General features: G+C 39.4%; 2 protein-coding genes and 1 long non-coding RNA gene across 6 annotated transcripts; all 3 read right to left on the bottom strand.

Annotated features, from left to right (window-relative positions):
• Window positions 1-13906: 13906 nt before the first annotated feature.
• On the bottom strand, window positions 13907-33761 carry atf2 (activating transcription factor 2). 3 transcript variants are annotated; one of them, XM_037790536.1, is made up of 12 exons: window positions 33684-33761; window positions 31891-31963; window positions 31487-31583; window positions 31281-31399; window positions 31037-31162; window positions 29618-29796; window positions 28693-28807; window positions 27130-27222; window positions 23407-23643; window positions 22966-23172; window positions 19487-19592; window positions 13907-15869 (listed from the first exon to the last, which is right to left on the bottom strand). In XM_037790536.1, the coding sequence occupies exons 2-12, from the start codon at window positions 31936-31938 to the stop codon at window positions 15661-15663; spliced, it is 1536 nt and encodes a 511-aa protein (XP_037646464.1). In that variant the 5' UTR covers window positions 31939-31963; window positions 33684-33761; the 3' UTR covers window positions 13907-15660. The 3 variants fall into 3 exon arrangements, with proteins under 3 accessions (XP_037646464.1, XP_037646466.1, XP_037646465.1); XM_037790538.1 differs by lacking the exon at window positions 27130-27222; XM_037790537.1 differs by lacking the exon at window positions 33684-33761 and having other exon boundaries at window positions 31891-32202.
• Window positions 33762-35013: 1252 nt separating this feature from the next.
• On the bottom strand, window positions 35014-37764 carry atp5mc3a (ATP synthase membrane subunit c locus 3a). 2 transcript variants are annotated; one of them, XM_037790328.1, is made up of 5 exons: window positions 37662-37764; window positions 37364-37452; window positions 36318-36392; window positions 35678-35868; window positions 35014-35569 (listed from the first exon to the last, which is right to left on the bottom strand). In XM_037790328.1, the coding sequence occupies exons 2-5, from the start codon at window positions 37400-37402 to the stop codon at window positions 35455-35457; spliced, it is 420 nt and encodes a 139-aa protein (XP_037646256.1). In that variant the 5' UTR covers window positions 37403-37452; window positions 37662-37764; the 3' UTR covers window positions 35014-35454. The 2 variants fall into 2 exon arrangements, with proteins under 2 accessions (XP_037646256.1, XP_037646258.1); XM_037790330.1 differs by having other exon boundaries at window positions 37570-37709.
• Window positions 37765-41635: 3871 nt separating this feature from the next.
• Window positions 41636-43646, bottom strand: LOC119500553. Its single transcript, XR_005209639.1, has 2 exons — window positions 43367-43646; window positions 41636-42986 (listed from the first exon to the last, which is right to left on the bottom strand). It is a non-coding gene; the product is annotated as an uncharacterized LOC119500553 (long non-coding RNA).
• Window positions 43647-72089: the final 28443 nt, after the last annotated feature.

Here is a 72089-nt window from a genome sequence, read left to right on the forward strand (position 1 = left end):
CCTTTAATAAGAACGGATGTGTCCGGAATCGCTTTCTATTTACTACAGTATATAGATCACTAAATTTACTCTCCGCAATTTTATTTTAGTGTCGGATTTCTGGTTGTGAAATGTTTGCACTATATTTTGCCCTCAAAGATTCCCACAATGAAACAAAAAATAGCTTCCATAGCATGCGCGTACACCACTTACTGCTAACAATCCCACAATGCAATGTGTCACCTATTAGAGATGTGGTAATTACCGTTGTTCAGCTGTACACCTGTCAGTGATGATGATCTGAAATCTCAATTTACTGCTCACTATACAGTAAACTTCTGAATGTCTATTATGTAGGGAGGAGTAGTGAAGTAGTGAACAAGGGAGGGGTTTTGGACATCATGTGATAACAAGTACTGTATGCGGACAGAATTTATGTATGTAGTAATTGTCTTAAAGCAGGGGTTGGCATGAAGTGCTATTTTTAAATGTTCTTAATGTTAATCGATATCAACATTAAGGTTAAGGCTGTCCTCAACCAACTACGTCAACTACAACTGAAACGACCGATTAGTCGACTATTCGGCTAAGAAGGTGCAGCCCTAATTAAGGTTAACATTAAATTTAATTATGAGACAACATCAAAATTTAAATCTCCAATAGATCTGTAATTTAATTCCATCCATATAGGCAACGTGCATAGCAATATAAAAAGAAATTCTCCCGTATTCAGGACCTTGTGATTATATATGAGAGCACTATACAAGAAGACTGCCTTCCTTATGAAAACATCCACATCTGAGTTGTCTTAGCAGATGGGGGAAAAAAATCAATTAAACTACCGTAAATAACAGACCGTGCAACTGCCAATGGCTGTGAATGAGGTAATGTGGCATGCGGATGAGAGGGCAATTCAACATTTCCAGGAAACTCTCTTGCACACTTATTGCTAGTGTTGCTTGGTTTAACTGCCTAAGGTTGCCTATACTCGTCTTAAAGGAGTACTACGCACATTTTGAAAATTCATACATGTTATTCCTATGGTCTAAGACAGTACAAAATATTAGTAAACATGAACAACTCTCTCAAATCCAAAAACCAGAGTGCTAAAACTCAAACTTGTGATGTCATAGGGTATAAAGCGTGGAGCTGCTCCATAGACAATGAATGGGGAGAGATGAGATGAAACTGAGAGCACTCAGGGGGTGCTCTGAGTATATGGGAACATTTTCTGTTTCACAACTGACAACATTACAATAGAATAAAGCTCATTTGGGTAAAAAAAAGAAAACAAACAAAATCAGTGTCCCATTCATTGTCTATGGAGCAGCTCCAGACTTTATACCCGATGACATCACAAGTTTGAGACTAACTTCTCTGGTTTCTGGCTTTGAGAGAGAGTAGCTCATGTTCACAAATATTGATTGAACTTTCATCGGCCATCGAAATAACATATTGGAATTCTTAATTTAGGTGGTGTTGCCCTTTCATTATTGTCAACAAATATCATGAAAAGACCAACACAAACAATGTGTTAGTCCGTCTCTCAATCATTTCTGAATTCCCGATCCGTCTGTGGCCCTTAAGATCTACACAAATACAAAGTATATATATGTGTATATATGTGTATATATATATATATATACATATATATATATGTATATATATATATATATACACATATATATATATATATTTTTTTTTAAAGAGGCTTAGTAATTTCCTAAAACAGCTGTGCACTGTAGTTTTTAGCAAATGCTACTAAAACATGAGTAAATAGTGTATTTGTTGGGGACTATTTTTAACAGCGGATTAATACACAGGCATAATTAACTTGAAAACGTTACCCTCGCTTGATATGTTTAAAAATATTTTAAAATCTGTTTTTACATAACATTGTAGTTGCTTTTAACAAATGAAATTATATTGCCTTGATTATTTTAGCCTTCGATTCCTGTATTTTATGTGTTTGTTGTTGTGTTTGGTATGTTTTTCATTGTAATGTTATCTGTCCCTGTTTGTACTCAAATATGAAACTTCTTACTTGCTGCCCATTTTGACCAGGACTCCTCGGCAGAAGAGATACTGTATCTCTATCGGACCTTTCTGGTTAAATAAATCATAAATACAAAAATTAAAAAATAATCTTTTGTAGCAATGGGGAGTATTAACAGCAACAACACGGTGTATGTGAGATTGTGGCACAGAGAAATATTAGATTTTGGCTATACAGAATACTTAGCAGGACATCACTAGACTTAGCCTTTAAAATGACTGATTATGTAAACAGCGGATGCTCATTGTATGACAACCGAGGACAATATATCTGCTGTCAGTCCCTCTCACAGCTCAGTGTTTGGATTCACAGGTTTGTCAACATCTGGCAGAGCAGAGCTGAGGAGTTTATGTCGTCTCTGTTGGCCTGTCAGCCAGACGCGATCCCCGTTTCACCTCGCCATAACACACTTTATGAGCGTGAGGAGCACGAGACAGACTTTAATACCGCCAATAAAAGCGGTGACCTCACAGTCCCTGGTGTCATCTGATAAACCACAGTAATCCCGCTCCCCTTCATGTGTGATGAGGAGTGCCCTCATTAGCTCAGCGCTGCTCTTAAACATTTGATAGTTAAATCGCGGGTTAGCAGCCTCTTCTGTAATCCCATTAACTTCATCAAGCTCAGACACGATTTAACAGTCGGAGAAAATGGAACAAATTGTGTGCATCTTGAACACATTTTCAAAGTCCACATAAGGATTTTTGAAATCCACATCAGGGCGAGGCTGTTTTTAAACCCATTTAGTAGATTTATGGAAATCCCATTAATGGGTGACTGACTTGAGTTAGTGCTGAAGAAATTGGAAGATACAGCTGTTGTGACAAAAATGGACTTTGCTCTTTTTTTTTTTTTTCTTTTTATAGCTCATGATGAATATAAAAATGCAGTAGCACAATCGGGAGACTGTGTAGATAGATGCCTGACTCATTATGGTTATTGATGAAAAGAAAAAGATTTATTAACTTCATAAAATACAAATTCAGAGGAAAATAAAACAGCAGAGAGTGTTGATTGATTATAATTCAGAGCGACAGCAGGAAATGGGCACTTTGTATACCGTATATCTTTAACTCACGTGTGAAATTCTCACCTACTGTATATCCTACAAGGTCATTTCAGTGGAACTGCACTATTAACCGCATGACGGTGAGTCAAACCTAAGCAATCGCTTCATACATTTAGAGACGACGGAGCCGAGCATCATTTAGAAGCCAATTTTAGATATCTGCAATTATGCATGGGACGATATGAAAATTTCATGTCATGATTATCTTGGCCAAAATAATTATGATTCACGAATTTTCCAGATAATCATTATTGAAACTCTGAAAATGGCACTAAAACATACTGGAATCACTTTAAATTACATTTTGTCAAGAAACTAATATTTTTATTGCATCACAGATAGGAATTATCTGTTTTTAGGGAACATCGTAAAAGGACAAATAAAGGATAAATACAATAAAATAAAATAAAAGCAACATTGTGTGAGTCTGTTTTTTCAAAATCAGGCTCTATTTTTCACTTTTCTAGCATGATAGCGAGCTAAACAGCTTTTTCAATTCACTCGTGACGATATTCACGATTATTCCGATAATGGAAATTCAGCGTGATCGACTTATTGTGAGTGTTTTTGCCCCATCCCTATCTGCAATAAATCAATATTTTTTATTGAGACGTGTACAGCAGAGTTAGTACAGGCAGCAATGTGGGATATTATATTAAACCTTGAATTTGGTGTACAGTGTGTGTTGTTGCTTTGATAATGAATGAACAAATGAACAAAGCAGCAGAAGCAGCAGCAGCAGCAGCAGGAGGCGCAGGCTTATTTACAGATGTGTTTAAAGCTGCTTACTTTGAGCATCACATCAAATTAGAAACTAAAACCTTCCCCCACTCCATGTGATGCCCAAACAATTACTTGAGCAGGATTTATTAAACACTTCCTGATGTAGTATGATGGGTTTGTTAGTAGAGCTATGAAAAGAAAAAAAACAAAACTTTAGTGAAATAATTCTGAATTTAAGATAAAAATAAACTTTACATGTAGAAATACATTAACAGATGCACAGACTAGATTAGTAGTAACAAGACTAGGTTGAAACCTATAGTATATGGCTGGACCGTCAATGTGCTTAATTGTGGCCACATTGTTAGTCAGCGGTGTGTAAAATGTGAATTCCTGGATATTAAATGTTCAGCAATTCAGTAATTTTCTGTAGTGCTCCTAGTAATACTTGTTCTTAAAGAAGTGTACTGAAGCTAGAAGCATATCATGTGACATGAGCTATGTTTGAGTGAAATAATTAAGGACTACTTTAATTTAATAAATTTAACAATATAATGATGCTATTTTCAACAACTTACTGTTCTGGGTTACTCATATAAAGTATTTTTGTCCTATTTCAGTCACATGTCAATGCACAGTGGACATGCATTGGTTTGTTAAACAAACCAGACCTATGGTTGCATCCCATGACAGTTATGAACATGCCGGCAGTTGCGAAGCAAAACACAGGAACTTTACGAGGGTCTTGAGGAGCTGCAGCGTTTTATTCATGGACAAACTGAAACTTACACTGTACGCATCCACCGTCACTCTCGTTACACCAACACTAAGTACGATCTACTCCTCTTATAACATATAGGCTATGCATCAAACTGTGTCAACACCCATATAGGATTGAAACACCACATTTGAAACACATATAGGCTACAGGAAAATAAAAATGTATACACAAAAACCATTGTGATTATTTTAGAGCTTTGCGGGTAGAGTAACAAACTCATTGCACGGCAACAACAACTGTGTTTGTACTGAGGAAGTGGATCAGATGATTGATCGCAGACGAGCCCCCAGGAAGTGCCCTGGGTTTTGAAGAAAATGTTCCTAGTGGTAAACCGTAAACAGTGGTACTACAACTTTTGTGTCCGTCACGTGATGCCATTGGGCCAAAAAAATACCTTTTCCCATAGATTTACACTGGGAAAGAGATGTCTGTAACTCAGCGGATAATTTTTTTTGGGTAAATCAGTTACCCAGTACGAACACTTGAATAGCCCTTATTTAAATCATTAGGTCCTAAAAGTTGTAAAATGCACTAATAGCCGAATCCAGAGTTATTTCCCTTCCTCCGTTCATGTGAATGAGGCCATGGCCAAGGGCTGGGAGACGGAATTAAAGGAAACGCTACTGCGCCTGCTCTATGGGCCCAATGGATGCAGAAGATCGCCGGAAGATCCAGGTATTTTATCACTCTGCAGTCGAGCCATTTTGGCTTCATGCGCCACTGAGCAACTCTCATTTGAATGAACCAAGCCCCCAGGAAGAGCGCCGGACTTTGATCGCAGACGCTACCAGCGGAAATACTTCCACGTCAAGACTATTTTGAATGAGCAACGACCAATGGGGAAGCTCCAACTCAACCAACAAGTGGTGTAACTCCATCAGTCACTTCAACCAATGATGTAACCATACTATGGGTGTAACCAACTTCATGGTCAAGGGATAGACTTTATGGTCGCCGCTTTGTCCAGCCAAAAAACTGAAATATAGGCTATATGGTCTCTTCATTATGAACAACTACTATACAAAATGAAGCATATAAACTAATCGAAGACTAAATACTATATACACTCAACAACATAGATAGTAACTAAAGTATTCATACAAGTACAGTGAGGAGACAAGGAAGTTGTAATAAAAAAATAAATACATATGGTTCATATATGACATCTTACGAAAAGTTATTCCAAGCTCTACTTTGTTAGGTTTAGGAAAAGATCATGGTCTAGATTCAAATAACTCCGCAAGTTGCATAACTTAAGTATGGAAGTTACGTGACAAATAAATCGTTGACTTCTGGTTTCACACGAGGTACGAACGCCGGTCTCCTGGCTGGAAGTCGCCTCTACCCATGCAGTTTATCCCTCTTTATACTTCCTGGCTCACGATTATGTGGATTACATACTAATTGATTGCGTGGGATATACTGTATATGAATTACAGTGCATTTACTTTTCGTAGGTATAGCTGTGTGAACAGTGTGTGAGAACAGTCTGAATAACTTTTAATCCAGTAGTTATTTTGGCCCAATTTACCCATCAACCTAACTTAGAGAAATAAATATGTGTCCTGAGGAGAATCGTCTGGTGTTTGAACTGTTTTGACTTATTTCTGACAACAAAGTGACTAAAAACTGAAGCTCAAATGTGAAAAAATAAGGAATCTATCATGATAACCACCGAGCACAAGAATGTTCTCAGAGCCGGCTCAATAAAACTCAGTGTACAATATGGCCCTCCGTGAAATGATCGACGGCGTAATGAAGGAGCTAATGAGGGGGATCAAGATCGCTGCAGAGCCAATAAATCAACACAACTGTGCCTACAATGATACAGGAGCAATAAGTAACGCTGGTCAGGGAGCAGAGGGGGGGAGGGGTGGTGTGGCGAAGGACTGAAGGGGGGATGGGGACAGACTTGGGGGTCGACGCTGTAAACCAATGTCAAGAGCACACTGGTGATGTTTTATGGCTTGTGAAAGAGCAGAGCGTCGTTTTACATGCAGAATATGACTTATTCTTAAACACGATCATAAAATAATTCAGTAAAAACTTTCAAATTAATCCATATAAATATGGTAATTATTGCAATTAATAAGAATTCCTGTTGGCACCCCTCTAGAAGAAATCAATCCTCAGATCCCCGCTGAAGTGTCTGACAATCAATAGGACTTTGCACTGATCAGCAGTTAGTGGGAGAAGATTCCCTCGTGTAAGCATGTTGAAGCGAAAGGTCAGTCCGCGCTTCAGCTAAGAGACATCTTAGGAGGCACCTCGACAGCACATTTCTAAATCATTTAAAAATAAATTGTCCTCACGTTGAGATCACAAGACAATTCCACCGCTGTTGTCATCGGTGAATCAATGTCTATGAATTATGAAACAGAGACAAACATCAAGACAGCTTTGCCTTCAAATGCTGTCATGAACAAAGAGAGTGAAATGCAGACGGAGAAGACAGCAGCTTCATCCCGAGTGAAGGAGTAGAAGCTAGAGAACATGTGAGAAGTCCATCTATCATTATACTTTCTGACTTCCCTACTTTGTCTATGGCTCTCAGCCCAAGCACATTTATTCCTCCTGAAGACGTAAATGTTTAAAAAACAGGTAACAAACATAAAGTATAATTTCTAAGAAGGGTTCAACAGTTTCCTAAAGCAGCTGGGTACTGTAGTTTTTGGCAAATGTTACTCAAACGGGAGTAAACAGTGTATTTGTTGTGAACTATTAATACACATTTACTAGTTAAATGGCTCTCAACCTGGGGATGAAGACATCCACAAGGAGTCACAAGATGATTTCCGGGGTACGAAATACAAAAGATTAAATTCTGCTGAACAAATTTATGTTTTAAACAAGGCAAAAGTGAGCATGGCTCACATACCCCTGCTGTTTTGGACTTCTAAGCCCCAAAAAGGCACGAATAGACCACACTGTCAACCATCATACCAATTTTGAAGTTCCTAAGTGAAATAGTTTTCGAGTACTATTAAGTGTGACACCCGAACGGACGGAAGGACAGACACGCGGAGCGCTATATAGCCCCGACTATGTTGTCGCGGGGGTATAATTATATATTTTTTCTATATTTTTTCTCCAATTTTTTGCCTTTTTCTTGCAAAATAATGTATAGTTTTACCACATCAAGCACATAAAGATTATTCAAATGAAACATATTGAGATTGGGAAATCAATCCTCATTTACTCACCACAATAACATCCCTCAACATTCTATTCTCAATGAGAAATAAAAAGTTCCCACCAAACACCTCATTAGGAGATATAACAGAGCGGCTGGCAGACATGGATCAGATATGAGACGTACAGCACATACAGGAAGAAGATAACACCTCTGAAACGTCAGGACATATACGGCTCTGGAAGTTATCAATCATTTTTAGAGTCACTTACCGAGAGGCTGCTGTAAGGATGGCGGTTGTAGTGAAAAACCAGACAGCGTTCCTCTCAACATGGTGCAGACAACATACAGTAGTACGCTCCAGGTGGCCAGCTGAGGCAAAAAGAATGAGATTGAAGGAATGAATAACTTTCTTTGGGTAAAAGATGAAAACATCTTCCACCATCACAGCACAGAAAACAGTAAATACTGGCCAGACCAGACTTGTGTATCATCAGCATACATGGATGGATTACTGAACAGGCTTTCTAGGGTACAGGCTCAGGGGCCCAGGGTGGTAGCTTCACCTGCAAAATATCACTGAAAGAAGCACGAAAACAAAGAGCGACACAAACAAGAAATTGCCACGAAGATGCAAACAACCACAGAGAGATGAAAAATAACCACAAAACAAGCACAAGGAGACACAAAACAACCACAACAAGATGGAAAATGACCACAAAGAGATGTGCAAAACAACCACAAAAAGGCTCAAAACAACCTCATAGAGATGCAAGACATCCACAATGAGATACAAAGGGACACAAGACGACCACAAAGAGACAAAAGCAACCATGAAGAGACACATAACAACCTCAACAAGATGTAAAATGACCACAAAGAGAAACAAAACAACCAGAAAGAGACACGCAAAAAATAACAACGAGATGCAAAATGACCACAAAGAGACAGAAAATGATCACAAATAAATGCAAAACTACACAAATGATGTAAAATGACTAAAAACGATGGAAACAATACAAAACGACAACATCTATTTCAGACTGGGTGTCTTGCTTCTATGTAAGAGGGGTAGGGGCCTGTTGTTTCATAATACCTCCATGTCAGCATAGAGAGTGGAGCGGACCGCTATAAAATATTGATAACAAAATAAGCAAATTGAGTAACAGAGTAAGACGTGCACATACAATCGGAGGCCCACTGCCATGAATAGACCTCATGCATGCTAATGTCAGCGGAGGCTAATGGAGGAGACGTCCTGGTGCCTCCAGACGCACCGGGGAGTGAGCGCCCAGAGGAAGGATTGGCAGAGTTGAGCTCACTCCATGCACGTGCACGTGCCCACTGGGGATTTGCCTCTACCCATGCAGTGCACTCAGTGATAGCTGAGCTGATACACCCCTATAATACTATTAAATAGATGCACATCCCTGGTGGCAGAGCCAGATGCCATGCCCAGTCGCCCTCCATTCAAGAGCAAAAGCAAACAGACTCAGTATGAAACTACGTGGAGGTTGCCATGTGAAAATAATGAGTGGTTATCAGTATTTGTAGAGAGAACATATTATATCCCATAAAGAGTTCAATTAAATGTCCGGACCATGTATGGAAGAACTACTCTATTCCTCACATTTGAATAACAATAGAGAGGCCATATTTGCTGGGTGCTGCAGGCAGCTTGCATTGTGTCCCCATGTTTGGTTTGGGACACGACCAGTGTATTTACATAATCTGAATTAAATGTAAATCAAGCTGTTTCATCTCTGTCTCCCTGGATTCGAGGGGTTAAAGCGTGTGCTCACAAAACAGCACCCCTCAGCAGGGGGAAAGAGTCTTCATTGTTGAGAAATCTGGAGTTTTAGGCCTGGAGCATCTTCTTTTCAGCAAACCTCTGCGTTTTTAAAAAATGTACCCCTGATGCCCCCTGAAGGAGAAAGGCTGGCCCGTTTGTATTTATGATACACAACACGTAAATGAGGCTGTTTGGCCTTAATCCTTGCCTAATTAAGTGCCAGTCTGCTGAGGCAGACTGCTAAGGGCCAAAGCGTAATACCTGTCGAATTATGAGAACAGCTGGAGCCGCCTGCCTGTCAGCAGATCAGCTCCACATTATTATCCTGCTCGTTTATCGAGAGGGTGAAACAGAGAGACTCCCAACTAGTGCGTTGGCCATCTTTATTCCTGTTGCCATTCTTTCCCAATTAGGCTCTGCCGTATGTGATGGCTCCACATCCATGTGCGGCTCATAATTGTGCGAAATATGGAGACTGTTGCTGCTTATTGATGATGCTCTTTATTTCACAGTGTGGGTCATGTTCACTACACAGGACACTGCTGTCCGTCTGAAGGCTGTAGTAGGCAGAAAATGGTGATAGGCCACCTCTAAACATGCATTCATTAATGAAAACCTCATCAAATTAACATTAAAATCATTACAGAATGAATAATGAATAAGGCAGAGCTGTTTGCCAAGGGGGGATTTAATTAATCAAACAATCAAAATTAATAGTCTGCATGTGGAGGTGAAAAAGAATAGAAAAATATCACTGTGATGCTCCGCTTTTCCTCTCCCCTTTGATTTAACTTCAAAGGGGCAGAGCCGTACTGTAGCATCACTCGCTTACAGATTTGTAAATATGCAGCATCGAGCCAAAAGTGTTGTTATTCGTGAACGCTGTGACCTACATAGTAACATTTACTATTCTCTCCTCTGTGATCAGCAGCTAATCAAGGCTGCCCCACTTAAAGCACTGTTAGGGAGCGTCAGTGTGTTGGCAGGCAAAATTCAGTTTCTGTAAAACATAAATAACAAAAAACTGAATGACAGAAAAGACATTATTATCATTGACATTTTATAGAAAAAATCTCAAATTAAAATTAGTATTTAGAACTGAATTAGTAAAAAGCTGAATCCACTTTGTGTTTGAATAAATCTTCAATTTGAAAAGCTTGTTTGTTTCTGTTTTTGTGAGTTCTCCCAACAGTGATCTGAATAATGTTTCCATGAAAAACAGATGCATACATTAAGTCAGTCACTGCCATTTGAGGCACTTCTTTGGAGGTAGCGCCACCTGCTGGACACTCAGAGCTGGTGCTGATGGATTCATCAGAGAAATGGTTGTGTGTTATGGGATCATCCTTTGCTCAGGTATTGTGTTTGCTCAATTATGTGAGCAAATATCACACACAAGGTCATAGAGTTTTCATATTATGTTAATGATGGGTGTGCAAACATTTGTTCAAATCAGATTTGCGCTGCAGGTATTTTGTCATAGACAAACATCTGGAGCAGTTTATCCTTCTGACTAAATGTTTCTGATTCTTGTAGCTTATTTTATCCATGTAAATACAATCCCTACACTTTACGCCATGATATACAGTAGAACCACGTTTTATTTGATTTAAAAAAAAAAAAAAAGTACTGTAACACTAAAATGGGAGAACTGAAGGATTATACATCTTTCACTCTGTTACTGCACTTTCATTGGTGTCAAAGGGAGATTATGAAGCAGCTCCGTATGGAAATCAGTTTGACCGAATACACATGGGTCTGTAACCTGAGAATGATGGATGCAGGATGCAGGTGCAGGTTAAGTCAACAAGTCGATGCAATAACATTTCAGCCACTGTAACATGTAACTACTGGCAACAGTGACAATAGTATTTTTACATTTAAGGCAAGGCAAGGCAAGTTTGTTTGTGTAGCACCTTTCAACAACATGTACGTGCTTTACATAAAAAGGCCTGAAGACAAAAAAACACAGGGAAATATAAAAAAGACCAAATGTATATTAAAAAGAACATAAAAAATGGAAGATAAAATATGCTAAAATTGAATAAAACATTGCCCATATTGTGGTTTACGTGATAATTCTGCTCTTTGTTTAACTTTTTATTTATTATGTTTATGTTATGTTCATTTTATTCTTTATTTGTTTTGAACAGTTTGTCTTTGTTTTTCTGGACGACATGCACACTTCTGTATTTTTGGTATTTCACACTGAATGGATTGCAAAGTTATGTTGTTGATGAAAAAGGAACATAATTAAAAAAAATGAATAAAACAGATGAAACAGTGTGGAGAAGAAATTAAATGCAAATATTCAAGTGATGTAATTGCACTATAGTGCAGTGCTTGAGTAAATGTACTTAGTTACTTTTGAATAATTGCATCCATGGCAATTAGCTGATCTGCTTATTTCGGTGGTGCAAAGTAACAAAGCACATTTACTCAAGCATTGTACCTATAGGGTAAATTCTGTATTTTGCAACTGGACCCTATTTTCCCATGTTTTTGTGTCTAAGTGACTTATTATTTTTCTTATTCTCTATTCGGATCCCCATTAGCTGCTACCAGGGTACCAGCTACTCTTCCTGGGGTCCACACACAACAAAAACATAACATAAAGCAATACATATAACACAGTTTAAAGAAACACAATAAAAACATGCTCAAGACAAATAAAATAAAAAATCAAAAGAAGAGAAAAGAAAATAAAAGAAGAAAAACACACAAACAAAACTGCCGAAAATAATAATTAAAAAAGAATTAAAAAAAAAATACAATCAAACAAAATCAAACTGCCATCCCTCATGTTTGTTCAGGTCGGCCACCAGGGTAATTTTGATGTAATGTGATGTTTTAGCAGTAGTAGTACTAATGGGGACAACAGTCATTGTCACATGTCATAGCAGGGTAAACACCATGCACAATGCCACCTAAATAGAACAGGGCCATAATTAATGTTATTAATTACACCTGTGTTTACCCTGCAATGACATGTCACAATGGCTGCTGTTAAATGTTAATTATAGAAAGGACCATACCGAGAAATTAAACATTTTCCTTACTTTTCGCTTGATCCGGTCTGTTTGTTATCATATATTCAGCCAGTCTTTAAGGTAACACTAAGCTACGCTTTCTGTTCTCCAACACAACAAAACTCTCTCTGGCTGGCACTCGCGTTTCCGCCGTTTCCAGTAACATATCTCGCGAGATTTCAGAACGAGACTTCGCCTTGAGCTCTTTCCATGTTATGATACTTTATACTTCTACTCTACTCCACCTACATTTCAGAGGGAAACATTGTAGACTACTTTTACTCCACATTTATCTGCCAGCTATGTTTTCACACAACACATGTGATCAACAAATAAAATATGATGCATTATTTTTTCATTAAACTATCCAGCAGAATTGTTAAAATTAGATCCACCATGAACAGATTTTTAATTTTAAATTTAAATACATTGTTTACAACTGTTTTTTGTTTACATTTTACATTTCTATTTATCATTGTTGTAGGTCTATGGTACGACGGTATGACGGAGTATTAGGGCCACATTGAGAAAAAACAAAAAAGATATCGAGAATATAGTCATATTATTATAAAGTAGTAATTTTACATGTTATTTTCTTTTTTATGTTTATAAAGTTATGACTTTATTCTCGTAATATTATGACTTTTTCTCATAAGGTTAGGACTTTATTCTCATAACATTACAACTTTTTTCTCGTAATATTATGACTTTTTTCTCGTAAAGTTGTGAATTTTCTGACTTTATTCTCATAATATTATGACTTTATTCTCATTATATTATGACTTTTTTCTCGTAATATTATGACTTTTTTCTCGTAAAGTTGTGAATTTTCTGACTTTATTTTGGAAATCTCAGATGTTTTTTGCCTCAATGTGGCCCTAATACTCCGTAGTACATTTGCACTTGGGCCCTCACTGCATTAGACTTATATATTATATACTTAGACTATAAACTGTGTTACCTTCATCACAATGCTCAAATGTTTTGCTGCTCTAGACAGATTTTTTTTTTTTGTCTAAAATGGCTCTTTTGATAGTAAAGGTTGCTGACCCCTGGTTTAGACTGATATTTGATCAACATATATGGTCAACTCTTGATCTTCCACAAGGTGGCAGAATACACCGCAAGAATTGTTTTTGTGCACCAGCAACAGCCTTTACAGCATGACTTCAACACCTCAGTTCAAAAAAATATACAGTGGTTTTCTTATTGTAACAGCTGGCAAAGCATGTGGGGAGGACTGGGCTTGTCTACTAGTGACATTATTATTATTTATTTGTTATTAGACATTCACATATTCACAGTTTCTTTCCATCTGGAGAATTAAACAGAAGCAAAGCTGGATTTTAAAGAGATATTAAAAGGTTTATTACAACAACTTATCAATTCAAATGTTTTTTATACAGAACTTTCACAAGTTACAAGTACACTTTCAACACAGTATCACACTCCTTTTTTTTTTTTTTAGCAGTTAAGCTAAGGTAAAACAAATAACCAAAGCTTTCATAAACTTAAGAACCACAACTCAAGTTGAAACAATTTGTTTAATGATATTTATCTGACCGAGACATTATCGAATAAACAGTTAAATTCTCGCAGAGAATTATTACCTCATGCAGATAGCACATAACAGTAAAATAAATAAATAAATAATCATACTTTAAGAAAACAATGTGTTAGCTTCTCGTAAAACTACACAGTAGTAAGCCAGTACAGACTAAGAGAAAAGGCAAATTGACTTCATGGTGTGATTTGCTTCCTACTATTATTTCAATGATGAAATGCTCACGATTCTTACAGGCGGTTGTAGTGTTACTCTAATACACATGATGTGATTCCAGTTCACATCTGAATGCTTTAATTTGACATGACAAAGTCAGGAAGAGGCCTATCCTAATGACTGAACTACTGTTAAGATCAACTGCTAACAGAGTTCATGTGATCAACAGGGCTCAGCTACTGAAACCAGACTATCTTATATAAAAAACAAAGTACATAACACCTAGAAAGATCACATATAATGTATCATTGATGTTGTTTACAATGTTTTCTAAAAATGTCATTGAGAATCATGAAAACAACATAATGTCTTTCTGCATTAAAGCCATAAACAGTCACTTATAAAGCAAAGACGGTATACAAAACAAGATATTTCCTTACTGAGAAACTATGTTCCTTAATCTGAGAGAACAGCTATCAACTCAAGCTAATCTGCGTTAAAAATGTACGGGAAAAATTCTATACAAAAACATTAATTAATGGCACTGAATGAAGTCAACATCACCAAGATTGAGTAATGGAAAACGTACTGCAATCCTACAATCACTGCTTCAGGAACAATCAGACTACAGGTGGAATGTTAATGAGATAACACACATTTCTAAGCAGCTCACCTCCTTTAAGACTAGTTTTACAAGCGGAGGTGAGCTCAAACATTCAAACTGCACGATGCGACTTACGTCACAGAAAAAGTTGTAAAATTTTAAAATCTGATTCAGCCATTTACATTTTGTGTAATGTGACAGTATTTGAATCTACTTCTAAAAAGCTGCCAGTACTTAACATGTGGACTGTCAAACTCTAAAAAAGGTAAACACGTCATCTCTCAAAATGTGCAAAATGGAAAAAATGCAAAAAAAAAGAAAAAAAGTGAGTGCTCTTATTGTAACTTCATCATAAAGATAGTGCTTATTAAAGTCATGAACAAGCAAACTAATTATAAGTTAACCACAACACACTTTGGTAAAGTCTCAAACAATTCACTGATCGAACCTTCAGGCTGATCGCTTTTAAATAAAAAAATATAAAAGATTAATAAATAAATCAAACATTTTTAGAACCACGTGTTTTTACATCTTACACCTAAAGTGCCTGTTCTTTTGTCTTCATCAATTCCAGAGAAAACATTTTGCATTTTTCAAAAAAGCATTGCCAACGGAGGACGAAATGGAACCAAACATAAACAAAGCAATAAATTAAAAAACAAGCACAGTCCAAACTGAAGCTGAGAGAGAATCCCTTTTTCCTCTGTAAATCAGAGAGATTGAAGAGGTTAACGGCGCTCCAGTGTTGACGCTCGGGGGCACAGTTTGGGACGATCAACTCCCTGAAGGCTGAGACTGGGTCTCCTCTGTGCTCTGGTTTGATGTGGTGGTGGCGGCGGCGGCGCTGGACGGGGCGGAGACGGCCGGGGTCACGGAGGAGGAGCTGACCCCGTTGGAGGTGCTGACGGAGCTGTGCTGGATGGCCTCGTTCTGGGGGCTGCCGGGGACAGACATCTCCTCGCAGCTCTCGTCTTTGTCGGAAACTGTGATGGAAAAGATTGGAAAATATCACTGAAGAAGCTCGTACCATTAGATTACCTTACATTGCCGTTTACCTGCAGCATTTACCTGATATAATCCAGAAAGCATTGACATGTAATCAGATGTAAAACAGCTATTTGCATGTGGTGAAAGCAAACCGTTTCATTAATCCCCATAATGCTACTTCTGCACTCCTTCCTTTAATTAAAGCTCCAATGTCAATTTAAACCCACATCATAAGGGTACATTACATTCTGGGGCATGTGGCAGTGTTTCCCATCCCTAACTGCATTCTCATTTGTTTTTTGTTACCTTGCCAACTACTGCAGCGACAGATGATTACAGCACCTGATTTTAATGATGCTCACACTGGAGAGTAGGGAAGACTTGGAGTCGAAATGCCACCAGCTGTTAGGCAGTTGCATTGAATTAATTGGATCCTGATGGAAAAAAAAAAGAGACTCCACTCTCATGCTCTGTTTCGTAAAGGAATAAGGAGCACCGTGATAATTAATATTGTTAATGATATGAAGTCGCTTGTTATGGCACTTTGTAATTAATGACTGGGTTTCGCATTTGAGAACGTAAAATACAGCTATTCCATGGCAAGAAGAAGCAATTAAAGTGCAATACAAATGTCTGCACATTAGAGGCTTCTTGACTGGACTTTGACCGCGTGATTTAGTGCAAGTGAATGTCAAAGCGCCATAAACTCCCTGGCTGTTTTAATATGCAGAAGGTCAACCTCAGAATAAATCTGCTTGGTGGTTTTGTTCCATGTTCAAGTGAGCATTATTACTCCTAACGACATTAAGGGGTGGCTGTCTGATATATCATAATACTCAGAGATTCTGGTTCCCTGGGCGGCCAGAGCTTCTTTCTGCTCTCTTGGTTTCTGAAGTGGTGGAAGGTTTGCTGGAAGCAGATGGACAGCTTTGTGTGCCAAGTGAAAGCATGTCCTGGCTTGTTTGTGGGGCAGTCTGGGTAATTTCCTCCCACCTGCCATGGCTACGCCTGGGCAGGACGATGAAGGGTATTACCAGGTCTGGGGGGGCAGTGTAGCCTTACGGGATATGTAACACTGAGAAAAAGGGGGGCTTGATGAGGCCTTTACATGAGCGAGGGCCACGGATCACTCAGAATCAAATAACGTGCTTCACTAATTAGCAAGATCGATTATTTCAGCGATTCCCAACCAGGGGTACTCGTGCCTCAGGGTGTACTTATGCAATTGCCAGGGGGTACGTGGAGAGATTGTGGAGCAGCTCAACTAATTTGAAAAAACATAAATTATGATTTCATTTAAAAAAATATTGAATCAGCTCTAACACATGAACATGTTGGGATTCAAAGTGCATGAAAACTAGTTAGCAAGCAAGCAGAGACATCTAAACACTGAGCTAAAAGTAATGGATAAATGGCTGAAATAGATAGCTACGGTACAAATGATGGATTAAAGGTACAGTGTGTAGGATTAGGCGGCATCTAATGGTGTGGTTGCATATTGCAACCAACTGAGTACCCTTCAGCTCAGACAGTTTGGAGTCGTTGTGAGCGTCTGTCGGCCTAATTTTTTCGGTGTGTCCCGCACCATCGACTTTAGTCTGCCCGTGTTGGAGTTTTTTCGGCCAATTCAGCATGTTGAATCAGCGGCGGAGCCCGTCGGTGATAGAAATCACTCTGATTGGCTGTTCAGCTTCGAATCAGTACACAAGAAGAGAAACGGAAGTGAGGAAAGCAATCAAACTTGTAAAGTCAAGAGGAAAAACACAGAAGGCTCTTCTCATTTCTCATCTTCATCTCATCTTATCATTCCAATACGTGGATATTTTCACAGCGACATGGCCAACTGGAATGAAGCAAAGTGGTGAGTGAGAGTTGGTGTGAAAATGGTCGGCATCGTTAGTTCTTTGGTGTCGGGTTGGTGTGTCTGGTTTTGCACTCTACGGCTCACGTTACCAAAGTTTCACAAACATGTCGGAGAACTACGGTGACCTTCAAGTAACGTGAAAATGCAAAAGGCTCCCTCTAGAGCCAGTGTTTGGTTTGTCCGTTCTGGGCTACTGTAGAAACATGATGGGGCAACATGGCGGACTCCGTGAAGAGGACCCGATCCCTATGTAGATATGAAGGGCTCATTCTAAGCTAACGAAAACACAACGCTTCCTAGTTTCAGGAGATTATACAATAATGATAATGAAAACATACTTATTAATATTATATTCCATTTCTGCTAATAGATCCCCCTAAATGTTACACACTGTTCCTTTAACAGTTCAAATAGGTAGATATAATGGATAAATGATTTTCAATAGCTAAAACTAGTTTTAGCAAACCATTTCACTACATGAAGTAGCAGTAGTGAACACAACTTCAATATTTAGCTAGAAGTAATGGATAAAAACTTGATATAATTAGCTGAAACTATTGTATAAATAGGTCTGTGGAGGATCAGACAAAGAAGGTTGGGATCAACTGGATTATTTCACTGTTATTTATTTTCATTCTCACATTAGCTGGCTTTCCTTCTTGGCTTGTCTAAAATCTACCCCACCTGTCATCATGAGCCAAACTGATGAACTGGGGTATTTGGATGAGGTTATATCTTCCCAAACAGGGTAAAAAGTGCTCCAAATGTCATCCTTCACAAAGGTCTCCAAACACAGCCAGACAGCAAACACATGAGAAAGATGACCCAATTCATCGGCGGATCTTTTTTAAAAAAAAACAATCCAGACGACACCAAATGAGACCTGGCTCTGACAGCCCACTCTAGCCTGGAAACCATCAGTCCCATAATGCACATGACGTGTGTCAGTGGGACGGTTAGCAATAAGGGATGCATAATGAACAGCCTAGCTTGGTGGACACCCCGCCATGAGAATGCTCTGCAGTCTTGTCAAGCTTGCTGCTTTAATGGACTCATTTCAGAGGCAATCATTGTCAATACAAGTCAGCGGAGGCGTTTAGAGCACAGTGGAGAAGTGGCTTGGAGCACCACTTGTTCTCGTTGCATACTGGCTCATCTGTGAGGGAAGGTGAGTTATGACCGGAAAATCAGAATGACAGAGCCTTGGTCCTCGGGAAAACGAAGAAATATTGGCGATGTAATTCTAAATGAGACCATGTGATGAACAAGAGCTGGTATGGAGACGACGCTGTGCAGGCTGACAACAAGACATTTAAATGGAAAGGCTGCAGACCTTCTCGTATATTCAAATATTCATGATCGTTGAATGTGTGGGTGATACAGAAAGAGAGATCATGCTTACTTTGATCCATTTCTTGACAATCCAAGCATTTGGTTTCTGAACATCCGTCCTGCAGACATTTACTTTCATCTGACAAATGTTTATTGAGGAGGAAACAATTGGTTTCTCGTGGATGCCACCTGTGGCCTCTTGAAAAGACTCGGACAATGCCGCCAGCGAGAATTTGTCTGAAACCACACTGCCCATAAATATCTTAACTTTTGCAAAGTTTTTTTTTTTTTCTAATATGTCAATAGCTCTTTCTGTTTGGTCATAAGTAAGACATGTCCTTCCAGTGGTTAGCTGAAGCTCATTTTAGAAGCCTTTCTCTGGAAGCCTCGGGCTGAGAATAATGGAGCATTACTCACTGTGATAGCCAGATTTCTTCTGCATGGCGGTTACGGGGCAATCTTTATGAGCCAGAAGAAGCTGCTTCAGCTGAGCCACTTCGTTTCTCAGCAGGGTGACTTCACTCTTCGAGAGAGAGAGGAGACACACAACAGCACTCAATAAAATGGTCACTCTAGTCTGGAGCACACAGTACATGGAGACAAACAGACGACGTGTGCGTATAGTTCAAATCTGTAAAATGATTTTCCAAAACCAGATAAAGGCCAGATTTCTTGATTTAGAATTTTCCAATACTGATATATGTAACACAACCAGGATCATTTATATATGTATTTTTTTTTTTTTATTATGACCAAATATGTACTGAGCAGTGCATTTTACAGTTAAACAATAAACATGTTGGTGCTCTCTGGTGGACAAACTATGTAATGATGACACTATTTCTACATTATCTCAAACATACAGTATCTTTTAAGGGATTGTTTGGGTGTTTTGAAGTGGGGTTGTATGAGGTATTTATCCATAGTCAGTGTATTACCTACAGTAGATGACAGTCAGCATGCCACCAGTTTGGAGAAGCAGACATGAGTTACCACACGGAAGCAACGCCATGTACTGCTGTGGACGGGGCCAGCAGAAAAACGTATTTAAGTCTCCTAAAAGAAAGGCTTACCTAAAAAAATCTAAATTAGTTTAAGTGTGTGTTATATTTAGAATATTTTCACCGCTTTATCTTGCCGTCAGACAGCCCTTTCCAATGGGGAACTGACCTGAAAGTGAAACTTATCTTTGCTCTCTTCAAAGCCACCAGACTCCGTTGACGAAAACAGTACAGATAGTTTCACTTTCAGTTAAGTTCCCCAACGGAAAATATTCTAGATATAGCGTACACTTAAACTGATACTGATTTTTGTTTAGGTAGGCCTTTCTTTTAGGAGGCTAAAATATGTTTTGCTGCCGGCCCCGTCCACAGCAGTACATTGCTTTGCTTCCGTGTGGTAACTCAAGTCTGTTTCTCCAAACTGGTGGGTGTGCTGACCGTCACCTACTGTAGGTAATACACTGACTATGGATAAGTACCTCATACAACCCCACTTTAAAACACCCAAACCATCCCTTTAACATTTCAGTACTTTTCTTGTTGGCCCACATTTAAGCAGTTACATACTGTATATATACCAATCTGCAGCTTGGATGTAGCTTTGTGCCCTCTCTACATGAATAGCATCTTGTCCACCATTTAATCCCGGTTATTAATGGGACCACAGGGTTAAATTCTCAAGACCTTCTTTGTACAGTAAGCCTACATGACCACTAGCCTACATCACAGCAGATAGACTCCACAAGAAACAGTAAACACAGGGAAAAAGTAACAGTGTAATGAATGAATTCAGAATAAAGTATGATGTACTTCTTCATTTATGTTTTTCCTGCACAATAATTATGGGCCTTCACCGAACAGCACATTTGTCAGAGGTGAGCTGTTTGGATTGTCAGAGCAACTTTGTAGATGCTGCTGAGATTTACACTCTCGTGTCGTTACAGCTCCCACGGGAGCTGAGGATTTCTGCATGTCGTAAAAGAGGGCCACATTACGCTGAAGGTGACTTTAACTGGATTTAGAGCGGCCGGGAGCCCGCAGAACACCCAATGGCAGATTTAAGCTCCTTCTCTTCTCCTCCCTTTAAAGGACTATGGGCGGCTTAATCTATTAGTCTAAAAGCAGCCAATTTATTTGATTCCATCTGTTTAGTCTTGCCGATGTTGGCAGGGCTGAGCTATTGTAAGACAGATTTAAACACAGCTGGAAGGAGCGTATGCATCACATGTAGCCAAAGCCATATTCACTGTGCTTCCACCATGACTGCTGCCATTTACAGCCAATATAAACACTTCACTCCGCTATGGGGAAGCACACGAGGTAGACTAAAAGTCAGAAATGTTAACATCCATTTCATTAGTTGGATGTAAAAGAAACTAAACAACTTTTACAGCTTGGCGATAATTCAATATGTTAATTTATCCTCTTCATGTAGAGATATCATGATACACAATACTAGCTCAAATTTCTCAGAAAAACTATTGTTTTAATCTGATTACCGTGTGTTCGGATGCATGCATGTAAACATAGTCAGTGTATTGCTGGAAATATTAATTCATTTTTGCACAAAAGTTCTTAATTAAATGAGAAAATAATCACTTCTTTTAATTTGTCAGGTATTTAATTAACACAGGTGTATACAAACATAGGCTTTACCATGTGGTTATTTCATATAGACTATTTATTTATTGGATTACCATAAAACATGCTATATTGTCCTACTCAGCAGTGAAAATACAAAGTGTTTGGTTGATTTACAAACGCATTTACAAAAACATTTACCCAGAAGATGAAGTAAAAACCAAGACAGTAATGCTGCCATTCATGCTCTGGCTACAGTCGCGTCAGACTCCATCATACCTGGGATTTTAAATCGGACCAAACTGGACTTTTGAGAGTTAAACTTGTTTCTAACTTTGTGATTTAATCGAAAATTGAGCAAATGGGCCTTGGGTGATGCTGGGAGCCCTGTGAGCTGCCTGGTCTGACACCTCATTAAAAAGCCAGTTAAGGATGATGTTAAAATAATTGTGCATCATTAGAGGCAGTTTCACTGATCAGCTGGGCCATGTCAGCATGGGGGTTTTTACAAAAACTGCACCGCTGATTAATGCCTTCATATAAAGCGCCCTTTTATTCTCTGCCACATGTTGTTCTCTTCTTTGTAGTTAACAGCGATGCCCTATTTTATAACCCCATCCACTCACCTCTCCTTCCCTTTTCATCTACCTATATTCAAATACAAAAAGCACTCTCATGACAAGTGGTGATAACTCGTTTTTGAACCAGATATTAACGACGTGAACCTATTTCTTTATATTGCCGTCAATCCCCGTCCTCCACCTTCCACATCTTACTCTGCTTTCATAGCAAAATAAGACAGTGAGCAAATAAACACCACATCTCATTTAATTGTCTGGAACACCGATGTGCCGCACCCCCGGCTCACACTTATCAACAGAGACAGCGGATACATGAACTGTTTCGAACTTGTCAGCATCAGATCCTAATTGCTCGCAGTGAAATGAAGGTTCAAAAAGACACCTTTCCCTAGGAGATTTTTGAGGCCATTCAGTAAACTGCTGAGACAGAAGCGAAGACACGCTTGTGCGCGGCTGACATCTGGAGGATACATCTTTATTGACAGGGACATATCGATGTAAAGGGCTCGCACACCGCTGCTGTCACACGGCAGCTCTTCTTAATCGGCTTTAATGACTTCATCACCACAGAAGGGAAAAGTCTGCGTACGCACGCTTACACCGACAGCACATGGTGATAAACAGACATGCATACAAACATACACAAACTGACACATTGATGCACAAGAGCACAAAGACAGATGAAGTAGCTGCTGTTACATGCAGTATCTAAGGGGGAAAAGGTAAAGCTCACCTGTAATGAACCGTTCATGGAGTTGAGGTCTTCGGCCTTCTTCTCCAGAGACTGGACCCACACTTTCCTCTTCTGCCTGCAGCGAGAGGCTGCAGCCCTGTTACGCTCCAGGAACTTGCGCCGCTTCTCATCGGGGTTTTCGCTTGTGGTTCTGCGCCGCCGACCCCCTGTGCTTGGGGGGTTTTGCGCAGGGGGCGCTGGGGAAGCCTGAACAATAATAATAATAATAATAATAATAATAATAATAATAATAATAACAATACAAAACAATAACTGGCAGAACAAAACCAGTTCAACATGTAGCCCTACTGTACATAGGACGCCAGTCTAAGGAACAAATTATAAAGATTATTATTCTGCATGTACACATACCCACAGATTACAGACACAAACTAATTAATCTCTTCTATGGAACTCTGTTAAGCAGTTGTGGATACTTACAGGTGTCTCTGTGGTGGAGGTGGCTGGCTGCTGAAGGGAGTGGGGAGAAGGTTCCTCAGTCGTGGGCAGGTGAGGAGCCGGAGAAGGAGTTAAGACCGCGATCGGGGCTGGACTTGGGGCTGGGGTCGGAGCAGGAGAAGCGGGAGCAGCGGTGTGGGTTACGGCGCTGCTCTGGACTTCACCACCGTTTCCATTGGATACCTGAGGAAGCTGCTGGCTTAACGTGGCTTTCAGTTTCTGGAAAGAGAATGACATAAAATGTTCATGCAAAAAAAATGGTTGGTTTGAGAGGAAAACTATATTTAGTTATGTACAAACAGTAAAAAGGAGGTCATGCTGACAGTAGACAATTTTATCCTTTATCATTCAATAAATTTAAAAGGATATAGAATATCAAAGTCAGTTAAGGCGTGTTTTACACTATATAACTATGACTTTCACCCTGAATACCTTCTTTTGAGCAAAGCTTTAGCAATTAGGCTTTGTTGTTACAAACAAACACGGTTATTATAATTAATAAAGACTTATCTAATCTGAAATTCAAATCTAACTGAAACACTCTAACACACACTAATTAGACTAGAACAAACTAACCATGAGGCCTAAATGTATTTCTAACAAAATGCCATGTCCAGCAGCACAGAGTAGAGCTGCGATTATTCCATTGATTGTTAGCTACATTAATCGCCAACTATTTTGATAATTGATTAATCAGTTTGAGTCATTTTTTAAGAAAATAAAAGTCTGAATTCTCTGATTCCAGCTTCTTAAATATGAACATTGTCTAGTTTCTTTACTCCTCTATGACAGTAAACTGAATATATTTGGGTTGAGGACACAACAAGACATTTGAGGACGTTATCTTGGGCTTTGGGAAACATTTATAGACCATACTACTAATCGATTAATCGAGAACATAATCAACAGATTAATCAACAATAAAAATAATGGTTAGTTGTAGCCCTAGCACAGAGGTAAATCTACAGGGTGAAATCATAGCCCAGGTCTACTCAGTCTAACTCTTACCCATTCAACAGTCTATGGGACCGACTATAACTTGTTGAAATGCACATTTGAGACTGTGTGGACCCGAGCCACTGAATAACAAGTTGCAAAAGAGCGAGTACTGTGTGGGATCAACACAAATCATAAACTAACAGAATTATTGCCTATGTTAGAGAACGTGAAATGAAATGGTAAGAAATAAAAAATACCTCAACGGCTTATGAAAATGTGTGAAGTTGAGGAAAGTGGTACCTAAAGATGGCTAACAACGCCAGACCTATTATAGTATTAGCAGTTAGTGAACAGACTGTAACATCTTGCTTCAATGAAGCTACTGAGTTTACAGCAGAGAACAAGAAGAGGTATCACTAATGACATTTTTATCAAGGATGGTTACTAGATTGTGTGAAATATCCTCCTTCTATACAAGTAATTTTGTATTTAATTTTCCCCCCAAAATTAAGGTTAATATGATAAAAAAATAATAAATCCAAAAACTGAAACTAAGAAGAAATGAAACTTAAACTAATTTTAAAAAGTAGAATTTTAATTAATTAGTTGTCAACTATTAAATTAATCGCCAACTATTTTGATAATCAATTAATCGTTTGAGTCATTTTTCTTTACTCCTCTATGACAGTAAAGTGAATATCTTTGAGTTGTGGACAAAACAAGACATGTGAGGACGTCGTCTTTGGCTTTGGGGAACACACCCCCTCACATTTATTTTGCATTTTTAGGATGTAATCTTATCTGGATGCCAAAGGTGATGGACATCCACTGCACATAATGTGAGCCAAACTACCAAAAAAATGTACGTTTTTGAACACTGACTAGGACTACATATGCCACACACAAACATGGCCCATTCACAGAAACTATCTCTCTACAGATTCACAGGCCAATTCCTCTAGTATCAAACACTGAGCAAACAAGGTGAAAGTGAATGAGCCTTTCGAAGCAATAACAAAGTGAGTGGGAATACATTTACATGAGAAAACAGAGGACCACATTATTCTAACAACTACCTTTGCCAGACCAATCTATCTACCAAATTAGTTTATCGTGTAATACCCTTCCAGAAGCTCTTCTGGCAGAAACAAGATATTATTCTCTTGGAATGGCCCATAGAAAGAGGGGAAAGCCAGTCAGATTCATATTTCATCTCTGCCATGGAAACCTCATCAGTGTAATAACCCTCCATCTCATGGGTGTTATTCAACCATCTGCTACTATATTACTTATCTTTATTTTGCAACTAATTAACAGCATAATCTTCTAAATTCAGCAAGTTAATTATCATTATTGTGGTCTTTGCAGCATCATCAGTCCTTGTAAAGTGCCGTCTCTGCGCCCCCTGAGAGCCGGGTGGGGGCGGGGAGCAGGCAGGTTGAAGCGGGGGTCTGTTTTCTTGACGCGGGCTCATTAGGTGTTTGCTGATGAGCTGAGTGCGGTGGGAGGCGGCGGGAGTGAGAGAAGGGGGGGGGTGCAGGTCAGGCAGGATTCTGCTGAACAAAAGGTTCCATGCAGGGTGAGGCCGACTTAATGTGCCTCGCTGAGCGTGTGCCAGGATGCCCCCAGCTGGCTCTCGCTGGTAGCCCCCCTCCGGTTGGCCCCGGTGACGGCGTGCTGAGCACAACGCTGTCTCCGCGTTTGTCATCCCCGTACCCCCATGATCCCCGACAACCTCCTCCCCTTCCCCCCTCCCTCCCCTTCACTTCCTACTCGCCAGTCAGGATCAATCCTTCCCTCCCAACACTCACACACCTCCTCTCTGCAGTTTATCTGTTAATTTCCACAGGCGGAGCATGCTGCGAACACTTACAGGTTCTGTGATCCGTGCTTCATCACGGTGCCACTGATCTCCCTCTCAACACTTCATATCCCGGCCCCTTCAACTGGCACTTCTTATACAGGAGGACCAAGGCTGCTATGACCATCCTCTACCCACAGAGAAATATTTGGAATATTTCTGGAGGATTTTATGCTTTTTTCATTATCAATAATTATAATTTTCACAATTAACTGATTAATCATTTTGTCTATAAAATGTCACAAAATAGTGAAAAAAGCCTGTTATAATTTCCCCTTGATTTGTCCGACCAACATTTCAAAACCCAAAGATATTCAGTTTACTATCATGTATGAAAAGTAGAGCAGCGAATCATTACATACATACGTTATATTTATTGTAATAAGTCATTTTCATTTTTGGCCTAACATTGTTTTAAATTATGTTTTGTAAAGTACTTTGGGCCGCATCTTTGCATGAAAGGTGCTATACAAATACAGTTATTATTATTATTATTATTATTAAGAAGAATATTATTATTAGAGAAGAAAGAACCAGCAAATGTTTAGCATATTGCTTGAAAAATTACTAAAATGATTACTAAAATTATTCGATACATTTTCAATCAACAAACTGGTTAATCAACTAATTTTTGCAGCTCTATAAATCAGTAAGAGTAATCAATTTTCAAAGAAATATTCAATGGTAAAATCCAGATAGAAAGGGGGATAATAAAATAACCTAACAACACAGTTTTTTTGGACTACTTCAGACCCTACCTGTCACTGGCGCCCTCATCTGGTCAGAGAAAGGTCGCTTATCATCTAGCTCCCTCATTACTTTGGTTGTTATTATCCCTCTCAGATGGGACATGACAGACTCAACGTGGAAATAACATTTGATGTAAAAGAAGAGATAATTAATACCAGCTTTGCTTCTGATTGGACGGGCTGCGGCTGTGGCGAGGGAGGTCCTGGGATCCCGGGGACGTTAGGCACTATGGTGACAGGTCTGACAAGCTGACGGCAGAGACACAGAGACAGATCAGCACAGAGAAAATTTGTCTTCGGCTGTAAAAAGGCAGGCGGCGCTCCCACACAACACAAACACACACACACACACACGCACAGCACGGCAGGCTCTCACAGAGTTTCCTCATATCTCAGCCTCATTAGGTTGGATGGCCTGTTATTTTGTGGAGGCAGCGCCTCATGGAGATGCAGTGTGCACGCTAATGAACCTCTGCCTGCCTGAGTGAGAGCATATGGGCAGGGAAGCTGAGGAGAGGATGGAGAGACACGAGTCGGAAGGCCAGAGCCAGGCCTCCTCTCGCAGCCGCTGACAATGAGACAGAGGGAGGTGGGGAGAGCTGGAGAGGGAGAGAGGGGGAGGAGATGATCGAGTGAAAGGGAGGCCCACTGGTGGCTCATGTTCTCCGTCTACTTTTGCCCTCCTTTCCTTGTCAATGGCTTTCCCAATCCCCACAGACTGGGGACATGGAGGTTTTTTTTCCCTGCTGTGCTGCTATCAGGAGATAATCATCTGCTGCTCAGTGTTCCACACAGACAATCAGGACTACAGTGAACAACAAGACACGCTTCCACATGGGGGGAAAACAATACCAAAAAGACCTTAATTTACAACATATTTCCTGAATGAGACACTGTCATGGGTTGCAGTTATAATTGGTTTGCAAAACACATTAGTAGTATCATCTATCTGCTCTGCCAGAAATCAAGAGCGTTGATTCTAATTGTACAAGGACAAATAGCAGTGAAGTATCCTGGACTGGAGCCGGCTGTGCCTCAGCCAAATCCTGTGTCTTTGCCACAGTGGCACAAAGTTGTACTCTAAACTCCATTATATCCCTCTGAATGAATTCACTGCCAAATCTGAGGTGCCAAAGTTGTAAATAGTCCCTCTGTCCAAGTAGAGCAAAGAAAATATGTGATATTAATGTATAAGTGTAGTCTGAATGTCGTTTTTGGAAGGACGTCAACTTTACTGATGTGAACAATTATCCGTAGATTTCAAATTTTAAATGTGAGTAATAAACGGTGAACTTATGCCCAGCAGAGCATCAAGTAATTTAACACAGTCCAGTGATTTTGTTAGTTATTCTACACATTGGACTAAAATATAGTAATCTAAAATTACCCTGCTTGACAAAATAAAATACTTTGGTTCATTAGTTCATTCTTGTCCGTGGAAACAGCACCTCAAGGTTCATTAAGTGGTTGTTCTGGAGCTTTGTTATAAGATAGCAAGTTACAGAAAAGCTACTAAATGGACCTTGAGGGAAGTTTGTTTTGTCGACTGCTGTTTTCAAGGTCAAGAATGAAATCGGAATTCAGTGAGTACAGGTCACTGCATGCATTTTTAATTCTTATGGAATAGTCATCGAATTATCAGAAAAGTTTCACTTAAAAATTCGGCTTTAACTAAAAAACAGAAACACATTAACATAATATAACCAGCAGCACACTCACGGGGATTGTAGTTGGAATATGAACACTTGAGCTTGTAATAGATGCCGGTATAGCAACTGGCATGGTCTTGCCGTTAGGCAGCTGTAAGAGCACAGGGAAGGTGCCAGACACCGGGCTGAAAGGGGAGAGAGAAGAAATCATAGTGAGGAAAATAACAAAACATCTTTGTGATTAACACACAAAACAGAATCTGTCACAAATTAAAGACAAGGGCGGCTACTAATACACCAACATTATGTAACAATCAGGCAACAACTTATGGAAATAAAGTGTAACCAAAACAAAATCCAACTCAAAAATACACCTGTTGCACAACAGATTCAAGCTGTATTATTAAAACACCCCATATGTAACATCAGTGTTGCCCAGATATGGACTTCTAAAACACATGGAGTTTCAACCACAGATTGCATATAGAGATGGACAACATGACAACTCCCCAAAGGTGAAGCCAAAACATCTCGATCGATCCCTGGTAGCTTGCTGCAGTATAGGTCATAAACCCTGCCCCCTCCATGTTATGTGATGCAATATGGTCCAAACTATGTATGTAATAGGGCAGCTCTCATATCCGGGATATTTTGGCTTCACTTTTGTACAGTGGGAGGAAGTGGAGACACATCGTCCATCTATATATACAGTCTATAGTGGAAACACATTCTTTTTTTCCACCACTAAGAAATTGAACTGGAGCTATAAGTTCATATTTGAGCAATGCTGATGTTGTTCTTGAAGACGAGACGTATGAGGTCTACAGCCAAAAATAAAAATTCCTGCACAGTGCAAATGAATAGAAAACAAAACAAGCACATGCCTCATGAAATATGAGCTCACCAAGACAGAACTACACATATATAAATAAATGAAAAAGATGACTTAATAAAACTATGATTTTTTTAAAAAGTGGACGTTTAGAGTTACTTACACTATAGGCCTATTAGTGGATGGGACTTGGGTAATAACAGAGCTAGATGTTGGTGACGGGAGAGCTTGCTGTATTACAACATTAGCCTCTGAGGTTGCTAGAAGTACATTGGGAACTTGGAGGGACGCAGGATGGACTATAGTGGATGTTGGCAGTGAGGCTGGCTGCAAAGATAAATCCTGAAAACATCATACAAGACCTTAGCTGCAGGAAGTATTTAATGAACACCATATTGTTAAGAAAGTAAATGACTTCTTATGATAAAATGGAGGCCAAATGTCATCGTATTCTTCTCAATATTAGGAATAAAAGAGCTAAACAAATGGAAGCGTCTTAGTTTAAGTCATCTCATACAGTGGTTCCCAACCTATTTTCCTTGAACCCCCCCTCCTTTCTTTAATCAATATAACTTGTCAGTTTCATCGACATAAAGTGATGACGTCTTGACGGATCTGCAGACACAATAATATCATCTTTTTTTTGTAACAACTTAATTAATTTACTATAATAGTGTTACAGCCGAAATAGATTTTTTTGTTATTGTGGTATTTGGTTAAATAAATGTAATTTTCTGGTGCTGTTAGATTGCTGCTAGATCGCCCCGTCAATACAGGTGCAGGCCTCTCTTTGTGTGCGGCAAGCGGGAGAGCAAACAGTTTTTTGATGGCAGTGAAAATGTTTGTTTTGAATGGCTAAACGCCAACAAATATGGATTAAGGCAGAATATTTCGTTAAATAAAAACATGTTGTGAATTCTGGAAATGATTACATCTTTTTTCAATAAATGTTGACTTTTGGACTTTACAACGCTCTGGAGTTATTGGGAATGTTTGGATCACACGAGTCAGAAACAATCCTACGCAGCCACCACTGGAATCTAATTCTACAAATAGACTAATACTAATAATATTAGTGTAGCGTGATCTTTATCTGCAACTGTGCACAAATACTGTGTTTACACAGAATGTGGTTTACTAAGTAGCAAAGAAATATATCTTTTTAAATAGCTGTATATATAGACTTTTGTATAAATTATCTAGTAAGTGTGTTATTATGATTTTAGTTATACATGTGCAAGTCTAATTTTGACAACTTCAGAGCAGACAAATCCTGAAGCACCCCCTGAATCTTTGGCGCCCCCTAAGGGGGACCAGGACCCCAGGTTGGGAACCACTGATCTAATATCTCCAATGAATTTCGCTAGATATTAATTTTGTGCAGTACCTTTAGCATTTTTTCATGGAAGTATAATCTTTGAAAGTTGAGACAAAGTCAAATTGAATCAAGCAAATAATTAAATCACTTATTAAATTAATATTCATACCAATTGATCTGTAATTCCATAGTAAAATCACAGAAGCAGCAGGAGAACACTGGTTATTCACTCTCTTCATGACAGACATAATTCAAAGGCTTTACCTTGTCATCATTCGTTGTAGATTCGGGGTGAGGCAGAGGGCTATCTCGGTGTGACTCCATAGCTGTGGGCTCCTCAGTTTTGTTGCGTATGATAGGCGTTGCAAGAGGTGACAAATCCAATGGTAACTACAGAAAAATTAAGAATAAATCGTCTCAATAAAACAGATCAGTGATATAAATGCTAACCACGGGACAAACAGAAGTTAGATGATCTGCTGAAAAGGAGTTTGGCTACGAGAATAACCTTTTTAATGTCATCTTCCGTCGCTTTTTTGAAGTCATGATCGAACGGACTTGCAAGTTCATTGAAGAGTCCAACCTCCTCGCAGTTCTTCAAAAAGCGGGTAGGTGTAGGTGTTTGGTCTGCAATGGAGGAAAACCTTCAGTAACAAGACTGTAAGGTTAAGTATGAATTACATCAAAATATCTCAACTTCAAGAGAGCACTTACCAGCAATGATGGCGCTGTCATTCCTTGCCGGCCCGAACTTTAGGGTCATCTCATGTTTGTGTTTGTGGACAGCCAAGTGATCCTCATTTGTAAATCTCTATGTATGGTCAAAAAAAAGAAAAAGACAGGACAATCAAACAGTATGGATAAGGTCTGGAACATTCGTTTACAGTTTAAGCTCAGCAACCAACAAACGCGACCAATTTTAACATCTTTACTGACATTACTTAGATTAAGAGAACACATTATCTTAAATATATTTGTGTGCTCCAGGTGTTTCTAATATTTTGTTCATATTGTGCTGACATGGTGCATTTCTCCAAACAGGGCCTGTCTACACATACAGGATCATTTTGAAACAGTGGCACAAAGTATAACATGTGTGATAACAAGAGATGACTTACCTGTCCACACCCAGGAGCAGTGCATTGGAAAGGTTTATCATCACTCATATTAAGGGATTCCTGTTATGTCACCCTGAAAACAAAACAGGAAAAAAAAGCACAAGCAGGAGATAAATATCAGACCTTAAAGATGTAGCCAAGGGTTAATTGTTTACAAATAATACTATGGGTCCCTTCTCCGGCTACGAAGAGGAAGAGACTGGACAGAGTAATCAGGAAGGCCAGCTCTGTCCTGGGATGTCCCCTCGACACAGTGGAGGTGGTGGGAGAGAGGAGGATGATGGCTAAGCTGTCATCCATGATGGCGAATGACTCCCACCCCATGCAGGACACCATCTCAGCACTGGAGAGCTCCTTCAGCGACAGGCTGCTCCACCCAAAGTGTGTGAAGGAGCACTATCACAGGTCCTTCTTTCCTGCAGCTGTCAGACTCCACAACCAGCACTGCTCCCAGTAGACCACAACCAGCACTGCTCCCAGTAGACCACATACAAACCAAAAAACTGACAATACCCTGATATTTTCAGGTGGAATTTCATTCATTCATTCATTCTCACTGTGCAATATCATTTTCCACTTGTGCTATTTTGTTAATAGTCTGTTTATTGTCAATACTGTATATACTACTCCTATTTTTGTACTTCCTTCTATTTAAATGGTTCATATTTTGTTACACTTTGTTCAGCTCTTTTGTTTTTACTATGTTAGCTGATGCATCTTGTTTTTTTGCACTATCCCCTTTGCTGCTGTACACTGCAAATTTCCCCACTGCGGGACTAATAAAGGAATATCTTATCTTATCTTACTCCACTAAAATTAAGAGGCACATATTGTACTTTTTATTTGAAAGCTTTAGTTACTTAGCAGATTCTGAATAATAATATAAAAAATAAAAATCAACTCATGAATTGTTATGTATATTATAGATTAAGCTACCCAGTAGTATATAAAGCAATTAAAACTAGCCCCACATTCACCAGCTGCAACAGTACAGTAATGTACCCATTAATGTATCAATAATTATAATCCAGTAATATAATATACATTATTCTGAAATGGGCCATTATGCATGAGTACTTTCACTTTTGATACTTAAAGTATAATTTGATGCTTGTACTTTTGTACTTTTACTTAATAATAATAATAATAATAATAATAATAATAATAATAATAATAATAAATTCATTTATATAGAACTTCTCAAAACAGATGTTACAAAGTGCTTCACAAGAGAAGTGGGGAACACTGCTGGACTAATAAAGGAATATCTTATCTTATCTTATCTTAAGATGTGCAGAGTATACACTGCAGACTAACGGTCGGTTGGCATGGTTACTGCACAGGTTAAAGTCCGTTAGAGGACCGTTAGATTTTGGACAAAGCATGTCGATGATGGGCGGGTTGCTTTGGTTGTTTACACCTCAAGTGTCATCATTAAAAGACCGCTTTATTCCGTTTATTTTGATCCACGGCTAAGGAGAACACCCTGAGCTATCCTCACCCACACCTTTACCGCTGTTTTATGTTGTAAAATAGCCTGAAAATGAACACAAAACACCGTTATTTACAGATAACCTGCCTCTAGTCGCTTCAATGGAGTACCCTGATCCCCTCTGCGTTAACAAACAACCCGTCGCCATGTTTGGACCTAAATATCTCTGTGAACTGAGAGGATGTCAACGCTTATTTCGAGGTTGTTTTAAAGTACCGGAGCACAACAACTAACAACAAAAAGTATACCTTTTTACAACCTTTCTGTCACCATTTGTTATTAGTTTAAAGTGGTCACTTACCCTCTCAGCCACAACCCTGGATTTACAAAATCCCACGTCTGTTACCAAAGTATCGCGAGAGTAGCTTTGGGCTCTTCCGTGTACGTCACACAAGGACAGAGCCAGCAGAGCCAGGGACAGTAGTTTAGTAGTAAGTAGTAATTGAACCAAATTTAAAAAAGCATGTCTACTCCTTCTCCCTCTCTGAATATGAATATATAAATAAATAAATATGAATAATATATATTTTTCTGATATTTTCCTTTCAAAAGTTTAAGAAGTTAAATTCCTATGCAGAGGTTGTTTAGTTTATTTATTGACTACACTGAGGGCGTTTTATATTTTAATAATTTATTTATTTATTGTGTTGAGTTGAATGTGTTACTTATTTTGTACTGTAATTACCTTGTGCCTTTTCTACCTTTTTTCTTTTCTTAAAGCTGACTCAGTGTAAACTAATCAGAATTCCAATGTACTTATAGGTGCAAATGGCAAATACAACTCTTGAATCTTGAATCACTGAACACCAGGTCTCCTACTTTACTAAAAAAGTCTATTCTCCATTCACATGTGGAGGCTTCAAGTTGCCACATCACCTTTATGAAAGTTGCATACTTTCATAGTTTGGTTTCAGTGCACCTTGAGGCTTCTGAATGCCTGCATACTAGTTAACATGTTTCATTTTAAATAATCACATTGTGGTAGCCTGTGTTATCTTTCAATGTTAACATACCTGGTTTAGGGTTATTTATTTAGTATGTATTAATTATACAATCATGGATAGAGGGTGTTATCTTTTAGATTTTCAGAAAAAAGATACTGTTATTCAGGGTTATTAAATATGTACCAGTACATTCAGTACATGTTTGCTTTCAATTTCATCTGACATCCTAAACTGTCAGCTACACAGGTTTCTATTGTTTGGCATTTACCATTGTGTAATTAGTTTTTTTAATATACAAGTTTAGGTTTTCATAAATAATTTAGTCTATAAAAAACATAAAAAGCTCATCACCAGCTCCCAAAGCCCAAGGTGACACTTTCAAATTGTGTCTGATAACAGACCAAAACCTAAAGATCTCCCTTTACAATGAAACAAAACAACCTTAAAATAATCAGCAGATCCTCCCTTTGGAAGAGCTGGAACCAGCAAATGTTGGGCATTTTTGTTTCATAAAGTGACTTAAATGGTTAACGGATAATTTTTAATCAGTTGACTTAATTGTTTCAGTTTGAACTAAATTCAGTCCAATCCAAGCCACTTACATTACAGAATGACTAATTGGTCAGTTTTTTAAACAACCCAGCAGGGACTTCCATTCATGACATTCAAAAAAGTCAAAACCCATTATTTAGCTCAATTAAATCTAGGTTTATTTGCCATTTACAAAAGCAAGCACCCACTTGCTGCCTAATTACAGTACCGTACTATTTAACTGCACCTGAACCAAGAATTCATTAAGGTGGACCCCAAAAAAGCTTGCATGTGATGTGCTGAGAAAACAAGGCTGATTCATGTCAAGTCTAAGCAGCTGCTTCACAGAAAAGATGACATTCAAGAAAGCTTTCTATTATCCAGACATAAAAGTTAGCGCCATTGTTAAATAGTCAAATACATGTATTTTAATCACGTAATTTCTTACATTTGTACAATACATGCTTTGCGTATTTCGACAGTGTCTGAAAGTCTTGAAAATGTACATTTCCATGAGACCAACACGGAACAATTTTGGTAGCCACAATAAAATATGTAGTCACATCTGTAATGAAAGTGTTGTATGACAGCAGAATTTTACATTGCAAACAGGATAAGGAAAGCAACCATCAAACAAAACAGTCCCATGGCTTCAGACAGGGCAAATCCCAGGATGGCATAGGAGAACAGCTGCTGCTTCAGAGATGGGTTCCTGCAAACAAGAACAAACCGTCAATGAAAAAAAAAAGCAAGCACCAGAAATCTACTAATCCAAGTGAATTTTTTTTTATTTTCAGGATGTATGCATGCGAGAACGAACCTAGCATAGCCGATAATGAGACTGCCGAACACAGTCCCAATTCCAGCCCCGGATCCAGCTACTCCGACTGTGGCAGCTCCAGCTCCGATGAACTTGGCAGCGGTGTCAATGTCCCTGCTGATAGCGCTGGTCTGGAAGCCCCTCAGTGTGACCTGGGTGAGGGGGCTCTGTGGCATCACAGCAACACCGCTCTGGAAGAATAAAGACAACACTGTCAACTTTCACCTTTAAAAACTAATGCCATTACATATGACAACACAGTTCGTTGACAACAAAACAGTGCTGAAACAAACAGTATTAATGATAAGAACAACTGATTAAACAACAATGACTAAATTACAATTTTCACAATCATTTGTCAAGTACCAAAATTCTACCATTTCCCATGTTAACCTTCACAATGATAGGATTTCATGCTATTGTTAATTTCAAATTAATAACTAAATCAATACCCCGAAAAGCTTACAAGTGAACAATAAGTTGGGATTTTTGGCACATCAAGACCACATTTACGATGGACATTTGACATTATTTCTGACATTTTATGTGTAAATAACTAGAAGCAATCAGCCAAAATTAGTTTTCAGTAACTAAGTGGTAGAATGACAGTCAAAGTCCCAGTCCCTGTATTTCTTCTTACCTCTGTTTTGAGCTCAGGCCTGGACAGCACAGAGGCAGAGAGGGGTCTGTAAAGAGCCCGGGAACCAGCACGGACCTGCAGCAGCGACAGCAGCACAAATTTAGTTACACAACACACAAGAAGCATAGTACAACATGAACCATTATTGTTGGTAGCTATTCCCAGTCTGAGCAGGTGGAAGGCACCTTGAAACGTCACTTTTGTCAAGCACAGTGTCATTCACTGCCGTGCACACACACTATATGACCTGTGGCCTTTATAATGATTTGTGAGTACAGTAAATACTGTCAAAGTCACTCCTGGTTTTGTTTTGAAGTGTCATCTATGATGCTGGCAAACTGCAATAAATATTAATAACAAGGCTTACTAACAAATTGTCCTGCTGTAATTTGATACCCATTAGCCTGCTGGAGCTACTAGAAAATAGAAATATGACCTTGAATGAATGAAAGAATGAAAGACTTTAAAAATAAATAAAAGATACAAAATCATAACAAACAAAACAAGAGTAATAGTGTTAGAAAAGGATTAGGTAGAAGTACAACTTATATTTCCCTACCCCTTTCTCCTCTAATAACTCATATAGCATAGAAGGATAACTCATATATCATAGAAACCTTGGAGAATGAATAGCAACAACATCTATTTGGGATCAAACAATGCACAAATGCACTGTGCATCAATTGCACATATGAGTTGTGCAGGTAAAGTCTGCACTAAATGTGGCTAACAGAGGCTTGTAATGACCTTAGCTAAGGGCCATTACTGAAAATGTCTGCTACAAGCTACAGCAAAGGCAGTGGCAGCTTTCTGAAGATCACTTACATGCATCTTATTCATAAACATTATTGCTACATTGCCACAGCTTAAAACCTCTCTGTGATTCTGTGGTTTAGCATTTATAGCTTTATAGGCCTAGCCTGCAGATACCCTTGCCAGTCAGCTGCTGTCAAGTTCAGACACAGGCCCACTCGGATTTATCCGTGCTATAAGAGAGAAAGACTCAAAACCACAGCTTAAAAACACAACTAAGAAAGCAAACTCACCAGAGCCGGCGTGGAGACGAACTTTGCACAGGCGTACATCTTCTATTTTAGGTAGTTGTTGGTGTTTTCTGGTTGAATCCCGGGTCTCTCTGAAGGAGGAAAGACCAGAGAGAGAAGTAAAAGGTCAAACGGGTGTAAAAATGCTCCACAGACAAAATAAAGCCACTCATATGTACATTCACATCCATTCTGCATGCCGTCCTCACTTGTGCGATGTGATGTGGAGTTAAGAGAGAGGATGAGAGAGGATTTGTTAAAGATAAAGGCTTCTCATTCAATCTGCCATTTACACACTCACCGGCTGCAGAGGTCGAACCACAGTGGAAGAGTGCGCATGCGCGGTGAGTTGCACGTAGAGGACCCGGATGATGACGGAGGAGAAGGTCATTTCACTGAAACTTTATTTAACATGACAACAATGTTCATTCACAAAATCTTTGTTTACACACAGTCTGTGTTTATTGATGGATGCGCCTGTGATTTCTGAATATAATTAAGAAGGATAATACAATTTATTACATTTAATAGATAGATAGATAGTAACTTTATTAGGGAAATTCAAATCCAAGATAAAAAAAGACATTGAAATTAGCTGGTAAAACTAATTTTGAGCTATATTTCACTAGTATTAGGAAGAGCTAATAAACCTGTAATGCTGAAAAGTAGTATTTTGTCACTTAAGATATTCAACTAGATATATTATCTAAAAGCAAGTCACTGAAATGTTAATTATTAGATGTTTGTGTCTTATGTTAAATGTTATGAGCAATTTGACCAGTAATTAGACAAATATAGCTGCTTTTAAGATTTTGCATTTTTGCAGTGAGTTAAGATAAGATAAGATAAGATAAGATATTCCTTTATTAGTCCCGCAGTGGGGACATTTGCAGTGTACAGCAGCAAAGGGGATAGTGCAAAAAAACAAGATGCATCAGCTATAATATACCAGATATAAAAATACAAGGAGATGAAGAAACTGTCAAAACTGAATATGGTGCAGGGTAACAGCTGTGATACAGGACTATTAAAAAAAGTGAATATAGTGCAGAAGAGACTGTTAAAAATGAGTATAGTGCAGCATTGACAATAAACAGACTATTAACAAAATTGCACAAGTAGAAAATGATATTGCACAGTGAGAATGAAAGTTTCCAGCATCACAGTTCCATAGTGCAAAACATTTTAAAAGCACTTTGTAACCTTGTTTAGAAAAGTGCTATATAAATAAAGTTTATTAATATTATTATATATATTGTGCTCACATGGTGCATATCCCTAAATAAATGTGTTTTATCAATTTACCTCAAACTGAGTTACAGAACACCTGATGGCAGGTAGTTAAAGGTCCCATATCATGCTCATTTTCAGGTTCATACTTGTATTTTTTGTTTCTACTGGAACATGTTTACATGCTGTAATGTTAAAAAAAACGTTATTTTCCTCATACTGTCGGCCTGAATATGCCTGTATTTACCCTCCGTCTGAAACGCTCCGTTTTAGATAGATAGATAGATAGATAGATAGTAACTTTATTGATCCTGAGGGAAATTCAAGTTTCCAGCATCACAGTTCCATAGTGCAAAACATGTTAGTAAAAAGGTAGTAAAAAAGTTAGTAGTACAAAGTACAAAAAAATATACCAGATATAAAAATACAAGGAGATGAAGAAAACGGTTAAAACTGAAAATAGTGCAGGGTAACAGCTGTGATGCAAGACTATTAAAAAAAAAGTGAATATAGTGCAGAAGAGACTGTTGAAAATGAGTATAGTGCATTATTATCTGTCATACAGACCATCCTCTTTTGTCCCCCCCCTCCCTAGAGAGGTGTTGTACAGTTTGATGGCTCGGGGGACAAAGGATTTCCTGAGTCTGTCTGTGGACCACTTGGGGAGCAGCAGCCTGCCGCTAAACGAGCTCCTCTGTTTGGTAATGAAGGGGTGCAGAGGATGGCTGGCGTTGTCCAGTATGGCCAGCAGTCTGTTGAGTGTTCTTTCCTCTGCCACCGTCACCAGAGTCGAGCTCCATGCATCTTTTTTGTTCCAAAATGCAATTTAAAACTTATTAATGACCTTGGGCACTGTAGGTTATTTGAAGTCAATCCCATAAACACTGCCCTGCTGCCGTAAATACTCAGTAGTGCACCAAAGCTGTGGCTAAAAATAGTCCCCCCAAAATACACTATTGACTGCTGAGTGACGTTAACTGAAAACTACAGTTTCAGTAAATCATTTAGCCTTTTTTAAAAAATGACAGCATTTTAAAAGACTCACACTTTTAGTAGAAACTAATGTTTATGGGGTTGAGTGCTACAGACAGGATAGGGAAGTTTGAAAGTACTTACAGATAGAAAACAACATGTTGGTTTTAGTCTTTTCATGGGATTTGTTGACAATAACAAAACAGGACTGTATTTCAAGTTTTAGTGGAGATCCCAGTATCCAATGATACCGGATATGTCTAGCTAAATTGTGGGGAAAGTGTATAAAATGACACACATCTAGAATATTTTCATTTGAGGGCATGCTCTAGCCATGAAAAAGATGGAGTCTGGGGTTTGATTTCAGTGTAAACACCATATCCAATAACTTCAATGTACAGCCGGAACGAGCCAATACAGAATATACAAATGTGATATTGTCAGAAAGTGTTGAATAAGATTATTTTTCCAACTTTAAAGCTACATAAAAGCGAACATAAAAGGGAAAATGTGGATTTGAATGGTTTATTTGATGTATTTAAAGCTGCATTTACCATAATAAGTAGTACGTTTTGGGTGAATGCAATGACAACAGACTTCTGGGGGAGCTTGTAACAGTTCAGTTACAGCTGTTTCTGTATGTATGTATGAGTGTTAAAATGATAAAAGTGATAAAAAAGAATATAACCTACTTCTAAAATATACACTATAAATAAATGTCTGATAACTAGACATTAAAATGTTATTGTAAGAATTTATGTAGGGAAGAAGTGGTACAATCTATCTATAAAGCTGTCACTTAACATTAAGATACCCATTCTTGGTAGACCTTGGCTCAACTGTGGGAACGAGGGTCTCTTTCAAGAGTGGAAATTGGTGGCTGTAGCATTGGTGCGAATCAAACCAGGAAATAATGGCAATTTAGATGAGGTTAGCATGATCCTAACTAATTTCTGAAAGACAATGTGCTTCCCTTTCCTCTATATTTGCGTACAGCACAGCACAGCACAGCACAGCATAGTGACACATTTTTCAGTGGATCAAAAAGGTGGCTGGAAGAAGGAGAAATCTGTCTCAAAGGTGTTTTAAATTATATTGCAATTAGCATGGCACCAGCACAACATCAAAAAACCCAATTTTTTTTTTCAAATGGTCTCTGTCCTGGCTGCAGGAGAAGCAGAATTTCAACCAGTATTTCAAAATGAGTTTTTTTTCCCTCATAACAAAAGCTGCCTGCTGCTGTCCACTGCTAGCACCTGTTGTGGTGTGAATTTAACACCGTGCCCAGAGGGACTGATGGCTCGGGGCCCTGCCGGTGCATCTCACAGGCTGATGGTGGAGCTGTAGGCTACCAGCACCAGGGCGGATTTGTAATCGTGATGAATGACTCCACAGCAGCTGGTCTGTGATGGAAAGGTAATGAGCACAGGGAGTCTGCCTTTGCTGCATGCTGGCTTTAAGAGAGGAAGGTCTCAGTGGCTCCTCAGGTATGATCTTTTCACTTTTACAGCCAACACCAAGCCACAAGCCAGATTCAGTAGATCACATATGTACCAGAAATGCTGAAGACAGCGAAGGATCTCATGTAGTAAAAATCACAGAACAGCTGAATACAAGCAATTCTATTTAATCCCATTCTATTGTGTTCTGTTCTGTCCTATTCCATTGTGTTTTTCTATCCTATTCTATGGTGTTCTGTTTTATTCTATTTGATTGTATTCCCTTCTATTGTGTTCTATCCTATATTTCTGATGTAATCTATTCTATTATACTCTCTTCTGTTCTATCCTATCATATTCTATTCTGGTGTATTCATATTATATTCTGGTGAATTCCATTCTGGTGTATTCATATTCTATTTGGGTGTATTCATATTTTATTCTGGTGAATTTGATTCTGGTGTATTCATATTCTATTCTGGTGTATTCTATTCTGGTTAGAGCTGTGTATTGGCAAGAATCTGACGATACGATATGTATCACGATACAGGGGTTGCGATTCAAGATATTGCAATATACTGCGATATATTGAATTTTAGGAAAACTTTCATAGTATGAAGAACACACTGCCAAAAATGTTTACGTTTTTATGCAATCAGAACAGTGTGATTTTCATTCATAACAGTCCCTGTAACATCTAATTATGAACATCCAACATCATAGCACTACTTTGAGAGGGCGCATATCTTTGCCAATGAAATCAAGTACTGACTGAGTTCATCTTTGCATGTAATTTATTAGTTAGAAATCAATATCGTTTTGGAGAATCGATACAGTATAACAAAACTTAATATCCTGATATTTGATATTTTCCATCACCCCTAATTCTGGTGTATTCATAATCTTCTCCGGTGTATTCTATTCTGGTATATTCATATTCTGTTCTAGTGTTTTTATATTCTATTCTGGTGTATTCATATTCTGTTCTGGTGTATTCATATTCTTTTCTGGTGTATTCATATTCTATTCTGTTGTATTCTATTCTGGTGTTTTCATATTCTATGCTGGTTCATTCATATTCTATTCTTGTGTATTCATATGATATTGTGGTGTGCTCATATTCTATTGTGGTGTATTCTATTGTGGTGTATTCATATTCTATTCTGGTGTGTTCATATTGTAGTCTGGTGTATTCTATCATATTCTGTTCTGTTTTATTCTGTTCTATCATGTTCTGTTCTATTCTATTCTAATGTATTATATTCTATCATAATCTATTACATTCTAATGTATTCTATTGTATAATATTCTGTTCTATTCTAATGTGTTCTATTATCATATTCTGTTCTATTCTAATGTATTCTATTGTATCATAATCTCTTCTATTCTACCATATTCTGTTGTTTTATTTTATTCTGATCTATCCAATCATATTATATTCTGGTGCATTCTATTCATTCGCATTCCGTTCTGTTCTATTCTATTCTGTTTATCTTATTGTATTCTGATATATTCTATTCTATCATATTCTGTTCTATCATATCATATCTACCCGATTCTATTTTCTCCTATTTTTTTCTGATCTGTTGTGTTCTATTGTTTTCTGTGAGCAGTTTCTTTCATGTGTTAATTTTGAGCTTGTTCACATTGATGTAGGAGTTTTGTGCCAAGTTGGGTGCTTTTTCAACAGCCTATTTCCCATGATTGATCATCGTGTTAGCGATAACCTCTGCAAGGCTCAAACCAAACTTCTGTATCATAAGCCCAGAAAAAAATCATCACATAATCTGGTAAAACTATGTTTCATGTCCAGTAATTATTGTATCATAAACTTACAAACCTGTTTTTGCTTCATTATAAGCCCAGTCCGGCCTGAGACTAGCATGAACATTACTTGTAGCAACAAGAACATTTCCGTAAAGGACCAGCAGAGGGTGCAATAGGGTCTAATGTGATCATGGCCATTGTTGCCGGGGTCATGGTAACTGCACAAAAGAGATGAGAAACATAGACTTTGCACAACAGCATTGTTCTAAAATTCACAGACGGATTAAGCAGGACAGAATATTTGCTGTTCTTGATATAGGTCTCAATAACTATCCCAAAGATAAAATAACTTTATCCCATTTTTGTGATACTGTACCTGGTGTGGTCTAAACCTCTTAATGTTCCTGTTAATTCTGTAAGTGCAGAGTCACATTGCTGCTATTGTGTTTCTGTTAATGCAAATGTAAAATGTAAGAATGTAATGTAGGCCCAAGTGTAATGCAGACACTTATAGGTCAGAGCTAGCCGTATGATAAAACATGAAGATTTACAATATATTAATTGCAAGACGGCACATATCAAAGTGGCCGTTAACTACCTGAGGTCAATGTCATACTGTCTAATTAACCGGGCAGCGGCTGTGTGGTCCTACACGGCTGTGGAAGGTGGAGAGAGCAGCCGATCTCACACACCCCCCACCACCTTTTACTTCCTCCCATTCAGAGGCACGCACGCACTCGCTGTCTGAGTTCTTGCATAGAACACTCCGAGACATTCCATTTGCATGCCCGCCCCATCAAGCTGGATGCACTCAGACTGGTAATAAAAGGCATTGACCCCCTTAACCTTTATGAATTACAATTTGTGCCTGCAGCACGTCCTGTCAGAGGCCTCAGAAAAGCAGGCACCTCAGCCGGGGTGTGTGCGTGTTGTTTTGCAGTTGTTAAGGAGAGGGGAAAAGGTTTTTACAGCTCCTCGTCGGAGCTCCTGACAAGCAGGGAGGAGGCGGTCTGACAGGAGAAGCAGGGTAGGGAGGGACTGCAGCGCTGCTGATGGCTCCGTGCTAATCTCCATTCCTGGATGCTGCACGAAACTAGAGGCTCCTTTCTTTGTCAAGACCGAGGATACACAGCCTATAGAGCTACAGTTCATCTGCATCCCACCTCTGATTCCTTATTCAAGCAGCTCCCTCTCTTTCAAGTATTAACTAAAGCTAATAGATAAATCAGATAGCCTCTTATGGAAACATCTGGCTGGGCTTTCATTGCAAGTTGTCTGTATTAAAGGAAAATAAAGCTACGCAAACCTTCTTAAATCTGATTGTGTGGGGACAAAAACAAAACAGAAAAAGAAAAGAAGTCTAACTGCAACACTTGTTGACAGTTTAATGTTTAGCAGAAATGTTTTCATTAGTGTATAATCACCTGAAACTAAGAATCGTTGTGTTTTCATTAGCTTAGAATGAGCCCTTTATATCAAGGGAGTCCTATTGAAAGAGGCTGGGACTTGGGTCTTGGGGTATGGGGTATAACACAAGCGCAGTGTAACTGGAGCTGCGGTTGTGCGTTGCGATTGGCTCAATTTTGGCAAGTGTAGACCAGATTCTACTGCGCCTGTGTTGTACCCCAAAGATATGACGCGTGCCATCTCCTCTTTTCATCCTCCTTGGGGAGCGGGTCCTCTTTACGGAGTCTGCCATGTTTCTACAATAGCCCAGAATGGACAAACCAAACCCTGGCTCTACGTTACCTGAGAGCCACCGTAGTTCTCCGGCACACTTGTGAAACTGTTTTAACGTGAGCCGCAGAGTGCAAAACCGTGGTACCGCCAGCCGCCATCTGACTTGGGTGGCTCCTAAAGTAATGTTGTTATGGTAAGAATAGCCTCTGAGCGAGATAAACGGCGTTACTTCTGTTTTGCACTCGGCAGCTCACGTTACTTCAGTCTTGGAAAGGGAGGAGTGAGCGGAGGGATACTCAGTTGGTTGGAATTTGCAACTACACCACTAGATACCGCCAAATCCTACACACCTAACCCTTTAATGGCAAGGACTGAACTACAGAAAATGATGTCACCAGCATTAATTTTTCATACAATACTGTTGCAGCCTAGATTCAGGATGACGTAATATACAAGTATTATCTTTGCTTATTACTGAAAACCACGTTTTCTGTGTTCAGAGATATGTAGCGACTAGTTTGAACTTGGTATAAACAATGTTTCCTGTATCTGCAGTTCCAGTTACATTTTGCAATTTGAACTGTTAACACATAACCTTCCCTTCTTTGACAGACACAGTGGTAGTTCAGACACCTGGGGTCTTTATTATAAAGTCCCCAAACATGTACAGCAGGCTTAAGGTTCAGAAACATGTGAGTGTGATTTGCATTCCTCTTATAACATGGCATAAAGGCTACATCATCAAAGGGTTTCAACGATTAGTCTTTATAGTAGTGTGTTATCGTTTCTGCTGATGTATAATAAGTCATACTATTGATTCAAATGTTATTTATTCTACTTTCAGATAGGATAATTACCTTGATGAAGACCTATGTCGGTCGCAACGCGTTGGTCATTTTAAATAATTATTGCCATTTAAAATAAAGGCATTTTAATTTTTCTTCAAACTCTACAGTGTGCTTTGGATTATTTTTGAAGGAGACTTACATTTTGTACTTTTTTTTGAGATCCTATTCCACCCACGCAATGAGCCCTTCACAAGATTGAATAAGCACAGTACACCTGAGGGATCCAAAGAGCACCTGTATGTGATTACCACAAAGACCCAGCAGCGCTGCTACTCTGTTGTCTTCATAGTATTAGATCAATTCACGATTTTAGCAGGAAAAGTAGACCCCGTTTACATGATAATTACATGATCACGAGAAAGCTATTTCTAAATAGCCAGTGAAGCTAAAAAATATGATGGTGCCATTTCTCCTGGGTGGCACGGTTAATAATTACAACAGTGATCATCATATAGCGTGATAGCAGTTCCAGTTCTATTCCCAGAGCAAACTGGAGAACAGGTGTAAAATCAGGTGGAAACTGAATCCAGGTCACTTTGTTTTAAAGACCTGCACACAAACCGCAGCTCTGCAAAGACTTCTTTAACCTGCGTGGGTCGTACAGAGAACCTGAGAACCTGTTTCATTGAGAGCGTAGACAGCCTTCAAGCAGCTGGTCCAATAATCCACATGCAGTAGGAGTAGACAGGCAGATCTCTGATACCGCTGGAAATCATCCCACGGAAACGCAGCGAGCGTTCTTTATCTCTGAAAAGATATAAAGGACATTAGCATTCGCAAAATTGATTTTTCACCAGATCCATAGTAACACTGATCTTTGTGCAGCTGGTGAGCGGCGCAGTTGGAAGTGGTGTAAGAAATGCTGAGGCTTGCAGTATCATTAGTTTTATCCTGACTTTTTAGCTAAGTCTGTAACACCTCTATGTATCCACTGGAAGTCCTGCACTTAGGGATGTTCAACTGAACAGCGATTTTATTAAATAATTCCCTAACAGCAGTGCTATCATGCCAATATTGGCTGGATTTTAAATAAAACTGACACTGTGTTCTCACAAACACTGAGCTTTATTCCTCTTTCCTTCCTCTGTTTAACATCAGGAAATTCAGGCAGTGACTGTGTGAACAGGAGCGTGGCTGACAGGGGCAGCCGTGCGATGATTGGTTTACGGATCTGCGCTTTTTCAAGCGACTTCAAGGTCACTGAGATTTACAATGAAATGGCTTATGACACTTTAGTAAAAAGCCACCCAAAGCTGATGACAGGAAAAGAAAACGAGCCGGCGGCCACTTTAGAGCTATCTGCTTGACCTCATACTGGGATCCATTACTAGGATGTACTGTTGTCTGTTTTTATTATAACGCCTAACAAAGATGTGCGCGTTAGTTTGAGCAGACAGAAGGTTGTTAAGGACGGCATATGGAGAGTGAATTTGATAGACAGACAGTATATGGTGCACACAGTATAGTGGATTAAGAAGAACGGTGCGTTTCAAGCTCCAGTCAAACTGCAGTTACAGACTACTACACAAAAGAGCAATTAAATATGATTTAAAGGCCAATCTGTAATGGCAGTGTGCTGCCCCCTATTGAAATATTATTGCCCTACTACTTACTGTTTTAGATGGTGATTTAGTGTTTTCTGTCTAGTTTGGTTTATTTCAGTCGTAAGCTCCGAAATATAATGCGCAAGCTTTTGATTTAAATACTATTGTTCGTGTTGGAGGCTGTCAAGGCTTTGTTCTTTTGTTAAACAAAACAAAACTATATTTTAAAATAATGATGGGCTCATAATATTCAACCCCTCATCTTATTTAGCTTCCCACCAACATGTCACTCTTTAACTAAAATGAAAATCACTATAAGCGAAAAATAAATAAATGCAGGTTTTGTTTCAATCATGAACGAAATTACATTTCCAAATATGAGACTTGTTACACATAAAGTGCTTTTCAAGGCATGTTTACTTTGCGCTCATATGGAACGCCGTTGATTTTTATGGGATGCATATGGCTGCTTTTTATTGTGCTCAATTAAATGGCTTTAAACCAGGATTAACTTTTTTGGAGAGGCAATCCATTATATAACATCTCCTTACTTAGAGCTGTTCACCAGCACGCGGCCGCTGCAAATGTCTCCTAAGCGCTGCTCACAGATTGGGGTGTCAGATATGAGGCTGTCACAGCAATATTTAGTGGGAAAGCCCTTCCTGCTTTTAATGGCCTGACCTACATCCCAGTTCAGAGAGCTAATAAAGGCAGTCTGGTGGAGGTCCTGGAGCTGCACAATGTCACTCACAGATCCCCAACTCAGCAAGATCCGGAATGCTCAATTAGTTGCTTTTACAGGCACCATTAATATGCATTAACTCTCGTTCCAAGTCCGAGCACAGACAAACAGCCGCTGCTGGCCACATATCACACAGGTAACAGGTTTTTTGTTTTTTTTAACCTTTTCGAAAATTTAAAACATAACACCTATTGTATAAAAAACTATGAGTTTATGTCAAAATAGAGTGGTGGAATGTAACTTCATATATTTACTCAAGTGCTGTACTTACATACAAATTTGATGTACTTTACTTGAGTATTTATGTTATTTTATAATTCTACTCCACTGCACTACAGAGGGAAATATTGTGGAGCTCAAATAATTAATCAATTAGATGACTGACAGAAAATTAATTGGCAACTTTTTGTAATTGATTCAGTCATTTTGTTTTTACCAAAAAGGTTAAACTTTTACTCGCATTAACTTCTAAAATGTGACAATTTGATGCTTTTGTATTTCATCTATGATAATTGATTGATTATGTTTAGGTTTAGGATTTTTTCTCAGATAAAACAGTGCATCTAAATATGTTTTGGGAAATTGTGATGGACATTTTATAGACCAAACCACTAATCAATTAATCAGGAAATTAATCTGCAGATTAGCGATTAATCATTAGTTGTAGCCCTCTAATATTGTACTTTAGACTCCCGTACAGTTATTTAACAGCTATAGTAACTAGTTACCTTGCAGATTAAGGTTTTACATATAAAACATGATGATGACCTTGAAATTTACTTTATATAATATTATTCAAATTTAAACTACAACAGTAAAAAGCTACTTTCACATTAATGCATCAGTAATAATCATCCAATAATGTGATATCTAAAACTATGACACTCACAGGGGCCAATTTTCTGCACTGAGTACTTTTATTTTCGCTACACTAAGTACATTTTGCCAATAATACGTATGTACTTTTACTTAATTAACATTTTCAATGCAGTACTTTTACTTGTAAAGAGTGTTTTCACTGTGTGCTATACTATAACTTAAGTAAAAGGTTAAAATATGCATTTTAAAATACAAAAACCAATAGGTCTAGTGCAAAAAAACCCTCAAAACAACAGTTATAGGAACCCCTAACATTTACATATAATCAGCCTCAGCTCCACTCTTCAACCAGGACAACAGATAGCTCACCACAGAAACCTACACAATCTGGTACCACTCCTCCCACACAATAAACTGATCTGGCACACAGCGAGCCGAATCAATCATGGCACTTTATTATCCTGTCACTAGTCTGCTTCCTGCAAGTGTGTTTACCCTGTCCATGGCCCTGCGATTGTGGCTGTTCAGTGTACATTAAGACAGACATAATTGAGATTGTGGGCGGCCGAAAGTGCAGGGCTCAACCTGTTGTCGTTAATCTGTCATATTGTCGAGAGTCACAGCAGCGGTGACCTACAGGAGGCTGCACCTCGGAGGCACGGCTGATGGCGCTTTGTTGTTCATGGCAGAGGGCCTCACCTAGTTTAAGTTTATTGGTTTGCCACCAACGGAGAGCCCAAAGAAAGCGCGATCTACCGCCTGACCTCTGACTTCAATTTCTCTGCTCTGCTCCTAATCCACGTTAGGTACTTTATGATTAGTAGTGACACTCTTAAAACTCATCACCTCTGTGTCACATGCTGATATTCATGAGTTGAGTGATTAAAGATCAGACTGGCGTTCTGATTTTAAAGTGTTATGATGAAAAATAAGTTGGAAAAACTCAAAGGGAGCGAACAGCCAATGCCCAGCGTAATGAAAGCTTATAATACTGCGCTTTGTAATATACTAAATTATACAGGCAATCAATTTGAATTAATTGGTAACCCTTCAGATAGCAGCAGATTCTTTTTAAATTAGATTACTGATGGTTGTGCTGAAAACTCGCCTTCACTTTGTATAAATTAAAGCTCTGGAAAAGCATTTACAAAATAACAAGATATAAATGAATGCAATCGTACTGTTGGAAAAGGTGCTTTTTACAATCACACAACATATTAGAAATAATAGCTAAATCTCGCCTCGGCGGCCTGTTATTAATTACCTGGCAAATAGGACCTGTCTGTTTTCAAACTGAGTTATGGTGGCGGTGAGAGATCGCCAAAGAAAATTAAACAGCAATCAAAGTACATTTCTATCATCATAATTCTGATTGTCAGGATCACCTTTCCCAAGATGGCTCATAGCAGCACAACAAATCCTAGTTTAGGGGCTCAATTTGCTGCCGTTCATATTTTATATTCATGTTGCATCATACATGTATCCCGCTTTCTTATTTCTGGTACGCAACGTGATTTATTCGACATGGAAACATGAGACTGCTGCCATGCAACTGGATTTAATTGATGGTTAGAGAAGGCGTAGCTTCTAAAGAGTCATCTGTGGCGTCCACTGTGCAAAGCAGCGCGGTATGTTTACGCCACGCTAACGCGGAAATGGCAGCAATAACACCGAGCCCTCCCGGACAATTTTTATCACATCATGCACGCCTTTAAACCAGCCTTGATTTTTTGCACTGCAAAAAAAATCACAATCGCTTAAATCTGAAAGAGGATGTAAGTATCTGGCTCTGTGTCTTCAGAACGTGGCTTCTTTTATAGCGGGGGGTTATATCAGCCTGGAGACCCATAAGTTATGAAATGTCAGGATCCTATGCATTCTAATTGAGTGTGGAACAGTTAATGGCTGTGGAAATTCAGCCACTTGACGTCTTATTCCCCCGTGTGCCGTTTCGCAGCCAAGCCCATGAGCCTCAATTAAATGACAAAATGGGCCCATTCTTGAAAATAACAACAATAAAAACACAAGCCTATCTGGCAATAATATCAGGTCTCACCTTGAATCAACAATGGTCACAGCTTGCAAATGACTAAACAGAGACACAGAGACAGGGGGGGCGATGTGAGGTATTTCTAGCAGCTTAATACAAGAATGTACTGTACTACGGCTGCAACTAATAATTATTTTCATTATGGATTAATCTGCCGATTATTTTCTCTATAAAGGCCAGCGGTGGAATGTAGTACATTTACTCAATTCTTGTACTTTACTTGCGGATTTCCTTCTACTCCACTACATTTCAGAGGAAACTATTGTCCTTTTTACTCCCTTACATTTATTTCACTTTTTACATTTTAAAAAAACACAGAATATGATTAAATAATATGATGCAGTACTAAACTTCTAATCTATCCAGTAGTATACAAAGTATTAGGGCTGCACGATTATGGCCAAAATACTAATCACAATTATTTTGATCAATATTGAGATCACGATTATTTATCACAATTTGCATTTGCATCAAAATAAGGACGGCATGACATCTTCCCAAAAGTGAAGCCAAAACATGTCGATCGCTGGCTGGTGGCTGGCTGTTAGTTTAGGAAACGCTTGATTTGATAAGCAGCGGAGTTTTCTTTGAGCGGAGCACACATTTTAAACTTCAATATCACAGTGGATCGTGTTCATTTAATTGTGGTAAGCCAAAATCAGGATGTCAATTACTATTAGATTAATTGTGCAGCCCTTCAAAGTATCTAAAATTGATGAACTACAACATTAAAATGCTCTTGCATGTATTTGTTAGTTAAAAGCAGCATAATATAATATACTTTAATAATATAACAATGTCAAATTTGTATACTTTTAAGTACATTTTGCTGATAATACTTCTGTACTTTTACTTAAGTAACGTTTTTAATTCAGGACTTTTACTTGCTTCATATACTACATAATACATATATAATATCATAGTCTTAAAATACTCCGTGGTATTTAGGTTTTTCCTAAAAAACAATGAAAAGTCTCATACAAAAATACTTCCTCTCACTTATGACCCACTAGAAGTGTGTGGAGGTGTCTGTCCTCTGACTGTATTTCTTATGTTTTCTTGTGTGTTTCTGGGCATCAACCTCTATAAAAACGTAGCGACCAGATGCCAGATCGTAAAGCACGGATCCAAGAAGAAAATACAAAAATGGAGGACACAGCGAAGAAAAAATCCCTGCAAATATAGCAAGGCGAAACGCCAAGCGGACAAGGCTCGTTCCAAAACGGGAGTGAATCTGGGGTTAGCTTTCACCCACTGGCGAGCACCCTAACCGTTAACCGTGGTCAGGGCAAGGGCGCACGCTTCTGGTGTCGTTGAACCAGGGAGGAGGGGCCAACTTTGAATGTTGTGTTTACAAACCGCAACTGATAAATCCTGCTCATTTTGCCTTTAAGTAAAGGATCTGAGAACTTCCTCATTCTCAGTCAATCGATTAATCATTTGCTCCATAAAATGTCAGAAAATAGTACAAAAAATGGCCAACAAAATTTCCCAAAGCCAAAGTGGACGTCTTCATATTTCCTGTTTTGTCTGACCAACAGTCAAAACCCCCAAATATTCAGTTCAATATCAGATAAGACAAAGAAAATGTGCAAATTAATTAATGAATGTATTGGCATTTCTGCTTAAAAAATGACTTAAACGATAATCCAAATATATGCAGATTCATTTTCTGTCCAAAATGTTAAAGTATGTTTTTAGAATGAATGAGAAAAGCATTTAATTAGATAAACTTGAAGCTGTCAGCCAGCAGGTAAAACTCAGTCTGTCCACTGTACCCACAGGACTAGCAGGAGTTCTTGTCAGACTCAGGCCTACTTTTTCTACCTAACTAGATCATGTCCCAAAATAACTCCCCCCAAAACTTAAAGTTACCTATGTGTTACCGAGTAAAACTTTTAAAATCCAGAATCAATAACGCTTAAACCTTTTCCCATTTTCAGCAGATGTCTACAACCCATAAATACACATGGAGCATGTCCTATTAAATCCTGTGATATGGTGAGGGGCTAAATATTGACCCAATCCTGATTGGAGTAGATTTTTTTCACACTCTTGCTTATTGTTTTTACGACTCTTTGACTTTAACCCCTTTACTGCTTCACTGATTTCATGCAACAAACAATAGCTTTTCAATAATTCAATTTATAGCTCGCCGTAAATGGAATTCAAAGGACAATGCTGTTGCAAATGAACACGGACGCTGCTTTTGGCTCCGGCAACGCCCCGGTTGCCAGAGGAAAGAGAGAATATTTATTTTACGGTTGCCTCACATTCCCATTAAAACGAGGAAGCTACATTTCCAAGTGCGTGGTGTAAATGTAATATACAGAGTTAAAAGAGACAGATGGTGGAGTGAAACTCTCATGTGGCAACGCTGTGCGATGGTACCACTGCAGCCAGTGCCAGTGAAGGAATCCTCCCAAAACCAACCAAGGCCAGATTACATCTATTAATACATGTTCATGTGCGTCTATCATGTGCCTCTTCACATACATGTTCATGTGGGCAGTCTGATCCGTATGCACACGTCTCGTTCGGCATTTATCGGTAACGTCTAAACACTGAGAAGTAGGAATGGATCTAAGACACAGGCACAGAAATGAATTACCATTCTATTTATTTATCCAGGCCTTTCTGTCAATCAAAGCAATAATCAGAACTAACTCATTCAAATTTTGAGAAAATGAAGGATGCATTCCCTCCAATTTTCAATTTGGAAGTGGCAACTATGGCCATGATGAATGTCTGAATAGTCCATCTTCTTCCTCTCATTTCTCCTAACCTTTCTTGACAGCTTAGATATTGCCTACCTGGTAATTTGCTCTACAATAATTGTTACTGTGAGATTTCCCTCAGCTTTTTAACAAGGATTCTTAACACCCTCTGTAGGTGACAAAATGCAATTACAAACACAAGTGCCCCATCGTGACTGGTCATCAGCAGCTGCCACCTCCATTCCCCGGCCCCAACTGGTTCCATTAATGAAAAAAAAACACATAAGATATGCAGACAGATTCAGCAAACATTTGCAGCGAATAAAGCTTTAATTAAAAGATATGAAGCCGTTGTATTGATTAACAACATCGGTGATTAAAGTGTACGGCTGACATTTTTTTCCAGGCTTGCTGCTTTGTTCCCTCTCGGAGATCATTTGTTTGTTGCGCGGCCCTGTTTATTGATAAGTGTGTTTGATGAATGCAGATGCGGCTGTTTGGAGAGCGAGCTCGCTGATGGAGCGATCATATTGTGCGAAAACACCAGGCTCAGGCAAGAACAGCTGTTGCGGCTCCATCCGCTGGGACGCCATGTTTCACCACCGCCCAGGGTGCGCATGCAGGCGCGCTGCTGTAAAGCTGCAACCAACATATTCACAGCGTCCTAACAACTCTATGAATTTTATGACACATCGCCGGAGCGCTCTCATCTCTGTCCGGCACTAAAACCTTAATTATTGGACTAATTGCTATGGCTATACTCATCCCGCTGGTAATCCGTTGGTGATTACATTTTGTGCTCAATACCAGGCTTATCCTTTAATTAAAAGGATTATTAACCTTTAAAGTAGAGCCATGTGGGATTAAACCCTCGAATGTTAGTGTCAAAAGCGTTCTTTTACAAAACAAGCTGAGGATGAGGTGCATCGTTTCAATCATAATCAGGAGACTGTGGGCTGGTCTACACGTTATAGCAGCAATAAGCCATCATCCACATCTCCTACAGACACATTACTCCTGGTGGGCTAACAATCACTGCAAAATAGATGTATAATGATAAAGAACGGACCAAGAGAACAAGGTAAAAGGGTGAATGAGTCAATGGTAAAAAACTAAATATAATACAGACAGCGAGATCTTCAAGGCCTTTCACCTTCAAAGCAGGTGAGTTCAAAGCAGTGGCGCCGGAATGAGTTTTGAAGTGTGGGGGGCCAGCTTTGGATCACGTAATACAGTGTTTCCAACAGGTTTTTGAGAGACGGTGGTGGGTAACCTCGGACCCTCTAGAGGTGTCCATGGTTACGCTCCACTGGAAGAAAATTTGGAACATTTTAAAGTTAAATGCATCAATCTGGAGCCCTTCGAGAGCAAAACTACGAGGCTAGATCTATGAAGAACTTGATGCTCTAGTAAACAATTTAATCATAAAGGTTGTGTGGATATGAATGCTGATGGCAAAAAGTCACACAGCATAAGCATGGTAAAGGAGACGGGGTGCCGACATCGTTGCAGACCCCTCGCACTGCGAACAGTCGCGTCGGGACAGCGAGAACTCCATGGCCCCGGGCAGCGGTGAGAGGTGCTGTAAAACTCACGGTCGGGCCATTCCAAGTAGACCTCGGTCGCGGCACACCGGACAATGCGTCGGCAAGGGCCAGCCCACCAGTTGAGAAGTGTAAAAATATTTTCAATTCATTATGAAATTGTAGCGCGCTGGATGTGCGATAACTTTGATTTCATTTGAATTAGGTCACATAATGGTTGATTATGATTGGATAAAGATCCACAGCACACTCCGCTGATTGCAAAATATGGATAAATATATTATTCAGTGCTTTTTTATTGGGCTTCAACCTCGCATTTAAGCACGTATTGACGAAGAACATAGACTTAAAGCGTAAATAAAGGCTCCAGTTCAGGTTGCGGTTACGTGAGACACAGCTGAGATGGAGCAGTGCATACAGCTGCTGCGAAGATTAAAATGAGAGCGTATCTGTAGAGTAAAAACACTTCTGACACCCTCCAGTCTGGAGATGCACGGAGTGGACGGGAATGATGCAAATGGCCTCCCTACTTCCGGCGCCCATGGTTCAAAGTTCAAAGTCATCCTAAGTGGAGCGCGATTAAAAATCATTGGAGCTCTTGAAAAACAAGAGCGCATTCTCGGACAATGAAGAGGATGGATCGGCGCGGTCGAGGGTTTGATGACAAATCATCGATCTACATGAGGCGTCTTCATGTACACCTGTGTGAGAAACTGTACGGAGGCGCACGGGCTCTGATTACGAATACATGAATATAAACAGCGTTAAGTTGATACCGTCGGTGTCACCGCGGTCGTCCGACGCGGTCGTCCGACGCGGTCGTCCGACGCGGCGTCATTTTGTCTGATCAATACCTGCCCTCATCAATAATGTAACAGAACTATTTGGCACCAATGAGGCGAACATGAACCATGAGCAAGAGACCATGATGCCGAACCCCCCACCAACCCCCAGCCTTCCTCCCGAAGCTGAGTCAAGCAGTTCGAATCAAGAGCTGTTTGCCCATGCCAAAGCCACGCTGCATTATCCAGAGCAAGTCTTCATTTGAATGTCCTAATTAGTTAATTAGTTGGTGGTTAAGGATGATATGAGCATCTCATCAATCTCTCTATCTCTAAAAATAAACACCCTGGGACGGCGGTGGTGAGTCATTAGAATACTGATGACTGTGGGAAGTGTCTGTGAGGATTAGAGGTCCGCTTGTGACACTCCATATTTCCACAAACCGCCCGGCTCCGTAAAGAAGACTAAAGAGCCATCGCCTGTGAGCATTGTATGGATGACAAACCAAGCATGACATAATGAGTTTACAGAAAGTCTGAGGAGCTCAATTAATGCTTTTTCATGCGTGGCTTTTGGGATCCATTTACTTGTTTATCACTGATGGAGGGAAAATGATAATTAGACATGAGAATGAAAGTTGTGGTCATACACACAGATTATTAAAACAAGTTTATTTTAAGGAAGTGTGCACTATGACTTTTATTAAAGTGCTCTCAGTCGTCATGTGGACTTTGAACAATTACCTCAGGCAAAAGTAAGAGCAGTGCAGACAGAGTTTGTTCTTCATTTCTGCAGTGGAATATATGAAAGAAGGAGGGGAAGAAGAGGAGGAAAGAATAGGTTAAAAATAGTTAGCATATGGCAGCATATGATTGAGTTTCCAGGGCTCTGAAAATTCACTCTAATTATTCAACGCTATCCCTTCTGTCATCCTTCCCTATACGCATTCCTTTGCGTGGAAGTGCAAGTGACTCCAACTAATATACATAATTCTGCTACTTAATTGGCACGGATCGGGTGAAAGTGGGCTAGGAAACCTCCTTAGAGACTAATAGGGGCACATATCATTGGCTCCATCAGAACAGCAGTCCCATAGGTGATAGAAGTCAGCAAATATTTCATGAGCTGCACTATCAGAGTACCTCACCTCTGGAGTCCTGCGCACTATCCTGCGAAGAACACTTCCCAAACAGTTCTGCTGTCAGGTGTATTTATAGCAGGCGGGCTGATGACTGATGCTAATGCCGTGGAAATTATGCAGTGCACTATTGCTGTCATAACAATATGTTAGACTTAAACAGGAAGGTTAACTAAACTAGTCATTTAAGCTATAAGTGGGCCACTGGCGTATGTCTATGTCCACAGATACGGATTAAGCTTAGTGCTGCAGTAGTTTTCATAGACATGGTCCTAGATTAAGCCTGGTGTTGATTTAAATAAATTGGTGTTACAGGGTTAGATTTACTTAAGGGCTAAAGGGGGTATTAAGTTAAACTGTCATTGAGAAAAAGTCAAAGGTTAACCCTGTGCCAGAAGGTAGACGATAGAGATGAAACGGTATGAAAATTTCATATCACAATAATAGTGACCAAAATGATCACAGTATTATTGCTGTGTGTTCATATCTGCTGAAAATATGCTGTTGCATTTGAGTAATTACAAAGAGGCCCAACATTTAACATAAAGGAGGAGTCTTGTGTAGGAGTCAACCCATGTTACAGGTGCACCTGTAGGTGTTCTTGTAATGTTGTCCACCTTAAAGGTCAGTCCAACTTAAAGCTAAGGGCTAACCCCCTTCACATTAATCCTTTAAATCGGAGATATACTTGCTTTTTAACCAGGTGTTCGCGTAACAACCGACTGCGAACCCAATTGTTCATACAGTATGTACTGCCAACACGTTCTTGTCCCAACTCGTCACATGCTGATGCTTTGTCAAACCCCTCGGCGTCACTTTTCGGTTTTAAACACAGTGCTTAATGTTGTGAATAAAACAAAAAACACTTGCTTAGGTTTAGGCAACAAAACTACATGGTCGGGCTTAAAATTACTACGTTTTTACAGTGAAAATGTGACTTGATGTTGTGAACACGGGACACAAATGATCATGAAAGTGAAACGTAACGCACAGGACTTGAACAGCGGTCTCTTGGATGAAAGCCTCGCGTAGTTGGACGCAGTATGCGTGAGGCAGCGATCATGCGCACGTGAACGCGTTGTTAAAAGCAAGTCTATCTCTGGCTTTAATCAGCAGGTGGCAAGAAAGACACCTGGCTTTGGTCTAGAGGAGTTGTAGCATTTATTCAATGACAAACTAAACTGTGCACACACGACACTGCTACGTTCACAGCTGTAACGTTTCTGCTACCTTCATACTCACAGTCACACACTCACCTTCTCTCGCTAACGTTGCACACACAACCTACGCACTAAGTTTCTTAAAGCAGTTTGCTACTTGTACACATTTTAGTTTAAAAACAATCTTAAAAATATATTAAAAAAAATTCCCTGATGCTTAGGATGGCGGAGAGTCAACATTGCAAATCACTGGCGGAAACCCTGGCGGTAATCGGACACGGTTTAAATGATAATTCAAATTTAAAACGATAAAAATACTAATCGTCAAGATTTTTACCAAGGTTTATCGTGAAACCAGTAACCGTTACATCCCTAGTAGACAATATAATTCAAAATGCCCATAACGCAGATTAACAGTAACCGATAAAAACTGCATCATCAAGGAGGAAACATACACATCAGTGGTGACAAGCAAATTTAAAAAATCCTTATTTATGACCACAAAGCTACAACCTGAAATATTACAACTAAAGTAAAGATCTTTGTGACGCCGCTGCAGCAATATGTACTGTATGTGGTGTGATTATCACAAAGCTGCATATCTGACAGGGCTGCTATTCTGAAGCTATTTGTGTTAAACTATGAATGTAATATGATGAATAACCTGCTGTAAAGACTCAAAACCAGGAAGTCTGATTAACTTATTCATGAATAGGTTTACTGAGAAAACTAAAAGATGTTTAAACATGGTAGTGGATCTGTGACGGTGAAAGCAGACATTTTTTGGGAGTCATTAGCGCTGATAATTGTGGTTTCATAATAAACAGAGAAGGATATTTTGCAGGACCAGGTGCACCCTGCGGTGTTCACTGAAGATTCTTCCACATGAGATTAAAACAATAACTATAAACAGATTGAAGAATGATTTCAGAAGCAGTCCAGTAGCCCGCTGCACAGCTCGGGTTGTACAGTATATGAAAACATTACAAGGACAATGTAATCAAGAAATGTATGTGCTGTTTAGTGTTTCCATTACTTTGTCCACTTCTGGTGGTCAATGCAGTAGTCAAGATGGTCAAGTCAGAACAAGATGGTTTAACAGAATTAACTTAGTGTCATTTAAATTTTTGCTAATTTATTTTACTTAGCTGAACAATACACTACGTTTTTGGGAAATGCATCGTCTTACTTGTGTGAGTGATAACAGTCTGACAGATAACAGATTTGTCTACCTGCTTCCAGTATTCAATATGGGTCTCTCCCAGTATTAGCTACATGCTTACTATTAGATAGCATTGGTCAAATGCTAATGTTAGTATTTTAGGTGAGGGTATTCAGTATTTTTTAACAGCACACAATCAATCATACAAGTAGCTGACCTTATTCAGGGACAGACTCTAATATGTTAAGCTCTAGCCCAACGGGCCACCGAGCCCCTAAAATTGGTGGCCAAACTACATTTTTTGTTTTCAAGATGTAAACTTATGTAAAAACAAGACAAAAAAGACAATTTAACGCAACTTAACACTCCTTCACTGTGACATTAACAGAATGAAAATAAAGTAATTATTTATTTACATTGAAAACTCAAGTTCTTTGTTCTCTCACAGTCTCTTAGTGCACACACTACAAAAGATACAGTCCATATCTTTTTCGCATAAAAACACAATTCAAATGATTAGGAAATAAATGATTGTATTTGTATTTAAATATTTGCTTTGATTAAAAAATGGTATTCGTAGTTATAATTGTGTATTATAAGCTGCTTAGAGCTAGTGTTAGGAAGTTAAACAGGTCATAATTCCCTCTTCATTATCTATTTTATATTGCTGTGAAAACATCTCCTTCAAACTGTATTTATTCAAGTTTCTCGACCAAAAAACTAAATTTTACAAGATTAAATTTGAATACATCATGATAACTTTATAATTTACAATGCAGTCTCATTCTCAAGAGACCTGATAAAACTTGGTGGCCACTTTTTGTTGCCACGGGGCCATGGTTAATGTTGAACCCTATTCATGTGAAAATAAAACATTACCCTAAAAAAAAAAAAAACTCTATCTTGACAAGTCAATCAGTCTGCATATATCTGTTTATTACCTGTTTTCTAGATCCCTGCATCATTTTTGTTTTAAATGCATGAAACAAATTGATTTGTATTGGAAAAAATGAAAATAATCTCACCCCAGCAGATTGTTTTCAGTTGTAAGAAAAAAGGTTGTTAGGACACAATAATAGAAAAAAATGACTTGCTAATATGGAGAGTATCTGACAGACTTGTCACATAAAGTATCATTATGAATTACTTACAGAAGCGTTTAACTTTGGGGGCGAATGAGGTGATGGTATATCAGTATCAGCCATAACAGTGTTGCTATCATGAAGCACAAGAATGCATGGATGGTTACATCAACCAACCAATCTACCAACAACTTGGTGTATTCCTAAAGGACGCAGCCCTTTAACCTTTCTGAAATGTAGACCGCCACAACAATCAAAATGATCGGTCCCTTCCTCCTCTGATTGTACATGGTAATCGGCGCGGTCAGCGGCCTTTTGGTTGAAACCAAAACCTTCAGAAAACACCACGCCAAATAGTAAAACCACACCGCAATAAAAGGCTCACACTATATCAAAACAAATTGTGGCCACTGAAGGAATCAATTTTTGACATTTCACCTCCATCTATGGAGAGTTCACTGACCCTGGCTTTTAAATTTACAGCCCTGTACAGCCTCAATCAAAGTGTTTGTCAGCAACGCGTTTTGTCGAAAGTTTTAGTGTAACACATTGCAGATCATGACATGTATGGATTTAACGGGCCCTTGAGCCACCCTTATATATCTCATGTCGTTCACACAGGATAAATATCTTAGCTCTCGGTGTATAATAACGCAGACGGAGATTTGTGGATGAGACCCCCTTTTCTAATCTTAGATCCATTAAAGTGCTTCTGAATGAATCATCAAAGCTATTGATGTCACTATGGGCTTGTTAGCTGGATCCTGGAGTCAATAACAATTTCTGATGGGGTTTGTAGGGATGGTCACAAACAGCAGCTTTTCATGAGCAATTGTAATAGCATCTATTGAAATATATATGTACAGTGAGCGTATACTATTTGTATTTACATTTTGCTTCTCGAAGATTAGGAATTGACGTTATTGCAGTAAGACTGTGTGATTTGAAACGCTCAGTTTTTGTAGAGTCGAGCATTTCGTAGCACAAAGTTTAGATGGCATGTCAGCAGTCAGGAAAGAGATACCAGCAAAGGAAGAAAATATAATCCCAAATCTTTCTTTTTCCAGGAACAAACACAACCAACAACCGTCCAGGTTTCTTTTGAGAATCAAAGAGAAGAGAACTACTCAAGCTGAGGATTCCCTCTAAGCAGCAGCAGATGACGTTCTCCATCGCGGTGAGAGGCTGTTCGGTTAGCCCGGGGAGAGGGATCATGAGTACAATATTGACTTTAAATTACAGCAATAGCTGCTGCTCATGCTGTCTCAGGACCATGCTGCGGATCAAACACAAAGATCAGGCCCGGATTAGGAGAAAGCCACTGACAAGCACCGAGCCGCCTCTCTGCTGCGGCAGCACGCGTACTCACACAGCACCTCCCAAATCTCACACTAAGCTCTCCCCCGCCTCTCAACATGTAACACACAGACCTTTACACTCGTCTCATTTGGATTTCAAAGGCAAAATTGATTACAAACAAAATTATCTAAACACAAGGGGGTGAAGGCGGCTGCTTATGTGTGTGTGTGTAGACTTTGTCAGGAGGACACATTTATTCTGAGGACGGCGGCGTTTCCTCCCTGATGGTGAAGACTCTCCCGTTTGCTCACAGGATACAGCCGCGTTCTTGCAACGCCTTGTAACTGGGCTTTTATTTTCCCTTTTCCTGGCAGTTAAACACAAATAACAGCACGGATGATGTGCTGGGATTCATTGTCTGCGCTCAGGGAGGAGTGCAGGATATGACTGGTGTGATAAATGATCACGCCTTGCGCCTGGCGTGACAAAGGAACTGCGGCACAATCTGCATGTGCTCCATCCTTTCGCCATCATTAGGTGTAATTGGGACTCATGGCGAGGCGTGTTCTTTTTCGGGGAATGAAGCTACAACTCCTAATAGGACGAAGAGGAGACACGTCCAGGGCCACTGCTACGGCACTAAAAGTATGTCCCAGTATCGCACGGCCAGCCTGCAGTAAACGGGAGCTCAACAGATATGCGCTTGTGTCAAATCTCCTTAACTCTAATGTCAGACCGACTCTATTGTCATGTCAAACTACCCTTTTTGATGTTGACCTTCAAGGGTGCACACACAGGGGCTGTTATTGGCATCTGTCTGAGGAAGGTGGAGCACGTTCCTTCACTCTAAACGCAGCACAAAAAAAACCATAACACCCAGTCAGGCACTGATTACAGCGCTGCTCATTAGCTATAATGGGGATGCATGTGGAATTTACAGCATTGTGTAACGAGGTTAAAAACAGACTCATGAATCCTAGTATTCATGCACCCTTTTTTCCCGCAGCGCTATTATTCATCATTAAGACGAGAATATCCAAACACAGCTGAGTGTGTACAGCAAGTTGGGACTAAACTGGCAGAGTAATAATAGATGTGGAGGGGTAAATGAGCGTGCAAGTTGGCCCTGTTTGTCAACCAAACACTCCAAGACCCCCATGTGCACTCTTTAAAACGCAGTAAGTTCCAGCAGCAGCAGAAACACAAAGTCTTTGTTTCATGACCTCAGCCTGTGTATCCTTTCCCCCTCCTTTGAATCAAAGCCCCCCACACCATCTTTAGCATTTAGAATTAATTGCACAGTTATCCTCAAATTAATTCCTAACTGTTTTACAACACACAGAGAGAAAAGGGCAAACCAATTATTATTCTGTTTTCACCTTACAGAGGGGGATATTATGCAAATGATCCTCTCTACATGAGAAGGAAAAGGGGCTTTATTTTCCTCAGCAGATGCTGCCTAGACAGTCTAGCGTTCTGTGGGGGGACAGGAAGTGGGGATGCTGTGAAGATCTGATCGCTCCACCTGGCTTCCTACTGAATCCATATCCAAACAATAATAGAAAACACACTGATTAATTATTTATTTCAAAGAATCATTTTTTTTCTATATTTCATGCTGGACAACTAAGGTTAAAGGAATGTTCCAAGTGCTGTCTGGAAGTATTTTACAACTTCTGCACTTACGAGCTGGAGGTGTTTCTTGATGGAAGACAAAGTCCCGTGGCTACGCAGACCTGCAAAAATGTTTTATTTGCTACTTTCCCAGGAAGAGAATACATACTAAGAGAGAGAGCGGCGAGCCTGTGAGCCAGACATCAAGGACTGGCTGACAGGATGGGTTTCAGAGAGGACAGGGGGCATCTCACCTCCCTCGGCCGCTCCGCGCTTCTGACCACAGCGAGTGTTTATTAATCTGAGACCTTGAGACCTCGGAGAAGTTGCTAAACGAAAACTAGACGCGCAGCATTTCCAACTTCTTAACAGTCAAGAGCCATAATGCTTCGCAACGAGCCTGATTTAAAACCGGCTTCTTCTTCTCCTTCCAAGGTGGAACAAACAAAAGCTTTAATGAGCTGTAATGATGAGTTAAGGTCAAAGCACTTATCATCTTTACAAATCAGGGAGAAGATGTGCTCATGGAAATAAGCTCCCATGAGTATCCATCATCACCTCAAAAAACTGCATGCAGTGGCACAGCTCCAGGTGCTCGAGCAAATTGGGCTTTCGATGTGGGATGGATCAAACGCCGGCTCAATATTCATTACTCTCTCTGACTGTGATCCGCCGCGGTTCTGCGAGTGGGTGAGGGTAATTGTGTACCTCATTGTGTGCGTGTTTGGACCCAAACTTAATCATGATGTCAGGCTGTTAATAAAAGGTTATTAAAGGAACAAAGATCCAGGTTTTACATATGTTAGGCAGGGGAGGTCTCGGGAACTCCCGTCTCTGAGGTAAACACGGGCCTTCATGACAAATGATGCACATGCTGAGATCAGATAGTTAACAAGAGATCCCCTTATTAACCAGGTCTGCATAGATAATTGGCACTTGAGCCTCACATTTTGAATCTGGCCTGAGCAGTGTCATTTATCAAGAGCCCGAGCATGCTGTCAGGGCTCCATAATAAGCTGCAGTAACTGATGAATCAAGATTAAGCAGATAGATTGAGAGAATGAAGGAGGAGGAAAATGGGCCAGAGCCACGTTGCAGGAGGGCTTAGCTTGATATTCATAACATTAAAGCGGTATTATTCCTTTACAGGGAGGGATCCATCCTGCATTAGAGGCTGTAGTTGTGAAATAGCTCCAGCCCGGCAGCGTCATGATGAAGAGTCTCAATGTAGATTGCAACACTTTGCTCTAATCTGCGTATGCTGCGTGCAAGCTGTTTGACCCGGAGAGGGAGGATTTGTGAATTGTTGGCTTGGTAGAACATTTCATCAGCCATCTTCAGATATTTTCCCCAACAATTCTTAAGAGCTCTTAACCCATTCGTGCCCGCAACCAAATGTCCTTTGGTGGAAGTGTTCTCTGGGCTGTTCTCTGAGCACTAATGTGGAGAAGTTTTCAAAATCGGTAAAATCATTTGACTGAAAAGTGAGTTTTTCTTATCATATTATATCTAGCTAGTCTTTGGGCACATGGGATTACTGTTTCAATACTGTTTCAAATTACTGATTACAATAGACTCCATTATATTTGATGAAAAGACGGTAGTCCCATATGCCCAAATACTAGATAAAATAAAAATAAAAAAAATGACTGTATTTCAGAAACTACAAATAGCACAACCAAGTATTTGGTATCTATGAACTCATAACAAGTTGAATATCAAAGATATGCACACATATTTGGTGCAAAAAATATATTTCATATGGAAAACATTTAATAAACACAACATTTTTCTTTCTTTTCTTTGATTATTAATAAAAGTGTGATTTTTCTTGTGATCTAAAAAATTCTAAGTTGTACTGTTAGATACTTGCCCAAAGTATGTCCGCACCAAATTTCAAGACTTTAGACCAATCAGAACAAATTTTGAGGCATTTTTCCTTATCATAATATACAGTATATAGTCTTTGGGCACTTCAAGTGCCTCTTCAAGTGTGAGGAATTTGAGCTTTTGTTTGTGAAATATGATCAACTGAATATTTTTGGGTTGGGGGCTGTTATTCGGATAGAACGACCAACTTCAACATGTCACCTTGGGCTTTCAGAAACTAAAATTTTTCATATTTTTCTGACATTTCTGAGACAAAACTATTAATCAAAACAATCTAAAAAATAATTGGCGGATTAATTGATAGCCATAAATCAACATTACTTTAATTTGCCAAACATAAATATGACTCATAATAGGTTTCATTGTTGCCTCGGGTTCAGTAATAACTATTGTTCACAGTTTGAGCAAATTGTTGTTGTTATACAATATAATAGGCATTAGCTAAACAATGCAGGAGCACATTATGCCTATTACTGCTGCACAACCATATCAATCAAAATAATTACAGCAGATACAACTTCCTCATCAGAGCAACATAATTAGGTGCATTCATTCCAAACTCATTGGTTTCCACTGGCTGGTCACTGCTCTGTTTTCATAGCCTTTTAAATGTGATTATAAATCTGCATATGTGTGTGTGGATGTGTGTGTTCACCATCCCTGTTTTTTTTGTTTTTTTATCTCACTGGTATATAAGTGTAGATAATTACAGATGATGGGCCGGTGATCAGCTGCAGGTATGGGAGCCACCTCAGGCCTCGCCCAGCCTTGCACCTCCAGCACTCCCCTGCTTTGTCAGGCATGTTTGGCAGCGTCTCCTTTCCCTAAGTCTCCAGCTGTCCAGTGGGGTGCGCCAAGTCACAGCAGGAGTGCCTGCCTCTCCATCTACGGTCCATCTCTTTCTAGGAGATGTGTGTGTGTGTGTGTGTGTGTGTGTGTGTGTGTGTGTGTTTGGTGGTGGTGGTGGGGGGGTGGAGGGGGTCGACTCTGTACTCGCATTACTCACTAGCAGACGGAGCACGCTGCCAGCGCCCAGCATGTCCGCCCACACGCCCCTGCCCTGCCGCTTAGACCTCACGGTTGGAGGAGATGATGGAGAGAATCTGGGATCCAGGAGGGGGGTGGATCCAGAGGAATCTGAGAGACAGACAGAAGCCCAGAAGCTTACCTCCATCCCACAGGCCGATCCTCGGACAGCCCGACCTGATATGGTAGTCTGAAGTCTCCTTGTTGGGATTCTTTTCGTGGGGGTGGGGGGAAGCAGGAGGGGTGTTTCTGTGAAATGACAGCTAAATGATTTGTTTGCTTTTGAACGATCACCTCCCCTTATTATTACAGGCATCTTTCTCGGCAAAGTAAAGTTGATTTTGATGTGGACCGTGCAATTTCAATTCATTAGCGAATGTTATAGTTGGCAGCTCAAGAGGAACATATTTACAAAACCGGCAAAGTATTTGCTCCTTAAAAATGATGTGTGATTGCAAAAAGTTTAAGAAGCACCACTTTGTGATTAATATCTTCAGAATTATAATAATAATAATAATAATAGCAGAATAAATGACTTCTAGCATAAAAAGAAAAAAAGATTACATTTATATCTAAATGTAGCAATTAGTCATACGTTAAGAATGCAGATTAGTGAAGAATTGCAGCAGAATATTATTGAAAACGGCGTAGAAACAATAAAAAAGCAGCAGTCAGATCATGTTCATCATGAACATTGGGACAAATTCTCAACAACAAAACCCTCATCCAAATATAAGTATACATATACAGGGCTCATTACTAGCAGAACAGCATTACTTTCATGTGCCCACAGGGGGCTCTAGTGTACCACACATTTTACTGCCCGGACTCTGTTAGCGGCTGCTCAGAGACCAACAAGCTGATTGTGTTGAGGGTAGACCTTTTGAACTGCTGTGCTGTACGATTGATATAAACATTAACCAAGCTTATACACAAATCAGAATATAAGCATGCTGTAATGGTGCAAATTAAATACAAAACAGGGTAAAAACAGTTAAAGAGATGTACTCACACTGTAATGTAGCACTGCATCAAAGTGTAACAAAAAACTGTAAAAAGCTGAAAGCCTGAGTGAATACACACCTTATCTTGATCCTGATATTTCTGACTATATATGTGTGTGTGTGTGTGTGTGTGCGTGTCTGTGTGAAATTCCAAGGTGGTGAACAGTACTTGATGAGCTAGCTCTGGAGACCTCTGAATTTTAATGATGTTGGAGATGATATTGTGTGTCCTTCAGCTTGTTATACTGACACAAGCACTCCATAAATCATCATACCTAGCTATCGTAAAATCAATACCAAACTGCTACCTCAGCGCTAACCCGTAATAAGTTTTTCAGCCATCTAACAGCTTAAACTTTGCTGTAATGCCGTTCGACCTATAGGTTAAGATCAGAGCATGCTTAATTTGTTTTGTAATAGAGACTTTCTAATCCTTAATGAAGCGCCTATTAGGGAGGCTTTTGTTGGCACATTGGTGATCAGTTGGTGGAACAGCCACTGCAATTAAGTTTGAATCTTTGTCCTGGAGCAAAAAAAAAAAGGAAAAAGAAAATAAAAAAGGGGGGTGGAGGAGAAAAAAAAAGGAAAGCTTGAACGGTCAATAAATGTTAATCCAGTCAGAACTCGTCTGCGCCTTTGAACAGGACTCACGCTGGGGTTTTTTCACATGCACTTGTTTCATCCTTCCCTAAGAGAGGCCATCCCTTAAGGATACTGCCACTGATCCTGAGACCAGACTACCACTCACTAATAAGAGCCCATGTGTAAGCAATATTGTCCACATTAAACACATTATTACCAGGCTTTGTGTAAAACATAAGCCGTAAATACAGCCACAGAAATTACTCTTTAAAAAAAAATTGGAAAGTAGTTTTCAATGAGAATGTAGAAATAATGGGACTACATTATTATAAGAAAGTTAAAATAAATAAAAAAAGGTGCCATTAGTTTTGTGTCACGGCTTGATAGATGCTACTTTTATCTTCTTTTTGCACTAAAATGATCTCCGCGAGCTTCATCCGAACACCAAACAAGATGCAAATAACAAAAGGAAAAACTGAAAAATGACAAGCCTCATGTAACCTTGTGGGCTTGTTTTGTTTAGGATGATAGCTATAACTGGGGCAGCATTTCCGAGACACACAACATATGTAAAAGCCTTTGCACAAGAGAGAAGCCATTGCCACAATTTCTGAAGCGTAAACAGCTTATGAAAGTCAAATGGATATGTGGCATAATCTGACACGGCGAGTCGCTGCTTCAAAAAACATCCCTAACAAACCACGATGCCAGACAACAGCGACGACGGTTGCATGTTTTTAAACGCTCCACAGGTGATCGTGTGCTATGATATCAGCCAGGCGCAAGTCAACAAATGAAATTAGTCAGGTATTTAACATGAGAACTTTTGTTTGACAAAAAAGTGCTAATGAACACCAAATTATGTATATTTCATGAGTGTCAGCTTTCGGTTTACACTCCAGTGGATGTAATATTTACAAAAAAACACAAAGGCTAACATGGGTCACAACCCCAAATTTCAGGTTCCAAAGATTAAGCGTTAAAGTGGCACCACTATCGGCTTATAACTCATGTCTTTTTGGCAAGGGGAACACCCACATACCCATGGTTTTTGGGGCTGCTGACATTGGCTGTGATTTACACGCAGTAAGAGGTGGTGACCAATTGTCAGAGGTCTTGCTGGCTGACCCCGAAACATCTGTGTTTAGGGTCGGCTGCTGATTACACAGCAGACAGGAGGACAATATAACCCTGGCAATAGTGCAGCCTGAACAATATTAGACTTGAATGGCTGCAACACATCTTGTGATTTTTAATGCAATATTGTGGGAAAACAAGCAAATATTATCAAGGGTACATGCAGTAATACTAAAGTCTCATGTTATGTTCTGTTTTGTCCAAAATAGTTTGTTAAAGGTGAATCATTATTACTGATAAATCCTTATGCCTGAAGGTGGACTTCCATCTTAACACTTTTTCTGATACCAATGCAAATGTATAAATCACAGTTAGTTTCCTGACTTAAGCGGAAAATTAACCTTGAATCAGAATTGTGTACAACATTTTATTTTTGTTCATTACATGTGGCTCTGTGGATGAGTATTTCCAGGAGTTTGAAGTGATGGATAAAGAAAAAAACATAAATTTAAGGCAGGCAGCATTTTTCCATCTGTTAATTTGTGCGACTGTTACAAAACACATTTTAGTGGAAAAAGTACAAAAGATTTTTCTTTTTACAGATTTTCAGTTTGTTTGTGAAATAATTATTAATGATCAAAATCAGTCTTTTGATGTTGGAAAAATTGGCTTATTGAAATATTATCCCAGAACGTAAATATAAAGCCTTATTTTATAATGAAAAACAATATATAATGATGTTTTCAGAGTTTCAAAGTTCAGGCTGTAATTGTTTACAGTAATGCAATTTCCCCATTAACCCATTTTTTTCCTGTTAATTTACACAGCATGTTATTGTCTTCCTTGTCACTCAAAATCTGATATATTGTCAGATTTACAAAGTATGTTTATTTATCTATTTTCCTAATAAAATATTAATTTTTCTCAAAAATGCCACCATCCTGTGTCTGGTGAACACAACACGGCTTGTAGTCTAAGTGTTACTCTGTGACAAAGTTTGAATAGCAAGATATTTATATTCACCAAATACACAAATGATTGAGTGTAAGCCTCAAAGTCTTTTCAAAAGACTACAGTTGGTGTTTTGTTTTAATCAGATTATGACAGACATTTTAAGATTCATATTATGATGTTTCTTTTTTCTTTTTCATGTTTTTAACTTGTTGGCGACGTTTGTTTGTGTTCAAACACCTAAGATAACCACCAGCTGAAGGACAGCTATACGTGATTTCCTTATTTACCTTTTAAGAAAGGGGAGTCAGTCTGGTTTTGTGTTCTTTAGGATTTAGGTGTTTGGGGCGGACATAAAAATCAAGAGCATTTGTTGCACTGAAATATCTTCAACATTGATTTTCAATAAGGAATCAATACGTGTATTTGGGTGCAATTTACAGTCGGTTTTGTAACATCAGTGTCGTGTTTGTTCACGACGACGGCAACATCATGAACTTACAAAAGATGTTGACATGGTGACTTTGCAGAGACATCTTTTATTTGAATACAGGGGTAAATTGGAGCCGCCTGGTATCTTGCATGTCTGTCACAGGCCTCCCTTGTGGCTGAGGCTGTTAGGGACTGGCGAGGCCAAACCGGGGCAGGGAGCTGCTGCAGGGGGAGGGGAGGATTTATAACTTAAGGCCAGAGCTGGGATCCGTCAGTGTGGGCGGGTTAGGTCGTCTTTTGCGTGACCTGCCACCTCTGACGGAGCTCTGAAAAGTGCAATCTGACCCTAAATGCTGAGCAGTCGTCCCTCTGTGTCACAAGCCTGCGTCATCTGAATGAAGCACACTGTAGTGTAATACGCCTCCATTCATACTGTCTATTTGTGCAATTTTCGATAATGTTTACATGATGAAATTAAACTAAAACAATAATGCAAAGAAAGAAAAAAAGTCTGATAATAAAATGCAGCAAAATAAAATAAAAATATAACCAGTCCCTCATCTGCATGAAAAATACAGCAATGCCTCTCAATTAAACCCACACAACAGCAACCGCCACTTTAGGACACGTAGGTGTAGTTTTTCACAATTGTATGATCTGCCAAAAAGTCCAGCCTCGCCCTTTGTTGAGCATCTACAGAGGAAGAAACACGGATAATAAAGGTCTCTTTATGATGAGGCTCCTGCACACAGAGCCACAAAAAAACTTAAGAAAAAAAAAGATCTATCAAGAGGTGGGAATTACATTGCCCTGTGCTGGGGGTGGGAAAATGAAGCAGCCATTTGTGAGCTAGCTGGCAACATAACCTTCAGAAACATCCTATTTTTCATTAGAGTTGTGTCAGACAGCTATGCCTTTAATAACATTCATCCCCGCACCAAGGAGAGGATAACTCAAGCTTTAGGCACATAATGAATGGGAGAATATGCCCTGGCGCTGTTAAGAACAGGAGGGCTTGCCAAACAGGCAGAGCTGCACTGCTGCACTCGTGGCAAGCCTTCCACTGCACGCCATCCTCCTGTGTTAACGCCATGCAAATGAACAGTCAGATGCTTCCTGAGGTGGCTCTCTAATGTGGCCTTGTTAATTACTGTCATTAGAGCGGGGGGCTAGGAGAGAGAGGACTAACAAGCCATCGTCCTCATGATCTCTGCATTTGAAAGTCATCTTCGGCGATAAAAACATGTCAGAACCCCAGTAAAGAAAATTGCAAATTGCCAAATTTGCTGACAGAGTGGAAAAAAATTTCTGCTGACTCCGAGCAGCCTGCCGGTGATGGATGCATTCTTGACACAGTCTTGGTGTTTAGACTTAAGAAATAATGAGTATCAATGTCCCAGCCGTGGAATATGCAAAGATGAAAGAGCGCTGTGTGGGTTTAATTAAGGGAAGCGGAGGCAGGAGCTGCTCTCAAACAGAGTGACCCAACATGATCAGGTTCTTATTGCTGTCACTTTTGTGCTGAAATATGGCCCGGCAAGGTACCGAGAGTGCTTTAATAAGACCGACGTAATGTCATAGCATGCGTGCCCGAGGCAGCTAGTGCATTGTAAATGTAGCCCAGAGATATTTTTGTGCAGCGCGTCTTTGGTTTTCAGGTTAACATGTAGAAAACCACATCGCAGAGTGAGGCTCTCTGAATCGGGGCGGTTTTGTTTTAAGAACAGTTGAATTGGTTTTCACTGCATCATTACAACCACGGGGGTTTGTGGGCACTCATTGTTTCCACAGTCAAGTAAAGTATTTTGTTTTACAAATGCCCTCCGGCAGCTCACACTCCCTACAACAGAGGGGGGATGTGTGTTTCTCATACTTCAGAGAGCAAACCAAAATATCCCCTATTATGTCTGTGATGCATCAAATCCCTCGTGTGGCCTTGAATTTACTTTCTCCCCCAAAAACTGGAGGGTGACACAGTCAATATATTCAACACACGAGGCCACGTCCAGGCTAATATAGAAGACTTTTCTCCCCTCTCTTCTCTTTTCTTTGTTTCACTTTCTCGCTCTCGTTCCTTCCTCCTGTTTTTCAAACGTCGGTGCCGTTGAGGACAAATCAAAGGCTCTATTTTACTAATGTAACACTGAGCAGACTGTGAGGTGGCTGTGGGGATAATG

This window comes from Sebastes umbrosus, chromosome 13 (genome assembly GCF_015220745.1).
Source record: "Sebastes umbrosus isolate fSebUmb1 chromosome 13, fSebUmb1.pri, whole genome shotgun sequence".
NCBI classification, from domain to species: domain Eukaryota; kingdom Metazoa; phylum Chordata; class Actinopteri; order Perciformes; family Sebastidae; genus Sebastes; species Sebastes umbrosus.

Excerpts from the sequence above, each read along its gene's own strand:
- atf2 (XM_037790536.1), bottom strand. The coding sequence starts at position 31,938 with ATGAGTGATGATAAACCTTTCCAATGCACTGCTCCTGGGTGTGGACAG. Across the intron at positions 31,400-31,486 it reads TGACAGCGCCATCATTGCTG|ACCAAACACCTACACCTACC; the intron begins GTAAGTGCTCTC and ends CCTCCATTGCAG. Across the intron at positions 28,808-29,617 it reads TCCACTAATAGGCCTATAGT|CCCGGTGTCTGGCACCTTCC; the intron begins GTAAGTAACTCT and ends CTCCCCTTTCAG.
- atp5mc3a (XM_037790328.1), bottom strand. The coding sequence starts at position 37,402 with ATGTACGCCTGTGCAAAGTTCGTCTCCACGCCGGCTCTG. Across the intron at positions 36,393-37,363 it reads TCGTCTCCACGCCGGCTCTG|GTCCGTGCTGGTTCCCGGGC; the intron begins GTGAGTTTGCTT and ends TCGCTGCTGCAG. Across the intron at positions 35,869-36,317 it reads GGCCTGAGCTCAAAACAGAG|AGCGGTGTTGCTGTGATGCC; the intron begins GTAAGAAGAAAT and ends TTATTCTTCCAG.